The sequence below is a fragment of the Centruroides sculpturatus genome, unplaced genomic scaffold (assembly GCF_000671375.1).
Source record: "Centruroides sculpturatus isolate CEXI.00-Female unplaced genomic scaffold, Cexi_2.0 scaffold757, whole genome shotgun sequence".
Lineage (NCBI taxonomy): Eukaryota > Metazoa > Arthropoda > Arachnida > Scorpiones > Buthidae > Centruroides > Centruroides sculpturatus.
Window position 1 is genome coordinate 124,288 of NW_019385107.1, and position 72,089 is coordinate 196,376.

At 33.3% G+C, this 72,089-nt stretch overlaps 1 protein-coding gene, 1 long non-coding RNA gene and 1 other non-coding gene across 5 annotated transcripts; 2 read left to right on the forward strand and 1 right to left on the reverse strand.

Moving 5' to 3' along the window:
* The first annotated feature begins 3,292 nt into the window (after positions 1–3,292).
* On the forward strand, positions 3,293–53,101 carry LOC111634802. Of its 3 annotated transcripts, none has more exons than XR_002758288.1 (6): positions 3,293–3,484; positions 3,553–3,607; positions 3,690–3,860; positions 52,226–52,468; positions 52,567–52,706; positions 52,881–53,101. It is a non-coding gene; the product is annotated as an uncharacterized LOC111634802 (long non-coding RNA). The 3 variants fall into 3 exon arrangements; XR_002758287.1 differs by lacking the exons at positions 52,226–52,468; positions 52,567–52,706; positions 52,881–53,101 and adding exons at positions 3,932–4,174; positions 4,276–4,416; positions 4,591–4,794; XR_002758289.1 differs by lacking the exons at positions 3,293–3,484; positions 3,553–3,607; positions 3,690–3,860 and adding an exon at positions 52,014–52,154.
* Positions 30,506–48,953, forward strand: LOC111634800 (tubulin-specific chaperone D-like). The gene is made up of 15 exons (XM_023379634.1): positions 30,506–30,892; positions 33,969–34,153; positions 38,287–38,425; positions 39,661–39,874; positions 41,954–42,176; positions 42,247–42,395; positions 42,475–42,700; positions 42,787–42,930; positions 45,214–45,506; positions 45,584–45,745; positions 45,838–46,035; positions 46,165–46,469; positions 46,564–46,715; positions 47,906–48,101; positions 48,185–48,953. Exons 1-15 carry the CDS (start codon positions 30,536–30,538, stop codon positions 48,755–48,757), a joined length of 3,516 nt encoding a protein of 1,171 aa, XP_023235402.1. The 5' UTR covers positions 30,506–30,535; the 3' UTR covers positions 48,758–48,953.
* Positions 50,257–50,340, reverse strand: Trnal-uaa. The gene has a single exon. It is a non-coding gene; the product is annotated as a tRNA-Leu (tRNA).
* Positions 53,102–72,089: the final 18,988 nt, after the last annotated feature.

Genomic DNA, 72,089 nt, shown 5'->3' on the forward strand with positions numbered 1-72,089 from the left:
TTTTCATTTTTATTTTTGTGGATTTGCAATAGAATAAAGTTCGGAAATATCTTTCGAGGATAAGGATTTCATGTGTTTATTTGGTGTAAACTATTTGTCATTTCCTTTGTCTTCTCTCTTTCAAATTCTTAAATAATTACCGAATTCAGGCGAAGAAAGTTTTACGAATTGCTGTGTTTATTGTGTTTACTTTTATTCTCTAGTTTCTGATTATTAAATGGACGTTCCTAATACAAATGAACATTCCGCATGAACTGGCATGTGATGAAATTGCGGATAACCTGGATGTAACCGAATTGTTTTCTTCTGTAAGTTACAATTCAATCGAAATAATTGAAACTAATATAATAATTATTATCATTTAAAGGTTCAAAACTGAAAAACACAATTCAATCGAAATAATTGAAACTAATATAATAATTATTATCATTTAAAGGTTCAAAACTGAAAAACACAACACAACAATGCACAAATTTAGAAAATGTTTGGTTTATAATGGCTGCAAGTTGTTTATTTATTATGAAATAAATTCCTACCGCTCTGGGGAATACGGGTTCGAATCCGAACGGGTCGAAAAATACCCAGGGCCCCGTCCCTCACCACCCGGCAGCCTTATTGTGGGCCTGGCCGAAGCCGCAAAAGAGAGGCCATCTTAGTGCCCACAGGGCGGAAAGAGTTAACTCCCGAAATATAATTCTTCTGTTTTTATACTTTTCAATATATTTATATTGTCTGTGCAAAATAAAAAAAAAATAATTTTTAACGATACAATATGGCCAGTGTTGCCAGCTAAAATAGGTGCACCAACAAAAATAATTTTGGACTAGCCCAAGACATAGCCAAATATTGCAGCGCCACAGCAATAGCGTAAATTTGAATTTGCCGACTGGAACTGGAACGCTTTCGGTTAACCGATGTTTCGGATAATCGACGCTATACTGTATACAGTGGATTAAGCAAAGAATCCAGGTAACTGATGTAATTCACAGAATTAAATCTCTCAAATAGAAACGGGCAGGACATATGGCAAGGAGGACTTACAACAGATGGTCCACGAGAATCACAATGCGGTATACACTGGGAGTCAAAAGATTCAAGGAACGACCATACTTAAGATGGGACTATGACGTAAGGAGACAAATAGGCACAACAGTGGTGGAGAGTGGCAAACGATAGGCCAGGCATGGCCAACATACGGCCCGCGGGCCGGATGTGGAACGTGTAATGGATTTATGTGGCCCGCGATTAATCTTTCAATATTAGCTACTAAAGTCAGAATAGATCGGTGAAAGTTCTAACGCCTAAAGAAAAAAAAACAGGTCAACAACTCGCTGTCCGTTTAGAGTTAACCCTCCATTACAAATCTCTTAAGTACAGCGTAGAACGTTGATAAAGCATGATAATGTGAAAAATGTAACTGTAATCTCTATATACAATTTAGTCTCTACAGGGTAACACCATAATGAGAACTCGCACCACCTCAAAATCTTCCTAGGGCAACCTCTGGTTCGGCCCGTGAAAAATCTGTTGGCCACCCCTGCGATAGGCAAACATGGGCACAAATGGAGGTCGATTATATAAGGGAGGATACACCATAACTATAAATGGTAGAATAAGCCGAAGGTGATGATGATTATAATCTACAGTTAAAAAAATGCTGTAAAATAATTAGTATACATTGCTCGACGATTTCTGTGTTATTCTCATTAAATGTAAATTTGAATGTGTAATTACAATATATATTTTCTTTTATTAACTGCAAAATAAGTGTAAAAATTTATAAATGAAAGACACGACGATTTATATTTGCACAAATTTTATATTTAAATAATAATTTTTCATCAAATAACTACAAAATATTAACTTTATTAATAAGTTGTACTTGATAAACTTTTAATTTTAGAATAGAGAAACTCACAAGAAACGAAAACTTCTATTCTTTCGTTTTATCTTTTTTTATTTATGAATTTCTGTAAGATCCACTCATCAAATGCTGAAGAATTATTGTTAATTATTAAACATTGTTAATATTTAATAACAATACTTTATTCACAATTCAAAAAACGAAAAGCAGATTTTAATTAGATACAAACAAATTGAAATTAAAAAGATTCTTTCTTCAGAAACGAATGTGTGAAATACGAAAAGTCAGTTATTTTATTTCGTAAAATAAGAAAATTTTAATTTTGACGTTGAAAAATAACACTTACAAGTTCGGGCCAAGATTCTTTATGTAAATGCTTGAGTTTCGACATATCTATTTCCATAGGACGTCCGTACAAGTTCTGAAATGATCGAAAACAAATACAGTATAAATCAATTCAAATTCGCTATATCTTCGTCTGTATGCTATTTCGGTTAAGACAATTTCCATTAAAATAATCAGCAACACGTCATTTAATTCTGTTTCTACTCGCAATTAAAAGTTTAACCAAGTACAATTAAGTACGAGTATAAACTTAGCTTTAACAATATGTCTTTAAGAAGTGCGTAAGTCATCGTGGATTCATTCACCAGCTATCGTACAGCACTATAGAGTCTCGAAGACCAGACGTGTGTGTCACAAATGCTTAATGACGTATGCTTATTCCGAACGTGCTTTTTCTTAATCTCAAAAATGTAATATTCTGATCAGTCATCTGCAGCGGAGTTTCCGTAATTTGAATGCAGTTTGAAAATGGAATTATATACCTATGAATTCCAACTGTCGTCGGGCTGTCCGACTGTCATTCTTTAATTTCGAGAACGGAATTAAGAAAATGAAATCGAAGATCAGACAGAAAGAATTGACGCACGAGACGTCCATTAACTGTACAAGACCATCTGATGCGAAACGAAAGTAAAGTAATTTCAATTCAGAACTTTGCTATGGAAGGTGTTAGATCAATGACGCTATTGTCAAAGAAAAAGTATAATGTACAGTGGAAAGGTAAAAAAATATATATATATATGTTAAATTACTACTCTTCGTTCCGTAATTTTTGTTCTAAAAATGTCAGCTGAAATAGCAACGCTTTTATGTATATTTTTATGTACAGTAGGAGTCACGTGATTAGCTTTTATGCACCGATTGACCTGTGCAAAAGTTATCATATCATTATCCCGAAATTCGCATTCGCTTCAAAACACCATTTTATAAGAAACAGTTGCATTTTTTACGTTTGCTAAGATACTACTTATGTACTTCAATAGCAACAGCGTTAAAGTATTTGTATTAATTTTAACTGCAGCTATTCTGCTAGGAGACATCTTTACCTATTCGTTTTACCTCGAAATTTGTAAACAAAACGTAGATTAACGTTTTAAGTTCTTTATATTAAAAGCATTTAATATTAATACAGCATTCTATGACGTCATTATCATGAATTTTTCAACAAAGGTTTTTGCTTTATTGTTTTCCAATTGTTGCGATTGTTGTTGGAATGCTTAAGTGCGCTCAAAAAGTTTCTTTGCGAAATTCGACTGATAAGATGGAGAGGAAGAGGTAATTTGAACGGATAATTATGTTAATTTATAAGATTTGTTTAATATTAAATGAGAATTTCTTTCTAGTAGGAGAAGAATGGCCAAACCGAATGTTCGGCAAAACAAAGTTTACCCAATTCAGGTAGACCATTGATTTTTCTCTAAGAAATTGAAAATGATTCTTTACTGGGATGATCGATAATTTTAATTTCGACCTATTGCAGGATGACAAAGATTTGCCTGCGACGAAATGTGACTCCCGGAACAAAGGGGAGTCGTCGTTGCGAGCAAATAATCCGAAAGAAGGAGGAAGGTCTATCGGATATTTCAGACGTTTATTCCATAGATTCTTGTTATGTTGTTGCTGCATTTCGGTTGAGATTTCTGATTAGGAGGTAAGTTTTCATTCTTTCTGTCTTTTCTCGGTCAGCAAATTGCGTAAGTAATAATTTCTGTGATTTTGTAGATTTAAGAACCGGAGTGAAGAAAGAACCTTTAGTGGTTCGAGGAGATAACTACACTTTACTCCATTTGTGCCGCGTACATAAGGAGACGTTTTTGGGTATTAACGTAAAGTTTTGAACTTATTATACCTCACAATAATTAGAATGGTCGGGAGAAGTATTATTTGCGCTATGTTTTGGTGTTTTAATTACAAGATATAAAGTGATCGCGAGTCGTTTTACAGACACATTAAAGACAAACAAGTGTAAGTAAATTAATAAGCAATTTGATTGTTTTCATTTATATCAACATTCTTCCTTTAAAATATTGTTATCATTCAACCTGTGTGTTTATATTGATTTTCAGATGAATTCAATGCGTTATTAATAGTAGAAGGACTGATTTAGACGAGATTTTGAAAACGAAAGGGCCAGAATATTTAAATAGAAATTATTCCGACCATTTTACAGGGAAAGATTTCAGAAAGAAAAATCTCTTAAGCCAAGGGTATGTAAATTGTTTATTATTTGTTCACTTAATATAAATTAATGGTGTTCTTTACCTATTTTTTGTTCCACTCACCGAATTAGAAGTTTACGATCTAATATTAAACTTATCGCTAATTTTATTTAGTATCCTCTCACTGCAGTTTTCTAATAACTTGTTTTACATATGGTGCAGGATCTCGCCCGGTGAAGTACCCTCACAAATAATTTGTAATGCCGAACAGACCACGATGAGAAGCCGCCCCCAAAACAAGAAAACTAGAAGAACCTTCCAATGTAGAAATGCCATATATCATGTTTTGATATACTTGATATATTTATGTTCAATGTGTTTCAATTTAATGTAAAAATGTTTCAATTTAATAAAATTACATTATAACCTCAGATTTTAATTTATAAAAATCTGACTCTTATTGCATTTGATTTATTTTGTTGCTATTATTCCTTTCTTTAAATCGCTATCCATTCATGTTTCCTACTAAATAAATCAAAATTCATGTTTTAAAGGAAATGATCGAATGAATTTCCAATGGTATTGTCAGCATAATAATTTTCACAATTGAATGAAATATATATTTAATTTTGAAATGTCGGGTCATTGGCAATTCCACGGCCAATTCAGGGGCTTCCATTCAAGACACGTCGAACTTTATGAAAATGAGAGGTCACCATTGTGTTGGAACAAATAGAGTTTGCAGTTTTTTCAAATTGTGCCACTAAGAATTGCTACAGCGCAGTGGTGCACTTGGGATTTATTCTTGGAATAGCCGAGTTGAACGGATAAAAATATTTTTAATGCCAATTGAATGAAATTAGTATCTTATGTGACCACTAATTCATAAGCAGTATAGAAATAGATGATACTGCAGAATATAAATATAAAAATGAATTTTAACTAGGAAAAGAATTTTGGAAAAATTTTTACCGTTTGTACTAGTTTTTCTCTGCATGAAGCCAAAACCCCTTAAAATCTTTTGGTGCGCCACTGCTGCAGCGTTATTTTAGTTACGATGCGTTCAGAGGAAAAAATCCATAAATTATGTTTCGTTGAATAGCGCAAAACGAATTGATTATCAGTAAATCTAACAATTGTTGAATAGTGTCAAAAAAATTCTCTTTATCTTATTCTTTGTATCTCGTGTGTAGCTTTCTCGTAAAAAATTCGGCAGAGTACACAAATTTTATTTTTCTTTATGTCCGCTTGCATTTGCACAGGGAATACGATTTTGTCATGTGATGTCAAGGCAACTGCAATTTCTATAGTTTCATGGACAGTTGTTTACAAGACGCTTTTAACACTATTGTGTCGGGCAGCGCAGCCGACGATTATCTCGCTATGGGGACGTTTGAGGTATGCGTGAACTTCTGGTACTGCGATTCCGGCAACATTCCATCCGATACACCTGGTCATCTTGTGCTTTTCTTTCCATTCACAGAACCGGTCTCCTAGCACGAACCGTACCAACGATAGATTTTGTAGCAATTTGGAGAATCTTTATTAATATATTTGTGGAAACTTTTTGTGATAGAATTTATCTCCACTAGCGTTAATTCGGCATAAGCCTTTCTCGGGAATGCTGACCATTTTGCAATATCAGCGCCTGTTTCCGAGAGAATAATGCACGAGAATGCCCAACACATGCCGATGTTATTTATCGATGGATGGCTCATACGTTTTTCTGCAATATATAGTTTGTTTGTATTAATTACGCAAATTTGTTCCATTCATTTAGAGTTATTCATTCATACCGAAGAAATATTGTTTGTTCCCAGGAACCAAAGTACTCATTCTTTTCGAATACTCTATGATTAATTTCTTTGTAAAGTAATTGCAATTGTAGTAATGCAGTTTAAGTTCATTATGCAATTTAATAATGCAATTTAAATTGCATAATCAATGTACATAGTAATAATAATGCAAATAGAAATGCATATTACGAATTAAAAAACAGGTAAACATAATGCTCATTACCTGTTTTTTTAACCGCATAATGTAACCGCAAACCTAAATACAAAGAACAAATTTCTTTGTATTTAGCCACATGTAGGTGAGAGGAAGCAAAGGTTTATTATGCCAACATGTAGGTGAGAGGAAGCAAAGGTTTATTACTTTTACCTTGTTCTATTAAACTTGAAAACATATTTTCAGAACATTTTGCACAATCATCGTGAATGATTTTCTCAATACTAACAAAATTATCTTTTGTAGAAAATTTATTTGAAGTGTTTTTTGTGGCAATACATATTACGACAACATCGGTTGAAGCAGGACCGGATCATCTCATAGACATATGAGACAAATGTCTAGGGCCCGGTTTTTAGAAGGGCCCGGTCAAACTGTCTATATTGAAAAGATTTGTAAATAGGATCGTTTATTTTTCTGTTGGACAATTGTATATAATAAACAAAAATATACAGTATTGCTTTTTATATGGTTATAGTGAATTCCAAAATCTAAAGAAAATGTACGTGGGTTGTTCAAAAAGTTCCCGGACTTTTTGAATAGCGCGCCTCCAGTTGGTTATTTTATAATTCGCTTGGAGTCATTGTGTCCGCGGAAACCTCCGGAGTAACTTCCTTCAACCCGTTTGTTAATATCTTGTTTCGGTGATTAGTTACGGCCGTTTATGTGAAGGGGTGTTTGTGAGGTTCGGCGAAAACTAGGATCCGCGGAAATCAGCTCTTTGAAAGAGCAGCATTGTTCTATGAAATTCTGTGTGAAACTCCGAAAATCTTTCACGGAAACTTCCCACGGGTGGGTAAAATAGCCCCCGCTGCAAAAAAGCTCGACAAGTTCGCTCAAATGTTTAAGGTGATGTTGACTGTTTTTTTCGATGCAAAGGGTGTTGTGCATCACGAATACCTATCTACAGGCCAGACAGTCAACACGGAGTACTACTTGGTGTTATGAAACACATAAGAGACAGAATCAGGCGAAAACGGCCCGAACTTTGAAGGAGCGGCGAGTGGTTTTTTTCATCACGACAACGCGCCGGCTCATTTGTCCCTCCGAATTCGTGAGTTTTTAGCCCCCTACTCACCTGACTTTACACAAAGAGACTTTTTCCTGTTCTCCAACAAACTAAAAAACACGCTCAAAGGAAAAAGATTTGCCACCATTCCAGAGATAGAAAAAAACGACGGAGGAACTTACGAGCATTCCGGAAAAAGCGTTCTAGAACTGTTTCAAAAAGTGGAAACACCGTTGAAATAAGTGTATACGTTGCGGAGGAGACTACTTTGAAGAAGACCCTGACAAATATGTGAAGTATTTTTTTTTTTGTAATAAATAAAGTTCAGGAACTTCTTGAACAACCCTCGTATTCTTATGTTTTTTCTAATTGAAAGTAAAAGGGAACTCCCAATAATTTAGAATTATTTTTATAGCGATAAGAATAATATTAACTATATGTATTCTTGAATCCTGTGAAATATTGTTAAATAATTTTGCTTTTATTTTTTATTAAGCAGATGCAGTGTCCGTATGCGATTTAATAGAAATAATAGTAACAAAATTTATTAATTGAAATTTTCTTCTTCAAAATGTCTAGGGCCCCAAAGTGGGTTAATCCGGCCCTGGGTTGAAGGGTTGATTAAACCACCATTTGATTTTTGAAAAATGAAAGAACAAAAATTCTGATGTTCCAAATAAACCATCAACACAAATGAAACAATCAGTTTTATCTGCAACCTTACGTGTAACCAATCAACTCACATGTAATATGACACACGAAGAAAACCCTGTTATTGGAATTTTAAACAAGAGACGTGCATAAAAATGGTTTTACTCTTCATACATTAATTCAAGTGGAATATCCAGGCAATCCTCCTTGATGGCAATCCAGCTTTTGCGAGAAGTGTGTCGTCATTTATATTCAGCCCTGTATCTACCAGTGGCATGCCGTCCATGGAAGCTGTGGAAGCGCAGCTTCCCTTGTATTTTCTAAAATATAAATACATATTATGCGATTATTTTCATATTTTAATATATTTTGAATTACTTAAAATTAGTATTTTATTATAACCGCATTATGTATCTTATTACAAATTTTTATACTACATGTGAAAAAAATGATAAGATTCCTATTGTATATTCGAATATATTTTCGTATTTGCATATTCCCAATGGAAGCGCTGTATTGTCGAATACGGGACAGCTTCCACGGCGAAAAATTCTGAATCGTGTGAAGCAGCCAGATTACAGGCATTCGCGTATGCGTTTTACAGAACACCAACCTCACCAACCTTTTAATTCGTGGATGCTATACACCAAAATATGGCATAACGCTTCCAATGATTTTTATCAGAGCCGGCAAAGTTTCCCTATTATCAAATGTCACCGCACATCACTAGTATCTACTTGCTCGTATTACTTTTCCCATCATATTGAATAAATTCTGTAATGTCAGAGGACTAAAGCAATATTATGTTCTTGTTTTGTAGCACAGGTAGCAGCTTTTTTTTGCTTTTAACAATTTAAAAGCCTCGTCAAAGAATCCCGATTCTTCATCAACAGAAGAATACCACGGTCGAATGGTACGAACTGCCGGTAAGTAATTATTAAAATGTGATCGTGCATAAGCAGCAGGAGAGTAATGATGCAGAGTTACAGCAAATGTTTCAAATTCAGCAGGATATTGACAGCATTTGCTTTTCTTTGAAGCGCTTTGTATGCGTTCTGAAACTTGTGACTTTACAATAAGGAATGCATTCCCAGAAAGGATCTTTTTCTCTTTCGATTATCAAGAACACTCTCTAAAGACACAATTCTATTTTCATATCTTTTCGTTCAGAAATTTCTATACAACGCTTTGAAGACTGCTTTACTGGTGAGTCTTCTATAATACCATTATGAGTGATGGCAGCTGTTGTTAGAATGGCTGTATCTTCAGATATCTAAAAAATTTACATATATTAGTTAAGAAATATTTGAAAATTAAAAATGATTCTTATCACTTAAACAACATTATAATGGAACTAATTAATTACTTGCAATATTTTCTTGCGGATTTAATATTAAATTTTAGTATTTACAACATTCATAAAACAAATAAACCTATTTTTCTAATAACACCGGAAAAAGGAACTGCGAATTTACATGCAAATATTCAATTGGCTATTGAATGACTTTGATCCGTATCAGGCTAATATAAAATTAATTTTTAAAATAATCTCTTTCGAATTTTTTATATTAATATTATTAGAAACATTCTTTAAAGTTTGAGTTTTTAACTCTTCAACACAATACTTTAAACTTATTCGAACCTTTAAAAAATAATTTTTTTTTCACAATTAAGGGTAACTCATGGCTTCAATTGAAGAAAAAGTAAACTGTTTCCTTTGGTTGGCTGAATTGAAAACTCGATCGTTAGAAGACTTAAAAGATAAATTAACTGATGTGGTTTCAGGCATTACAAACGTGTGGAAATGCAAAAATATTCTAAGGTTTCTTTTGTATGTATAGATGTTAGTGTATATCTATTTGGGGGGATACGTTTTATGTTCATTCTCTTTCAAACTTACTTAAGACCCAAACTCGAGATATCTCGGGCAAGTACATAGCGTTATATAAAACGCGGTCCTTAAGGCCACTTTTGACAAAAATTTATTTTTCAATTTTTGGAATGTTTTTTAGGTCCCCAAATTTTTTCAAAATTTTTTGTCCGCGCGAAAAAATTTTATCGCGATTTTAATGAGCCTTTGATAAGGCTCGATTAAGACTTAATTGTTTTTTAATGGGAGTTTTTTTATCAATTTTATTTCATGGTTCCTAAGTTGTAGTTCATGGATTTTCCTTCGGTAAAGTTATTTAAAGCTGCTTTCTGATGTCTAAAACGACCTCCGATAGTTTTTCAATTTTNACGGAGTCGGAGTCGGAGTCGGCGGATTTTTTGACGACTCCGACTCCCGTTTACTTACCAACTTGCTATGTATATGAAACGGAGTCGGAGTCGGAAGGTAAGGAAGAGTCGGAGTCGGAGTTGGAGTCGGTAGATTTTTACGCGACTCCACAGCCCTGGTTAAAAACATGAAAGTCTAGAACAGTCGTGGAAAGTGTTTTGAATAGTGGTCCCGATTCAATATATAGATTCGTCGTATATAAATTGGAAGTCAAGTGACTTCAATTAAAATATTATTTTCTGAAAGAAGTTAGATACATGACCGGCACGAATCCGTTGCTAAAGAAAAAGTATGACGTACAGAGGCAACACACAACCGTACTAAATAATTGCTCGTGTTTAGTAAATATTATACATTTTTATAATTAGGAGTTAGTTTTATATTAAATCTCTTAAATATTGGATTNATAGGAATTTGTAAATAATTTACATATAAAAATTGTGAAATTAATAATCAAAAAGTTAATATAAATATACATGTAAAAGTAAAGATTAATAATAATATAATCTGTAAAAAGTACATTAAAGATTTATGGAAGTGAAAGGATCAAGCGTAGCTCATAAGGGTGTAACAAGAAGTAAAGACGTAGTGTCGTTTTGACACCACCAATTAAATAACTTAGAAATATCAGTATTAACTCTATTTTCTACCTGTTCTATGCATTATTAAGAATGGCACGTGTTAACAAGTTTACACAATGTGTTGAATAAGAAATAAGAAAAGAGATCGTTTCATAAAAGAAATTTTATTGCAACGTGCTCCCTTTATTCACTTAAAAAATAAACCAGAAAATACCTTCCAAGGCTCAGTTTAAAATGAGTCTTAAAAGCAGAATATTTTTAAATAATGATTTTCACAAATAAATAAACGTTTAAGTGTTTTAAAGTGTATTTCGTCCGATAAATTTTTCGTAACGTAAAATCCGACAAATAAAAATAATTTCTCAAACACTGAGGTTTAGAAGGAATTGTACGAACATTTTACAAATATTATTTTCCGATTACAACTAAAAAATGAAAAAAAAAAAACCTTTCGAATGTGCATTAAAATTCCTTGATCTGTTGGTTCTGAATTAAATTAAAATGATACATTTGAAAACACCTATCATAGTGTGAACCGCCGGGGAGGGTGTAGGTCTCCCGATCCGGCAACAGGTCGTTAAACCCTTCTCACTGGTCAGGATGGATTAAAATTTTAACCTTTCCCGCGGTAACGGGATTAAATGTTTCGGGTCGAGTGGCGGAGGGAGGAGTGCGTCGGTAAGATGACCGGCGATATACGAGTAAAGATGACACCACTTTAACAGGATAACAACGATTTATTAGCTACATAGAGATTACAATAACCAATTTCAAAAGGGAAAATCTGAATCCCTGAACCGCGAAGGACCGAGAGAGAGTTCACAAAAATAAGGTCCATACCTCTTTATGTCTTTGAATATTCTTAAGGAAAAAGGTTTTGATATCCAACGATGTGGTAGGATTAGGATAATAATTCTTCTTCCGGACACAATATCGTATAGGACACAGTATATTAATAGGACACAATATTCATAGGACACAGTTGTAAAAGTGACGGCGAATGAACGACTCCCCCGAGAAGGGGAAGGAAGGGGTTTTTATAAGTTCGGCGTGGGAGAATGGTCATGTGACCAATTGTTGTGAGGTAAAAGGTATGCAGATGGGTCAGAGTTGTTCCCGGGCCCATGTTAACTATAAACTTTAGCGTTGGAATGTGGGATTAGTTTCGAATTGAACGGATGTTTATGTCGAACATAAACGAAAAGTTTTTTTTCCCGTTAGGTTCCACTTTAAGTTAAAGGAAAATTTAGTTGGATTTTAGGCAAAAACGGGACAATTAATCGTCAAATAATCGGTAAAAATTCCGGATCTCACAATAGCAAATATAAAAGAACCAATAAATAAGTTGCTTAACTTTCCCACTAGCATTTAATGGAGTCATTTGTTGTCATATTTTATTTAAAATAACTAAAGATTTTAATTAATATAATGTTACAAAATGCTTAATTTTCAGAGTAGACAGGGGTTTTATAAAAAAAAATTGTATCTGGTAATAACTGGTATAATTGTTATTAAATCTGACCCTATTAGAAATAGCCATTTATTTCCCCACTCCCTGTACCTATAATGACCAAAATTTGACTATACCCATCGCTCTGATAGATAAACTATCCTGCAAAATTTCAAATATTTTTGATAATAAACGTATGATTTATTAAGCTTTATAAGAGTGAACAAAATCGTGCTCCCCACACACACTTTAACATGCATGCATACAGAATAAACTCTCATATACAGTCGACCCCCCTATAAGATCGTTGATTTTTCCGTTTTATCTGAATTACATGTTGTACGAGTCACTTAGATTTTACAAATATGTGAGCCGTTCACAGCCCGGCACACGTATTTGTAAAATCTAAGTGACTCGTACAACATGTAATTCAGATAAAACGGAAAAATCAACGATCTTATAGGGGGGTCGACTGTATTTTTCATCTCTTGACGTGTCTAGGCCAGCATTTGTTAACCGATCGTCATACTTTTCCTCTGTTGTAAGAAATAGCTTTAATTAGACATACCAGAAACAAAAAGGATTGTATGTTTTTAACTTCAATTTTTAGTATTTTTTCAGATAAATACATAATAAAAATAAACTACTACAATTTATTTTATTTAACAGCGAAAACAGGAAACTGTGAATTCATATGCAAATAAGCAGTTAACTGTTGGATGACGTAGATCGGTATTTAGCCAATAGAGAATGAATTTTTGAAGCCAACTTTTTTGAATTTATTACGTTATCATCAGAAATATTCTCTAAGTTTTGACTTCTTAAAGAGTTAATCGATGTCTTCTGATTGCGCGGAATTTACTTTCTGATGAACTTGAGTTACTATCCTGGAGTGAGTTAGCTTCTATGTCAGGATCCACCTTCTACATGGCAGAGTCGTTCCTGAGTCAGCTATCTCCTTTATGTCAGTTGCTTATTATTCCAATTGCTGGGTATTATGGCAACTTCTTACTATCGGTGACTGCCTGGAATCGCGGAAAATCGCCCTTTTATGCATAACTTTCTTCAAATTTGGGGTTTGTATCAGCTGACAGACGTACTAATAAGTTAGACATGAAGATGTTCGTGAAAATTAGAGGTAAGCTCTTGTGAAGGGAAGTTCGATTTCTATTTCCCATGAAAAGTGACAAAATGTATCATTTTTAATAGCTCGAATGTCCTTTATGGACCTTAGTTGATTATAGGTGCACTGTTATAGCACTGTTCTAAAAGTTCAGAAAGTCAAAATGTCAATTAATTACAAATTCTTAACGTAATCATTAAATGCCTTCGGTAAGTTCAAGAGGTAGTAATAATGACAATTTACATGTTAAAAAATTATACTCTTTTTTACATTAATTTATGTTTACTGATTAGATAATCTAATCTCTATTACTCCGAGAGAAAGAAAATGGATAGACCTAAAAAAATCGAATAGAAAATGAGTGTTGATATACTATTTCTTTTCTATTAAAACAGAGTGTTTCGTTTATGTAGATTCGAATATTTCCTTATCGGGATAAGACTATGGCGCATTTTGATGGACGTCGATATGTGAAGCTTCACGTCTTTGTTCAACTTGTCCCCAAGGTCTGTCTCAGGACTAAAGTTCTTTCTTCTCCGTTGGATTTTTAATTTCTCCTCTCTTTCTCTCTGTTAGGTAAGGGTTGGTCCTTTCTCTTCTCTATTTTGTCTTGAAACTTGTTTCGATCTGGGAATGTCTGGCGGATAACTATAATTGTGTTTGCTTGTCCATCTTTTCTATTTTCCCTTTCTCCCAACCTTCATCTATTTTTTTTTTCTTTTGATGAGGAGAGCAAAAATGTACCATTTCTTTTTATTTAGCAAAATTACTCTATCATCTAATGTATCTATTATTATGCCTTCTTCTATTATATCCTTCCAATTGTTCCCTCTCAGAGTGAGGCAACATCGGGCCTTACTATTCTACATGTAGTTGCGAATTTGTGACTTCTTAGTTTGAAGATCGGTGTTGTCACACCTATAGTTTGGATTAACTTCCCAGTTGTATCTTCCAATTTTACTTTCGTCCCATATTTTACTGGACCTTTACCTTTTTAGTCTGTTCGCTACTTCCTTCGATAATATTGTAGTTTTTTCATTCGGATATAATTTCATTTTAGTAGAGATATTGTTTATATAACAGAGGATAAAAGGCTCTCATCTCATCTGCACTGCTTAAAGTTTTCCTTGCAATTTATTTTTCTGACTTACCGGTGAAGCTTTTTTCTTCATGTAATGTAATTTTTTTTGTAATTCGTTTAATTCTTTCACTTTGCTCAAATATGGGCTTCCCTCATTTATGAACCTTACAATGTTTTGGCGCCCGGCAGTGTGTCTCTCTATGGTTTCCTCACTTATTGTCACTTGCAAGGCTTGATCAAAGGTTAACGGCTCTCGCGACATTACTCGTTGCTGTATCCTAATGTCGATACTATTTGAAAAGTGAATCTTGAGTCTCTAATCTAATTCTCTACTTTGAATTCGTTGTATAATTGCGGTCTCTGCTGCGTCAGCTCCCTCGTGTCCGATCTCGATTTCCATAGCCAAGGACTGCAACCTCATGGCTTAAGTCTGCATGTCCTCATCCCTTTGCTACATGTAAGCACGGAATCATTGCAGCCTATATGAATACGGAACTTGTTCAAAACATTCCAGCATGAGTAGCTTAAATGTGTCATACCCGAAACACGTATAAGTGTATTTGTACAGAAATTACTACTACAGGTGAATTTTAATAAAAAATTTGTTTTTTCTGAACTGTCATCATTGTATTAAATATTAGACACCAGTAAAACGTCCTACAAATAAGCAATGTCCGAGTAGACAATTAAAAAATAAAATTAGAAATAAGGACAGTAAGGCATTTTTAATTACTTATTATTTTGAAATAAATCAACAGCCGAAATTCTGGTGTTTGAGAAGATGCAGAATGAAAAGTTATCAGAGAAAATAGAAAGAATCAAAACCAAAATTTGGTATTTAATGACTTATAAAAGAGAGCAAATCAAATTACCAACACTGAGTTTACCTGTAAGTATAAGCAGGAATCTACAAAAGCACGATATAATAAAAATAAATTTAGGGTAATTTTTCATCTAACATCAAATTTAAGATTTACAAAGATTTTTAAGTTCTTTGAAGACAAATATAAAAAAACTAATTTAAAAAATAGGTTACCCTTCACTTAATGAAAGAGAAGAATTGAGGAAAAACTGATAATAAATACAACAAAAGTANAATAATTTGAAAATCAAAATTGAATAACAAAATTTATTCAACTTACCAATTACCACCAAACAAACGATGAACAAAATGAATCTTTTCATAGTGAGGATGGGTCTTTTACAGCTTTTCAATTAAGGGACGATGCGATTTACTTCTTACTGTAAATTATGCATCTATATATACATAATTTTTCTACGAATATTTTCTTCTGATTGGCTGATTTCTACTAATCTGACATCATGTGTTTACTTTACTTATTGTATTTTATCCAATGAGAAGTAATCGACTAATTAATCGCGTGCCAACAGATCATTTACTAAATTTTCGTAAAGTCTTTTTATTATTTTATTTATTATTTTACCAGAATAAATCCTTTGAAACAGTGTGGTATTGTGACGTAATTTCATTTCTACACTTTTCGAAATGTATAGATTTGAAAATATAATTATATATATATTTGCATATCTAAGGGCTATGTTTGAATAAATATTCTTTCATTACTTACCAGAATTTCATTATTTTAAATACCAGTTTAGTTATGGTTGTATTGTACTGTACGCGCTGATGATCGAAAAACTTTGACATTCGTGATTTACGATATGATTGTAACAAATTTAACGATTATTTTATTAAAAATTACTTAATTTTCTATCAAAATAAGTAAAATTGTAGCAATATGTTACTTTCTTTTACGAATTCTGCTTGTATTTTTATTCTCCAGGCTGTTATATATTACTGAAATAAAGTATATAAATCCGGCGAAAAACGATACTCCACAATTTTCCATTTCCATCTTTTATTTTATTTTATTTATTTTTTATTGTACTGTATTTTTAGTGTGTATCGTAGATACGATTTTGTTTATCCTCATTAAAGTATATTACCCAAGGAGGTTTGCTTATTAGTGAAATTAACGCTATTATACTTTCGTAGTTAAAAAAAACAATAAGGAATTCTTAGCAAACCAATTCATAATTTAAAAAATTAAGTCATTTTCATTTTATTATATTTAAAAATGTAGCAATTTTTAAAATAGAATATCATAAGAAATGATGACACCAAATATTGCCGGAAAAATTTAAAACATATATCAGTTACGAGTTTCCTGCTTAACTTTTTTACTTGTATTTCATGCATTAAAAAATTACCAAGGAAAGTAAAACATTGTCGAATGGGAGAAAACAAGTGAAAAACAAGAACACGTTTTCTTGTGTAGATTACATATGATTAAGAATCACTTATCGAAATTTTATTTAAAGGAATTAATATTAAAGATCGAATGTAAAGTTTCCACGTGTATAACTAATTAATCTAGTGACGTACTACAGAAAGTATATTATGGCAATTTCAAACAGGAAATAAAAACGATATCAAAGGATTAGCAAGAAGTAATAATCCCTTCTCATATTGTTCACTTCCTTCTTATCATTGTTAAACTGTTCGAAAGATTAATGAATTCCTGTTAATACACGTGTTTTCATAAATTAAAGTTTTACGTCTTTCTATTTTACTGTGCATTCGTGTATTTGCAGATGTAATTTATCTTTTTACAACAGAAAAAAGTTCTGTATAACAATCTAAAACTTACAATTGTTTTTTTTTAAATAAATGTAATTCATGCGGTAAGATAACAATAATAAGAAGAAAAGACAAGTTACAGTTTAAACCATATCGGAAACCAAGTAGAGGACATAATGTTTTTGACTATAACTCATTCTACTGTATATTAAGAAAAATATATTTAATATGGAGTAGTAAAACAATACAATCACTGACAAGAAGAAGAAATACAGTCGACTCCCCTATAACACTGTTGATAATTCTGTTTTATATGAATTCCATGTTGTGCGAGTCACTTATATTTTACAAATACGTGAGCCGTTCACAGCCCGGCACACGTATTTGTAAAATTTAAGTGACTCTTACAACACGGTATTCATATAAAACGGAATTATCAACAGTGTTATAGGGGGGTCGACTGGATCGATGATTGGAAAGAAATGAAGTTGGAAAGTAAATAATTAATAGAAACAAATAGAAACAAGAAAAATATGTATAAGAGAAAACTTAAAAAGATCGTAATAACTTTAAAAACTAACAATAATATTATTAAAAATTTAACGTAAAAATAAATAAGAATTGGATTAAATTATTATAANCTCATAAAGTATTTTTCTGAGGTCTGTCTTATCAGGTAAATTACTGTACACAGTGTATTCATTAATTTTCATTTTCATGTAGTAAAGGCTCTATGCCTTCATAAAGCACGTACTCTTCCTTTGTTTAAGGGTATTTGGGCAGTTTATTCTCTGTTGTATTCTCAAGTAAAGAATACATACAAGTACAGTACAATATTTACTGAGGAAACACTCCTACTTATTTTTTTTAACCCCATTCCCGATAACTCGGCATTTTCACAAACTCGGCCACCCTTCGATCCACATTAGGCCGAGTTTTCGAGACCCTACTGTAAAATCCGACGTGAATTATTAATACATATTTGCAATTTTTTCTTTTTGTTCTATTATCCGAATAAATTAAATTACAACAATTTAAAATAATATTATAGAAATAAGACAAAGTAAAATAGGGAAATAGTTTAATATAATAATTATTTAAATTATATTTCTTACTTATTTATTAAATATCGCAAAGAGAACAATGCTTTTTTATGATATTTGTGGCAATAACAATCTTTTAAATATTATCTGATCTTCGACACCGAAGAAGTTCGATGTCTAAATAACTGTAGCTCCAGTTTTTAAAAAGATTTTTACCCCTATCTACCCACATTCAAATAAAAATAATTATTTATACGTTATGAAATGATTTAATAACTTTTGTAAATTACTATGTTTAATCCAACCAGTTATATCCGATGTTTTTCATTTGTAAAATTTAATCTATGAATTTTTTTGGTAGAAAATCGACTTGCCATTGATCTTTCGCTGATAATTGATACTTTTTAACAGAATCTATATAAATGTCTATTACAGCTTCTATAGGACTGTGTAATGTTTTAGTTACTAAAATGAAATGAAAGTAAAAGATTATAAAGTATAAGAATTTAACTTAAATTGTACAGTAGCAATAATAATAATAATAATAATATTAAAATAGTGCATTTCTTCAAATCAAATTTATATTGTGTGATCAAACCAACTCATTAAACGTTGAAATAATATTTATTTAACTGATAAACTCTAAAGATATTAAATTTATAAAATGAAACTCTGATTATACAGGTTTTTTTAAAAATTATAAACTCATCTCACCTCAATGTAAATTATTATTCATCAACAAACTTTAAGAATAAATTTTACAACAATAAGGTAATTTATTTTAAAAACAACTTATTTAATTAACTAAAAACATGGTGTTACAAATTTATTATCTGTATTAGTTATATATTAAAGTATTTACAATTAGAGTAGTTTTAAATATATTTTAATTAATTTCTATACATTTAAATTTATATTACTGAGTATTTATTTAAATATAATTAAGAAAGAATTTGAAGAATATTAAACTCCAAGAAAACGAAACTCTGATTGTATTTTCTTTATATTTTGTTATTCATATGATAGATATAAACCCTACAAAATAATTTCCGAATTTTTATGTCTAACTGTTAATTTTTTAAAAATAATAGACTCGTTATAAAAATCAGTTTTACTGAACTCTTTAGAATATCTTACTACAAACCTAAACTCCCAGAACAATGTTAAACAGAGATTTTCATTGGCAAGACTGTGCTCTTGTATAAGAGGTTCTTGCAAAAGAAGTTCTCGTGGAGGTATCGAACTAGTGTGTTATAAGCAGTACAGTACACAGTCCTATAGAAGCTGTAATAGACATTTATATAGATTTTATTAAAAAGTATCAATTATCAGCGAAAGATCAATGGCAAGTCGTTTTTCTACCAAAAAAATTCATGGATTAAATTTTATAGATGAAAAAACATCGGACATAACTGGTTGGATTGAACATAGTAATTTACAAAAGTTATTAAATCATTTCACAACGTATAACGAATTATTTTTATTTGAAGGTGGGTAGATAGGGGTAAAAATCTTTTTAAAAACTGGAGCTACAGTTATTTAGACATCGAACTTCTTCGGTGTCGAAAATCAGATAATATTTAAAAGATTGTTATTGCCACAAATATCATAAAAAGCATTGTACTCTTTGCGATATTTAATAAATAAGTAACAAATATAATTTAAATAATTATTATATTGAACTACGTATTTCCCTATTTTACTTTGTCTTATTGCTATAATGTTATTTGAAATTGTCGTGATTTAATTTATTCGGATAATTGAACAAAAAGAAAAAAATTGTAAATATATATTAATAATTCTCAACCACATCGGATATTAGTACAAATTGTAAAAATTATTATCGCAAATTAATTTTATATGAAGGAAAGAATTGAACTGAGAAGTTTTCTAACCTTTTCTTACCCCTTTAAAAACTCAAAGTTTAAAGAATGTTTCTGATTATAATATAATAAATTCGAAAAAGTTGGTTTTAAAAATTCATTTTCTATTAGCTAAATACGAATCTACGTCATGCAACAGTTAACTGCATATTTGCATATGAATTCACATTTTCCTGTTTCCGCTGTTAAATNTAGTACAAATTGTAAAAATTATTATCGCAAATTAATTTTATATGAAGGAAAGAATTGAACTGAGAAGTTTTCTAACCTTTTCTTACCCCTTTAAAAACTCAAAGTTTAAAGAATGTTTTTGATTATAATATAATAAATTCGAAAAAGTTGGTTTTAAAAATTCATTTTCTATTAGCTAAATACGAATCTACGTCATGCAACAGTTAACTGCATATTTGCATATGAATTCACATTTTCCTGTTTCCGCTGTTAAATAAAATAAGTTGTAATAGTTTATTTCTATTATGTATTTATGTGAAAAATAGAAAAGAAAGTGGTATTATGGAACCCCATGTTTATTATAGTAAATTGTACACAAGGTATCATAACTACATCCACATTTTTGTGCGAAAATTACTGGTAACTATTAAACTAGATGTTCCTAATTGGATTTTTCGCTAGTGTAACTATAAGTATGGTTTTTGAAGGGTTCTGTACAAAAAGTCAGATAGTAGGCTTAGGGAAAATCGGGTGGTAATATGGAACCTTACCGTATGTTTTCAAAAAATGCTTTAATGTATCCAAAAACAAATTGGAAAGTACAAAGAATTTTAAATAATTAAAAAAATTATTTACTCCAATGTATTTTATCGCAAAAAAATGATTTAATAATAGTAATAGTAAAGAAATGTACAAAGAAGAAGCTAATCATTTGCAAAAATCACAAATGTAATGCTCCTATGTAGTGTTAGGTATCTATTTTTACTTTTTTTCATTCTCCTTCTATCTTTTCCTTCATCTACCACATACTTTTACAAAAGTTAGACGGGTTTCATATTAAAAGCACCAATGGGATCCGTATTTCACGCATCGCCATCTTCAATTAACTTATGTCCGTCAAAACCAAAATTTAAAAAACGTGAACATCACACAGATTAATAGGTACCCTTAAGTCTCTGGAACGGAATAAATGCACCAGTGAACCTACAACTACACGATCTATATTTTAGAAATAATTAAATTCACTTAAAGTTCAAAATTTTCGAATTTCGAAAAACACAAATATGCTAATTCACTAGGAACAACCGTTTAACCGAAGTGAAACGGGTTTTTTTTTTCTTCTTCTTCAGTGTTTATATGGAGATTTTAGCTCTTTATAGGCTCTTTCTCCGAATCACCAACTCTCCGGTTCCCCTACTTAAATCGTCTGGTTCGTGCGATGTATTCTTCTAACGCCGCCACTAGGTGGCGGGGTGTGATCTGTGTCGTCGGCGCATAGATCTCCCACAGTGTGCTATTATTAGTTAGTCTCACCCCCAGGGCGGTGCCCAGGTCTCTGTGAGCGATTTCATATTTCGGACATTCAATCCAGTAGTGTGCCAACGTTTCCCTCTCCATACAGTGAGGACATTGAGACGTGTCGTGTGCAAAAAGTCTGGAGTGCAAAAAGTCATTCAAAGGGACCGTCTCTGTGCGCAAGCGAACGAGAATCGTCTCCATGTACCTGTTCGACGCGTATTGATAGTGCCAGTTGACGAACGGACAAAGATAGTCCCTTCCCTTTCTCCTCAAGTCTGACGTCCAAAGATCCGTTAGCTGACGAACTACCCGCTCCCTGTCCGCCCTTGCCACGTCCCTGGACATTAACGTCCGCCAGATCGAACCATCGGATTCCACGTCCCTGGGCATTAACGTCCGCCAGATCGAACCATCGGATTCCCGGAGCCTCGCCATCCTATCTGCACCTTCGTTAATTAATACCCCTGTATGCCCTAGGGTCCACCCTGCCACGCAGGCTTCCCTCCATGTACCAAGGCCCGCTGCCAGGTCAATAATCATGCCCGGGGATGAAAACCCCACGTTCGCCACAGCAGTGAGTACCGACAAGCTATCCGAAAAAACAGCACACGGCTCTCGAAACTGCCCCATCACCCTCAGAGACCACAGGAGGCCCTGTGCCTCCGCCCAAAACACACTGCAGGCCTCATGGAGTAACCAGGCTTCTGACCATCCCTGCGACGGGACCACTATCCCTAAAGACGTTCGGCCCTCCGACTTCGATGCGTCCACCCCCAGAAGTATCCACTTTGGCCACTTGGTATCCGTTATCCAACGAAAATGAGCCTCATACGCTTTCTGTGGTAGCCCTTCTACCGCCCTATAGTCAGTCAAACTCAACCTCCTCCTAACATCTTCCACCTCCGGCGGCACCGACTGTTGTTTGTAGATCCGGTTGATTGGAAGTTTTAGGCAGCTGGCTTCCTCATACAGCCAGGCTACATATGGCTGTTGGTTCTTCCTCCATTTGTAGTATAAAATACCTTCCTTCGCTGCCAAGATCCTATTTAACGGACTATATCTCCCTCTGGAGATGTTAACCATCCCGATCTTTAACGCCTTCATCCAAATCCGATCCCTCAGTGGGATATAATTAGTTTCAGCATATAATGACCTCAGAGGGGTCGTACGTGGGACACCCAAGGCTGTCCGTAACGCTTCCCGTATCGGCCCCTCAATCCGGGCTAACGTCGTCCATGGCGCTCCCACCAGCACCGGTGCCCCGAACTCCACCATTGGCCCAACTCCGCCCTTATTATCCTCAGTAAACACTCTCGTCTGGCCCCGTTACATCTTGTTGTAAAGTACTTTAATAATGCCCCTGCTTTCGTTAGCTTTGAACGCAGAAAGTCTGCATGAACCCTCCAGGTAAATGTTATATGAAACTGGACCCCAGAATTTTCAACTCTTCCCTTTGGGGAATAACCTCAGAACCCATGGTCATCATAACCTCCGGCCTTCTCTTCTTTGGTGAAATATCCATCACCCCACTCTTCTGTGTCAATAAAGAAAGACTCCTTGTGGACGCCCAGTGGTCGAGTACATCTAGCGCTGTCTGCGCGTACTTTACCGCACATGCCTGATTTGCACTGGCAGCTATAAGTAATATGTCATCTGCATACACCACCGTCTTAACCGTGGTCAGCATTATCTTCCACAAGTCAGCCATGTAGCAAGTAAATAACATTGGAGCCAAGACACTCCCTTGCGGGACCTCCTGCACAAAACTGTGGCGTTCCGACAGCACACCTCTCCATCTCACCCAAAACACTCTTTGGATGAGGAAGGACTCTAGCCACCTGAGAGCCTTACCACATATCCCCAGCATCGCCATCTTGTTCAGAAGCCCGTATTGACATACTGAGTCATATGCCCCCTCCAAGTCTAGGGCTACTATGTACGTCCACTTGTTTTGGGCACAGGCCATTGCTATTTCGTGATGTATTGCAACGAGGGCTTCCTCAACTCCTCGATATGGGAGGAACCCAAAGTGATCGACCGTTATCCGATTTTCTTTCACCAACGTTTGCTGAATTCGCTGTAGGACCATACGTTCAAAGGTCTATGCTATATGTGATGTAAGCAATATGGGCCTGGGTGGCCGGTCTACCTGGTTTTGCGATAGGCACAATCGTTGCAATTTTCCAGTCTGGTGAGATCTCCCCTGTCTCTCATATCGCATTAAAATTGTCCAGGAGGTCCCGCAGCCCCTCTGTCGGCAGAGCCCTCGTTCCTGGGCCCCTATTTGGTCCGAACCTGGCGCCGTAGATTTCATCTTCCGGATCGCAAGACGGATATCATGCAGTGTAAACTGTTTGTCCTCCCTCCCTCGCTTGACCGTCCTAGATCCCTTTGGGACGCAAAACACCCCTGCAGCCTGGGGCGACTAAAATAATTAGACAACGCTTCCGCCTGTTCATGAGGCTCAACCAACACCTAAGGGTTAGTTAGAACACGATACTCGTCTGCTGTTTCCTGAGGGGTCCTAACCCGCCGAAAAATCTGATATATCTATAACCCGCCGAAAAATCTGAGGACTTGTCAAGTGGTCCTGCACATGTCCTGTACCACCACTCTTGACGCGACTGCCGTACCATCCTTCGTAACTCCGCACTTAATCTCTTATACTGGACCCACCAACACTGTGACACCATTTTCTTGGCCAGTCGAAAAGCCCTCCGCTTTTCCGATCTCGTCCTCCGACAATCCATCGTCCACCATGGCGGAAGGCCCTGTGGTAGGGCTCGGGAAAACTCCGTCGTGTCCACCACTGCCCGCCGTATCCTCCCCAGTAGTCCCTGGTAGGAGCTAGGACCAAGATTACTGCTCTGCCTTATACACTCCGTATACTTTTCCCAGTCTGTGCGTTTCCAGATCAGGGGTCTCGCGCCCTTCTGTGGGCCCCCATTCGTTTTGACTGACACAACGATCGGGTGATGGTCGCTTGTAAGTTTGTCCCCGCTGAGCTCCCACTTTTTGTTACCTATCAGGTCTGTCGAGCACAGGGTGATGTCGATGGCTGTACCCCCACTAACGCTGATATGAGTAGGCTCCCCCCCTGTCTGGCCGCCTGCATCCCTCATCCCAGTGAGGATGGTGGGCATTCCAATCCCCCTTATCAGTAATGGCCGATGGTGTCCCTGGATAGCTTCTTCGAGAGCCTCCTCCTTTAGCTGCCCATGCGAGGCATACAGGTTCACTACTGACAAAGGCCTATCTGCCACAAAAACCCACGATTCCTGGTACTCTAGCCCACCATCTGCCACCCCCTGCCGTATATGCCTGGCCGGCCACCTTTTTGCCACCGCGGTGAGAAGACACCCCCCTGTCTTTCCAGATGGTCCGCACGAAATAGCGTAAACCCCAGTAACCCAAAGCAGACCCCCGGCCCCAGCCACGTTTCCTGAAACATGATAATATCCACCGTGGTGAACCATTCCGCCATTAGAAGCAAGTCCTGTTTTGTCCTTACACCCCTCGCGTTCCATTGAACTCTCCTCAATGTATTCAGCCCCTTATCCCGATTAACCATTGTTGGGTTTTCCGAGCGATTGGCGTCTTTGTAATTTTACCAGTTTCGCTGCTGTCATCGGAGAGATGTCTTTCATCGATTGTGCGTGTGTTGTCACCATGCCTCCTCCCTGGATTGAGCCTCTTCCGTATCAGAGTACACAGGAACCCTTCTCTGCTGCTGCGTAAGCCCTTTCATCTTCTTGCTAAGTTGTTGGTCTTCTTCTTCTACCTCTTTCCGAGGCGGGCGCTTCCCCGGACCTACCATCCCCTCCGACCCCACACTGACCTTATCCCTCGTCCGTCTTCCCCTGACGTCTTTTGCTGTGTCCAGTCGTCTGTCCCCAACCTCTGAGTTAACGCCCATAATTCCACTTGCAGGGCCTCCACCGCTGCTTCGAGGACAGCTAGCCTCTGTACAATCACCTGCTGCTCTTCCTTCGCTGTCGCTCCAACTGCCTCTCGCCTTCCTTCCTGCACTTGTCCGCTTCTCTGTGGTCCTGGTTGGCCTGCCCTTTGTGCCTGGGATGTATCGGCTACCACTTTTTGAGCATAAGTTTGGGGATTCCCCCTTTGGGTCTGTTTGACATCCGCATACGAACACCGATTCTGCACACACAGTTTCAACATTTGTGCTTCCTGCCGATATAGTGGACACTTTGTAAACTTACTGCTGTGGTCCCCGTGACAACGGATACACCGTTCTCCTGTTTGCATACAAGTGACTGGGTCATGGTCCTCCCCACACCGTGGACACCAACGTCTCCCCCGACAAAACTTTTGCCGAGTGCCCGAAAGATAAGCAGCGGTCACATTGCCTCGGCCGCGGGATGTATCTTTCACATGGGAAACGTTGGTAGTACAGTTTTACTGCTGTTATCGGTACCACACTCACTACCGAGAAGAAAACCGTCTGGCTTGGCTGGCGAACTTCGCCGTCCCTGCGCGTGAATCTGCAGACCTATATAACCGGATGCCCGGCCTTCCTTAAAGCCTCCAAAATATCTTCGACCGCTATGGAAGTATCTACCCCGTTAATTAGGTAGTCCATCTGAGCACTATCCGACGCCAACCGCTCCCGAACAGAGGACCTTGCCAAGTCCGTAATCCGTAGCGCACCCTCTATTCCCTTCCTGTCCCTTGACTTTACTATCAAGAAATCGCTCCTCGCGTACCGAACATCCGTCAGAGACTCCGGTCTTGGAAAGTGCGGTTTCAGTGCCTGGTACACTTCCGCCTGCAGGAGCCGCCTAAGGGGAGAAACCCCCTCCAAAAACACCACGTAGACATGGTCCTTTGTTCTGGAATTTATCCAACTCGGATAACCCGGAAGTGAACCGTCTCTCGGCATTGCCCCGACTCTGCCGGGTTCAATGCCTCCCCCGGTAGTTAAACTACCTCCACCGTTGTAGAATATGCTACAATACCTCCTACCTGTTCCATTGACTCTCAACCCTGGGATACTTCCAGACTAGTCTACACTCCACTCGCTCCTCTCTCACTCTTCACCTCAATAGCATTCCGAAACTTTCCACTCTAAACGTCGTTCGCACGAACCAATTCGATACTTCTTGACAAAACTCTCTTCCAACCAACTTCACTTAATATAATCTTAACCAAGTGAAACGGGTTTTCCCCACGCTGTGAATGTCTGCCTAGTGCAGTTCAGCCACAATCCGCTACAGTTCGCCTTTATTATCAGTTTGAAATGGAGGGGTTCCATAATACCACCTTCTCCCTATAATAAAGACAGAAATTTTTCCATTTCAATGAGAGATGAAAGTAACTGAAAAGTTGTAAATTTTGGAAATTTTCGTGGACACCTGGTCCTAAAACGAATTAGTTAGAAAACAAACGACGGACAATCTATTAATTAAGTTTAATATATTTAGATTTTTACAACTATGGTAAAAAACGTTTAAAATTTACAACAACCCTGTGATGCGACAAAACTTGCATTTGACATTGATCAGTATCGGCACCCTCGGAATTTGGCAGCCTGCGTGCAAGCACGCACCGCACACCTACCAGGACCGTCTCTAATTCTATCCGTTAGAAGAAAGAAAGATGATTTTATGTTATGTTTATGTACGTTTGTTTACAAAGCTATATTTAATTGTAATTTTCTTTAAAAGTATATTCATATACCGTAATTGAAGAATGTTTTGTACCAGGTTTATGTATATTAACCGCACATTTTATTTCACCGAGTAAGTTTTTATAATTTTATTTTTAAATACTTCAACAAAAAAATTTGTTCGACATTTTCACGATAAAATTTATGAAGACATAAAATGACTTTGTGGATGTATAGAAATGCAAAAATTGTTTAGTTGACTTTGCCTACTATTTTCAAATGAAATTAGTGTGTGGAACAATGGCTTTGACGATTTAACTGCTTGCCCCTGGAAGTCAACTTCTTACAAAAACGCAGCTTCCCTATCATCAAATGTCACCGCACACCACTGAAGATTAGTACACAAGCAAATCCTGGTGGAGGAAAAGTCTGTATTCTGTCGTGAGATTTCATATTCTGAAGGATTTTCTACTTCCATTCGATTACGAGAACATTTGGAGAAAGTGCAGTACATGGATTTGCTCGTGAATTCAAAAATATGAAGGCTAAGTAAATTCTGTTCTGAAATTTTCAAAATGTTGTATTTAATTAATTTATCTTAAAATACAGTAGAGCGTCGATTTTCCGAATCAATTGGGGACTGGGGTTGTCCGGATAACTGATATTTCGGATAACTGATTTACGTTCGAAAAAATTGTTTAACGTATCCGATGTCGAAATTTTTCTCCGTTGCGTGTCACTTCGCGTTGAATTTTCGTCGATGTTAAGCCTAACAAAGACTATTGTATCGTTAAAAATTATTTTTTTTTATTTTGTACAAACAAAATAAATGTATTGAAAAATATAAAAATAATAAAAAAATTATACTTCAGATGTTAATTTAGTATCAAAAACGTAAAATACTTGAGTAGCCCAAGACATAGCCAAAGATTCAAGCGCCACAGCACTGGCGAAAATTAAAATTTGCCAACTGGAATTCTTTTGGATGATTGACGTTCCGGATGATTGACTTTCGGAAAATTGACGCTTTACTGTAATTGTTTTCATGAATATTAACAGCTCATTCAGTAGTAAATAAAATATTATGTAATTGTAAAAAAAATATGTATATTATGTACTGTAATTGTAAAATAGTATTAAAAATATTATGTATTTGACAGATTTCTACGAATGGAAAGCCACAGAGGAATTGAGAACCAACTAAAGTTAACTGTGTCTTACTGTCTAAAAAATGAGGGAATTGATAAATTCTACTCGTGCGGCTCTGGCACATAAGATCGTGACTACACTCAGTTCAGAAATGTACGTATAAAAAGAAAGCATACAGTAACAGATTGTCTATATGAAAATGTATAATTTTTAATAAATCTTTTTTATAATGAAATCATCTTCCTTATGACTAGCTTTACTGTTTTTTCTTAGCTACCATTCAAATAAATCATCGCAGATCTGTTAAATGAGAATTGTTTTTTTTTCCTCTTTCCACCCTGTGGTTACCAAGAGAGCCTCTTAATTTAAAGCAGGCCCATTACGGGTTCGGCCAGGCCCACGATGGGGTGACCGGGTAGTGAGGGACGGGGCTAGCCATATCCCTCACTACCCGGTGAGGGATATGGCTAGCTCATATCCAAATGGACCACTCCCGAAATTTTCTTGTGGATTTCTTGACTTGTCCGGATTCGATCCCGGGTCCCACAGAGCTATTCGCGTTTTTCACCGGATGCTCGCCCTCTGGTGTTTAAAAACAGAACTACTCTATCTGGGTCGTTTGAATGTTCTTCGTATATTGTCAACAGTAAAGATGAATAGTAAAAGTAAAAGTAAAGCTTTCTGTTGTGTTCCAAATTGTAATTCCAAAGCCATACGCGATCCCGATATAAGTTTTCATGTATTCCCACATGAAAAACAGATGATTTTTCGTAAATCAGAATTCGGAGAATCTCAGAAATGTAACCGACGGAAAGAGTGGATTCGACTGCTAAGAATTGGCAAAAAAGTTACGAAGTATATGGTAGTATGTTCGAAACATTTTACTCCTGAAGATTATATTTTGTCATGTATGCTATCATGTTTTTATAAATATGTTTAGATTATTGTAATTCGATAGTATTAAAAAATCAAACTGAAAAAGATTGCATAGAGTCTAAGTATAAAGTAATTTAGTATTTGTATTCGTTTTTAACCTATACTATAGGATTATCTTCAATAAAATGTAATTCTATTCAATTTTATATGATATGTCGATAAACTTTAAAATTCCAGTAATTTTGTGTGGGATAGAAGTCAATGCTGATGTTTGCAGACAAAGAGCACAAAAATGTACAGAACGATCTTGCTCGTTTTTCTCGATAATACCACATAAAATGACGTGTCCTGCTAGTAATACTTGTTCTCCTTCTATAAAATTTCTCGATGAACTGCTACAAGTAGCATATTTCATTACATCAGATAGTAATATATAATTCATTTTACACTGACGACTAACAAACGACCCAGATAGAGTAGCCATTTTGTAAAAATACAGCGCCCTCTATAGTTCGTGAAAAACGCGAATAGGCTTTCACCTTGACCGTTCGGCCATCCGGCCTTGTGAAATGAGACTATAAAAAGTTGGCCATTCAAGAAACGAACAGTAGCAAATTTTGTGTGTAATAAACTAACTCTGTGCTTTCTGTTTCACTTATATTTTTTTAATTCGACAATGATAAAACAAAATGTCAACGCCCTTATTCACTTTCTAACCATACCGACTGCGTTCCTTCACGTGATTTAGTGACGTCACAACCGACGTAAATTAGAATTACAGTAGACCCCCTATAACACTATTGATAATTCCGTATTATATGAATTCCATGTTGTATCAGTCACTTAGATTTTACAAATACGTGAGCCGTTCACAGCCCGGCACACGTATTTGTAAAATCTAAGTGACTCGTATAACATGGATTTCATATAATAAGGAATTATCAACAGTGTTATAGAGAGGTATACATTATGCTTGTCTTTATCTTCTGATGTCACGAAGTAGCGACATCTCGTGGTAAAAAATAGAACTACGGCTACGGAATCGTTCTGTAATTAGCCACCAGCCATTCAAAGACCGAACCACCCTTTCTACCCACGTGTTATATTCCGGTTGCCACCTGTCGGTAGAAATTTAATTTTGAATATATAAAAATTATTTTAATTTTTATTTAATTTAATTTTATTACTGCAGTTTATAATTAAAATACGAAAACATCGAAATTAAATTATTAAAGCGTAAGATTTACTTTATATTTTTTAATATTTATTCGAAAATGACGATAAAATAGTAAATAACAAGTCAAAATCGCGCCTCTAGCGGCTAAATCGGTTGTCATGGTAATAACAATGGCGGAGAGTAGAGAAGATGTTGACAACAAGATCGGCTTAGGTTGCGCTTTAGAGAAGTTCGAGGAATACGTTGAAATAAACGAAATAATCGAGAAATTACCGGAAATTTACACGGATACGATCACATCCGAGTTATCTTACGAGCGATTCGTTTATATCCTCGACTTATATCAGGAGCAGCCTTACTTGCTGTATCCTTACTTGGATCAACTCCTTTATAAATTACTTTCTTACTCTAAAAAGGATACATGCGACGAATTGAAGCATCTGGCCTTTAAATTGCTTTATGTCATTGTTAAAGTCGGTCATCACAAATTACTGGTCAAGTATTTCCCGCACGAGGTATGATAATGTACCTTTGTTACGTCATTACAGTGTTTATTTATTAAAGTAATCGAGTTTTTACTGATTTTTTGTGTATTTAAATGCGGTATATCCGGCCCTGTTCGATTACAATGCTCTCTAAGTTGTCTCGATGATTCATATGGTGTGACGAGCTGTGTTTGTGTGATTAGACAGGATTTTCTATGTACACATTAGGTGTTTCGTGTTGCGTTAAATGCGCGTTAGCAGCGTACACACCGCGCGTTAGCTCAGCGTTCGACGACTGTTTAGTGGAGCGTGAGCACTGGCTCAGTTTGGAAATGGACGTGAAAGTAATTGCTCGTGTGTGCCTCCTCCATCAGCACACGCAAGCAATTACTCGATGGCAGAGGCAAAGAGAATTTTGGGTGCACCCAATATTACGAGATAGACTGATGCGTGGAATGTTTGTGACGTTGTATCCAAAACAAAGAAAATGTGAACCCAAATTTTTTAATTCTTTTAGAATATCTATAAAATCATTTGACGATGGCTGGTCTCTTTTAGATTTCATCAATAAATAGATCAGTATTGAAATGATCGTTCTCCAATTTGCCCAACGTATGTCCACTCTACCCGAAAGCGCGCGATCGAATGTACAACAACATGACAGCACATATATCTCAAAACGTGTGGCAATGCTCGTAAAATGCACGTTTTAACAAAAATCTATCAATGCGCGTTTGACCAAAAGCACGCGCTTGAGTATGTATGCCTATGCAGAACTTCTTGATTCTTTAAAACGTGTGTTACCAAAACGCGCCTTTAAAAATGCCTAATGTGTATACAGCCTTAGCATCTGTGACATGAGAACTCTGAATGAAGGGGTTTCCGTCTTTGTTGTACGAGCAATAAAGTTGATTGGACCGTATCTGTATGTGCAATAATCTTGAAAAGTCAGTTTATACTGTGAACCAACATACTGCTTATTCTCTGCATGCAGTTGTGCACCTCAATGCCTACATGAGGTAATCTTCACACTCCCCTAAAACTATATAACATCTAGTACTCTACAAATGGTTGAGTGGGCTAATTGAAGCTGTTACGTGCTATAGTCTTACAGGAATGATGTCACTTCCAATTGCATGTGATGTGGAAGTAGGCGATATCTTGCCAGGGTCACGTGTCGGGGTATGGTTCCTTTGACTTTTTTGCTCCTGTGTATGGTATCCTGACTATCTTATTTGGAGGTGTAATTGTACTTTAAAACCTGCTCTTGCACTGCCAAATGACTCACAAAATCAATAAATGTAAGGCCTATACAGATTTTAGCATATACTATAAAATATCAGTTGAGCCCTAGTTGAGCATTGTAATGTGCGTAGTAGTGTATACATAATGCTCGAGTGTAACAAAATCCACTAGGTACTCTGTTTCTGTAAAGGTCCTGGCTCAGATACCATCATTGCAGACAGCTCTCATTCCAAGAAGTAGTACCATTTTCCTATTTTTTCTTTACAGCTCTATTGTTGGCTTACCAGTTCTATTATGGTTTGGAATTCAGCTTGATGACAGTAAAAGGGGACTTCAATTGGGCAGCACCAAAGTAAAAAGTGGTCTGCTTCAGGTGCTGTTACATTACAGAAAAATTCTGTATGGTCTGTGTGTGATTTAAAGAGGGGGGAATTTTGAAACAGTATTTAAAATTTAGTCTTTCTTATAGAAGATAACAGCAGTGTTTGTATGACTTAGATATGTTACCAACATGGGTGTATTGATTGCAAAAATGCAGCAATGAATGGAAGTAATGTAGATATATGTAAGAATTATAGAATGTGTTGATAGGAGCAAAATAAATAATTATAATTATAGAAAACAACCACTCACAACTGAGTAAACTTGATAAAAGCAGCAACCGAAATCAAAATCCAGAAGAAGAAGTAACAGAGCCGACATCTCCTGTTAAACGAGCATCCTCAGGATAAATGACCCTGTAGCTAGTGAAAACGTGGGTAAAAACATCAGCTCTGTTACTTTTGTTGTTGGTTTTTGATTTTGGTTGCTGCTTTTAAAAAGAATTATAGGTTTATGTATGACTTATTGTAATGCAGATATTATAGCATCTCTTTTGGCTATATTTGGTTCAATCTAGGAAATTTTATGAGGAACTACTGTAGCACTTGTAGCTCTTGTAGAATATTAAGTCTCCAGCAGAGAGAAAATCCAATAGAAAAATGTCATTCTTTCGAATAGATTTAATACTAAGATTCAAAATTTTGAATAATAACTATAATTACTTTTCATTCATTCTTATAAAAAATATTATCACTATTCTGATTTTTAATAACGAGTAATGCCACTTATCACAACTCTACTGTTCTAGTCCCCAAACAATCTCCGTTAAAATCCAGCGACATGAACATCAATACGTAAGCCAAACTGAAGTTTAAAATTAACAAATTCAACAACTTAAAACAATGTAGATAACAAATTTATATAAAATTTACAATCAATAGTATAATTAATGTATTATCAAGATACCTTATGATATTTAATGCCAATTTTATACTTATTTAACAAACGGAACATAAACAAATTTACAATTCATTGAATTTCTGAGGACATGGAAATGGAAAATTCTCTCTCATTCAGATGCTCAGTAGATATCCAACAGTTTTTTGATGTTCAGAAACATCTGTATGGGAGATAATTACAAACAGGAGGTTTGCCAGTGGCCAAAACATCAAGCCCAGATATTTATAACAAAGGAAGGGAAAACCTGATAACATTAGATTGAATAAGTAACTTAGCAAGTATGGTGACTGTATTGAAGAATAAGAAACATGAATCTCTAAGCTGTTCATGTTTAAACATTGTAAAAGTAAATAAGGAAACTTAATTTCTAAAATTCTCCCGTAGAGCTACCTCCACACGTCTGAGTATCATCAGTTTAATTCTAATCATCAGGCATTATATACAATAACATTAATTTATTTTTTATTTATATAAAATTTTTAAAAATGATCTATTGTATTGTGTGTTTAGGATAAATATTAGAGCCCCAATAGTTAATACAGTTTTGTAATTTGTGCTTGGTCTCTGTATGTGTTTGTAGGTTGCCGATGTCGAACCAGTTTTGGCATTATTAGCTCAACAGAATCCATCTGATTTTAATACTTGGGAAACCAGATACATTCTTCTACTATGGCTTTCAGTTATTGTGCTGATACCGTTTCACATGGAAAGATTAGACAGCGGAATGGAAATCGACGGGATCAGATCCAAGCCGATATCACTCAGGTTCGTTACTGCTTAATAATTAAATTATTTGTTTACTTTAAGACTTTTAATTGAAAGATAATCTATCATTTAGCATAGTTTTGGGACTGAAAACTTTTAGGCTTTGCCTAGATTGTCATCATCTTAGTTGGGCCAGAATGGATGTGTGCAAATTTTGGCCAATTATTTGTTACATGCATTCACAAAACATTGGCAATGCATTGTCTGAGAAAGAGAACAGCAACACTTAAATATGTACATAAATCAATTACTTTATTTTAATCAAAAAACACAATTACAATTATTATAGATAGTAATTTGTAGAGGAGGTCTAATTCTTGTATTATTTTGTATGATTATGTAGATGATCTTGTATAAGAGGGTGCAAACCAGAATGTGTCACACTTTGTACATTATCTATTTACCATTTACTCTTCCATTTCATTCTCCATAGAAGAGGAAGTGGATGCAAAAATAGCATTCTAGAATCTCCACATGATCCTCCAGGAAACTTTTCTATTCAGTGTAGGCCTACTGCAAGTTTAATGCCATTTCTCATGTTATTCCAGCAACTTTTCAGCCTTCATATTATATCAGTTTGGCCATTTTCACCCTTATTAGAAGAGCCTTTTTACTTCCATTAACACGTGAGCTCATTGAACTCAAATTACATGATGTTTATGTTGCCATATGCAAGACTCTGCTAAATTTTATTGTGTTTCCAGGGTTAAAAATTTGCTATTTTCATCCACTACCCTACATTCTAAAAAACAATTGACTTGGGTGCAGTCACTAATTCCGTACCTTGGTTCCTCTTCTATACTCATTTACCACAACTTCAAAAGCATGGCCTTCTCCTGCCTCTCTCCTCACATCCAACTTTATGCAGGCTTTATCTGCAATGATAGGTGTAGGGAACCCGTTCCTAATCAGCGGATTCCGCCCTGTCGGTTTGTCTCACTAATTAATCAACTAGTCCAATATTTCCACAAAAAAAAACTTTATTCCGCTCTCAGGGACCACTACTTCACACTCCCTCTCCCTCTCGTGTCCCAAATTCCTCTCTCTGAAAAATTCCTTCTTCCTGTGTTTTCTTCCCCAGTCTTAACGGCCCCTCGTTAGCGTGTGTCGATGGATAGATTGCATCTGCCCTGACGAAAACCCCTGGAGAGGGAGGACGAGAAGGTCCGATATCACTACAATAGGTATAAGGTCTCCCTTTTCAAAAAATCTATATTGTATATATAGATTTTTTAAATCTATATATCTGTATTGAATTATATTGTAGCTCTTTCACACTCATGGCTTTTCTGAAGCTGATAAAGAACTACTACTGGCGAACTCTTGTCAACTGAGTAGTGGATTCCATATTTCCTACTACGATCTTCATCCGTGTATATTTCTACATCCTTTTAATGTACATCTTGTTTGTTACCATACGTCATTGTATTCACTGTATGCCAGCATCTTATCCTATACTTGCCTTGCTGGATGTATACTTCTCCCTGTATGTGGTGCATTTTGTATGTATTTTCGGTTACACCTCACTGTCATGCCAACTAGTTTGTATTATTTTTATGACTGCTGTATGTTACTTCTTACTTTGTAGGTTTATTGTAATGTACTATCTGTAATGTATCTACACCACTCACATGCTTGTATGTTTATATAGCTCTCTTTTATGTTATTAATATTTTTTATTTTATTTATTTATTTTTTTCTTTTATTCTACTGTTCATATATAAGCTTATCTTGTAATACTCTGTATAATTGTCCTGTTGTAACTGTACGTCATACCTGATTGTGCCAGTGCGGTACCGGGTCTGTACTATGTGTACTAATAAAGAAGAATACTACTACTACTATTACACTCAACAGCTGGGAAAAGTAAAAGTACATGGTACATTGGCATCACAGCCAAAATGCTGGCAAGTCATTTAGCAGAGCCACCAGCAAGCTATTACAAAATATAGATGATCTACAGAGTTGACCAAAATGTCAGAGTCCAATTTCAACTATATGTGGACCCAAACCACCCTTCTCGGGTGTTGTGTCAATTGTAAGGCATTTTTTATTATTTGGAAGCCTGCCTCACTTCCAACCATACAACATGTCTCTAGTTTAGCTCCTTAACTTGTGGATTGCATTTTTTTTTAATTTTTCAACCACAATGCCACACTATCCTGATTGTCTCATGTCATAATACATCACAGACTCGTGCCACGAAAATGTTTTGAGTGTTCTGTTGCACTTTTTGTTCCAAATTTTTGTTTTTTTTTGTAATTGTGTGTGTCAAATTCCATTGTGAATTTTAAATGTATAAATACTGATTATAAAATTAAACATTTTAATAAAGCAGTAGGTATATTAAAAGTTTTAGATCATCCCTCATTAAGAAACATCAGCTAGATCAGTGCTTGGCCTTGTACAAGATGTGCAAAATTTTTAAGTGTGCATCCAAAAATTGCCAATCTATAATACAGAATTTTCTCATGGGCCAATCAAAATTTTTGAGAACATATTATTTTGTGTCTTATTACTTACTATTACTAAACACTTGATAGTGTTTATTTCTTTACTGTACTTTATTTAGTATCTCTCTACTCAATAAAATTGTATTCTATTAAGTTAAAATATATGACTCACCCAAGCTGTTTGCTGTTTATTTTTTAAGGTGAGCCCTGTGTCGCGTGTCAATAAGTCATTTTTATGTCACGTTCAAGGGTTCTCCATCCTGGAGTAGTACATGAAAGGAAGAAGATATTAGTGCTTATCATGAGAACATGGTGACTTTAAATTATTAAAAATAAATGATACAATTGAAACAGGAGCTTAAAAATCTTTTAAAAGATGATCTACTGATGAAAAATGTTTTTTTTTTCTGAATTCATTAGCTGGTTATTCGAACAGTTTGATTCTATACTTCATAAGCTTGCTTGCATTGCCTGAACAGACATTTCCAAATGTTCATCAGTCATGGAGCCAAACATTTCTGGAAATTTCATATAAAACAGTTCCATGTGTATGAAAATTCTGCCAATTTATCGGATTGAAGACATTCTGTCATCAAATTGCTGCATTCTTTCAAATCTTCCTACAGACTTGGTTGCACAATGTATTGGGTTTTATGTCTCACTAAGAAACAGTTTGTGAATTGGACCATCCCACTCTAACAAACATAAATATCACCTTGAATGCATTCAGTTTATTTAACAGTTGATAGTATTAGGTAGTTGTCCTTAGTATGCTAGTCATAACAGTACAGGTTTTATAGGATTTGCTTAATTTTATTATAAAATTTATTGTGAAGCAAAGGTAATGATTGTACAGGTCCATTTGATCTGGGTTACGCATTCTAGGATTAATATTTCTGAATTTCTGAACTGAACTATTAATTTGGGAGTGGTGATCTTTTGCCTCTAAATCAGGGGTGGCCAACCTTTTGCATACCATGCGCCAATTTTTTGATAGACGAGTTCAGATGCGCAGTGGCGTACCGTGGGTGTTAGCTGCCCGGGGCGGAGAAAAATTTCGGCCACCCTTTAATCAGGTATTTCAATTTAAAAGATCAAAATTCAGTTGCGTGAAAAAAAAAATTAATAAAAAATGCGGTGGTGGTGTAGTTACCCGTACAAAATAGTCCCGTTTGACATTAGTGGCATACACGATTGCGAATGTACCGTGAATCGTAGAAGCAAAAAAAAAAAAAAAAAAAAAGGTCAACAGGTGTAGCAGTCCAACCGACTCGTGGACTGTCCGGACGGTAGCACTGTCATTTAGACGCCTATGCACTGATCGAAAATAAACATACATGCATACACTGTAATTTACTATGTGGAGAACACTCATTTTATCTGTAAAGTTGATTGCAACGAATTGTGCAACAAATGAACTTGCCAAGACAGACTATAAAAAATTAATTTTCTATGTAATATTCTTAATTGCAAAGAAGCCAAATCTGGCAATGTTGCTCAGAACTGACTAAAGCGCCACTTGTAATCGTCCAATGCGCCAAGTTTGGCGCATGCGCCACGGTTTGGCCACCCCTGCTCTAAATAGTACCATAAACATATCCTAGACATAAGTATCTAGATATGCAGTATCTTATATATAAATTATATTTTATTTTTCTAATATTTGACTATACATATCAGAATAATGGAAGTCATAAAACAGTATCTCAGTGTGGGTGACAAAGCGAGAGATGCCGCGGCTCTTCTTGCTTCTCGTTTTTTGACTCGTCCCGATATGAAGAAAGAATATTTACCGGAATTTCTGGACTGGGAAATCAAAGTAAGTAAATATTTGTGAAAAAATAATTGATGGATTAATTCAAAAAGTTTTCATGTATTGAATATATGGTATGCAGAAAAGTAATGAGATTTGTGTTGTAAAGCACTGTAGTTGTAACTTACCGTCAGATCAACATTATCTCTTTCAAAGTACTTTTCTTTGGTGACTACACATGGTTAGAGGCTACACTTACTCCTCGTAACAATGATAGAAGTCCTGAACTGGAATTGTCTTTATCTGATCAGTGGTGACAGTTTGGATATTGTTGACAGTTGTAAATGACAATCTTTTGGATAGAATTTGATTTTCGGAAAGAGAAAAATGTCACAGGGACTCGAATCAGGTGAATAGGGGTCTGGAGGACAACTGGAATTTTTTTTTTTTTTCAAATATTTAGTACTAAAGAGTACTGTCTGATATAGAGCAGCATCATAGTACAGCATCAACTATCAGCTTTGGACATGATGAATCTTTTTTCTTAGGCATTCTGGCACTTCACAGTAGTAGATTCATTGTCTTTTCCCATAATGTCATCCATTTTTGTCAAATGTGGTCTTTGTCTGGAGGACAACTGGAATTTTTTTTTTTTCAAATATTTAGTACTAAAGAGTACTGTCTGATATAGAGCAGCATCATAGTACAGCATCAACTATCAGCTTTGGACATGATGAATCTTTTTTCTTAGGCATTCTGGCACTTCACAGTAGTAGATTCATTGTCTTTTCCCATAATGTCATCCATTTTTGTCAAATGTGGTCTTCTCTAGTGGGATTGATTTCCCACTTTCACAACTCTGTAAATGCCTTATGCCATCTAAACACTTATACTGCAAATAGTGTCATTTGTAGGCCTGTTTTACTTTTTCATATGTTTGTGTAACATTTCCACCAAGTCTCATACAAGATTTGATTACACAACATTGTTGTAACATTACTGTTGCATTTATATATTGTAGCACTTGTGTATGAACTAGAGTAAATTGCTCTAGAGGAAAATGTTTTACTACTAATAAGTTGCAACTTTCTCCAAAGGTCAAGTAAAGGTGCTTTTTCCAGATGGTATTGGTTTCACAGCTAGTGTTTACCCTCTGCAATATGCACAGTATCTCATTACTTTTCTTAATTTAAAAATTGCTTTTTAAATATCATTAGAATTAAATTAATTTTATAAATTATAAAACGTAATTATGTTGTGTACATTATTATGTAATAATTATGTTATGTGCACTTCAATAGAAGCTAAAGGAAATAAATTCTGAAACTACTGCAGCTGCAGAGAATCTTCAAATAGGAATTCTAGCAACTTTGGCACTTTTATTCAAGCTCGGTAAACGTGAAGACATGAAACAATACGGCAAAAGCGTACTGAAAAGTATATTAGAGTGTAATTTCCAAAATAGTAAAAATGCTCTTGTTCAGAAGTTAATGTTAAAGCTTATTCAAAGAATAGGTAAGACAATAAAATATACTGAATTGATTTGAATGCCTTAACTATTAAATTGTTATCTGTAAACTTTATTATATAAAATATATTAATTTAATAAAGTAGAAATGCAATTTATAATATGACATGCAAGCTGATTTATACAGTTAAAATGTAATAAAAACACAAATTATGTGTAAGATTGAAAGAATAAATAAAAAAGTTCATTCATATTTATTTTCATTTTCAAATATACAATACAAAAATTATTAAACTGCTTATTTAATATTATAAATAGTACTTCTATCAGTAGTCAGATAGTGCTTCTTACTTTCACAGTGTCATTATTTATTCTATAATTATTTATAGAAACATGCAAAGCTTAGCACCTCCATTAAAATAAAACTACTTTTTTAACAAATGTTTCGCAGATACTAGGAATAATTTCAACTGAGTTTAGGCCATGTTCAGCTTTATAAAATTCAAATGTATAATAAGAGTGTTTGCTATGAAAAACTAGCTACCACAGGCAGCATTTTTATTTTACATTTGAATGTAAGCTGAGAAGACCACAAACTGAAATTGAAAACATTCCTTAACAAGGACCATTCAGAGAGCATGTTTTACTTGACTGCAAAGAACACAAAGAAAACATTTTGTACTTTAAAGTACTGAAATGGGTGGAACTTTGTGAGCACAAGATTAATCCTTAACTGTTGTCATGCAGTCTCATATGCTGCTCGAGATTGTTGTATGATTTATCACTTCAGTTAGTGGTTTGTTTTAGTTTTATTTGTTTATGGCAATGCAACATATGGACAATCTACTAAGGGAAAATGCCTTTTTGTAAGTCTTTTATGAGAAATTAACTCTTATTTAGGTGGTAGGAATGAGAAGAAATCTGAGAAAGGTTTATGTGGTCAGCCTACTGGCTAGGTGCAAACCCAAAACCAATTAGCAGTGTTCATCCACTGAACTGATGATGAGTTTACTGACTGGTCTTTAGGTTTAAAATTTAGACAGTCTAATAGACCAGTGGTTCTCAACTGAGGGTACACGTACCCCTAGGGGTACGAGCATAAATCGAAGGGGTACATCTAACTTTCATTATAAAATGACATATGTTAATCAATTTGCTGTAAATTAATATCACAAGAAACAAACAAGAAACAACAAAAAGTTGCTTTAAAATATCCCAGTATGAACACCGATTTCCCTTTTAACAGTCCAAACAACTTGTTTATCCACTTGATTTGCCTGTCTATTTGTACCGTTAGTGCCAAGCGAACCTGTAGTCTAGTAAAATTACGGTTTAACCGAGCATTAATTTTAGAATAGAAAAAAAATTTTTCAATTCTATAATTATTGCTCGATAACATTGAGGCTTTTCATGTTTTTACTGTACTGCTGGTATTAGAAATAACAAGGCTTGGATTGTATCCTCACCAAGCAATGTGTGTCACTGCATGCGCGCATTACTTGATATTTAGTTGGAGTTTTCTTATGACGCTCAGTTATAAGGGCTATATACATCTAACACAGTAATTATAAAATTTGCATACAAAAATATAAGGGGTACTTGAGAAACAACTAATGGGCTAATGGTGTACATCAACAAAAAAGGTTGAGAACCACTGTAATAGACCATATCATGACATGAGTGTAATATATTTTCTAGAATAGCTTCTCTTTTCAAAACTAAATCAGTTCTATATGGAAATTCAGATTTTGAGGAATGTCTTTTCTAGTGTATGTAGCATATTTTACTGCTTTAAATGACATGGAAAGTAAAGATAATAACGATAACAAAGGTTGCACATCCTCTCATAATGCTGTATATATCATATTTTATATATGTAAACATATATTCCATAGTAAATGATGAGCAGTCTGTGAGACTACAGGATGAAGAACTGCTTAGTAGTAGGCTCATTCAACTGGCAATATGTAGTCATGCATTGTTAAGAAGTAACTTAATACCTGAGCTGTAGATCTTTGTTTAAACTATACAATAACAATTATTTTTGCTCATTTTAGAATTCTCAAATTGCTGTTAAACAAGTTAAAAATCTTTTATTTTAATTATTATTTATTTCTTAATTTCAGGATTAAGTTTTATGCAAAGCAAACTGGCTGCTTGGAGATACAGTAGAGGCAGCAGGTCTTTAACTGCCAATTTGATTAGTCTAAATAAACCAGATAATTCAGGAATGTTCAATCATATCACTGAAGATGAAGAGGAGGAGGAAGATTATGACATTCCTGAAGAAATTGAAGATATTATTGAACAGTTATTAGCAGGATTACGGGCAAAACACACAATTGTCAGGTAGTTAGAATGTAGTTTAATTTATGTCTGTCATGGAAAATATTTGCTAATTCAATTTTTACATAATCAGATGGTCATCTGCGAAAGGCATTGGTCGAATAACCAGTCGTCTTCCATGGGAACTTGCTGAAGATGTTATATCTTCAGTACTAGAATTATTTTGTCTCAGAGAAAGTGATACAGCTTGGCACGGTGGCTGTCTTGCTCTAGCTGAATTAGGTAACTTGATATAATCTCTTTGTAGATTACCTAATCTTTATGTTTTAGAAAATTTCTACAAGGTTTTGTAATTACGCAGGAAGGAGAGGATTGATTATTCCTTCACTCTTAGATAAAGTAATACCTGTTGTATTGAAAGCTTTAGTTTATGATGAATTACTCGGAAATTATTCTGTTGGCGCACACATTAGAGATGCTGCATGCTACGTGTGTTGGTCTTTTGCACGTGCTTTCGAACCTGTTATATTAAAACCTTATGTTAAAGATATTGCGACTGCTCTTGTTGTTACATCTGTATTTGACAGGTAATTTAAAATAGATGACTCAGATAATTTTACAATTAATGAAATTATATCATGATTTAACTTTAAAACATGTATTTTTAATTCAGAGAAATAAATTGTCGTAGAGCAGCTTCTGCGGCTTTTCAAGAAAATGTCGGCAGGCAGGGAACTGTTCCTCATGGAATAGATATCCTCACGACTGCTGATTATTTCTCAGTTGGATCTCGTCCAAATGCTTTTTTAAATCTCAGGTAAGTTCATTCCAAATTTAAATAAGCTTATTACTATTACTATTGCCATTGTACTGTTTATTTTTTGATTTAATCTCAGGAAAATTTCAAAAGTTCATGAATATTTGAATTTTATAAACAAAAATTTCTGATCTAGTAAATAAGACAACCTTGTGATTTTCAATTACAATAGAATCTTGGTTAAGAAGTTTCCTCATTAGAAGTTTAATCTTAAAAGTCCCAGTTTTTTCCCATTAGAGAGATGAAAATTTTTGTGATGTAAAATGTTTTAATTTAAGACAATTACCCACTAAAGTAGACAGAAATTCTCCTTCACAACTGGAAAACAAGCTTGCTGAAGAAATTTTTTGACTGCATCCTGTCAGAAATGTTACTTCATACACATTTAATTGTATACGGACAAATCAAAATGTTAGGAAATGCACAAAATTTTGCGTATTGTTTTGTGTGCAATGTTGGATTACTTTGAACATGGATTAAGTGCTATTAACATATGATTTATGCTGTAAGTATTCAACAAATTATAATACAGTAGGTTATTTCTTATAGTATATAATAGTATAGATCTGTAGATTTTTTTGGGAATAATAAAATATTTCTGTTTTACATAACAAAACAGATGAAACAGGCTATATTAAATATGTATTTAAATAAATAAATATTGCATAAGCCTAATTTACCATAATGTACAAGAATATCATTAAATAAATATGAGTTATTGGATGAAAAGCTATATTATTTTCATTTTTGTTTACAGTTTTTTTTAAATTTGTGCCTGATGATATAATGGTTTTATACAAAATTATTGATTGTGTAATGTTTTATGGTATAACAGTTTTTTTTAAATTTGTCCCTTGAAAGACTTCTTAACCAAGTTCTGCTGTATTCTTTTTGTTTAAATTAAGTTTTATTTAGTGGAAGTATATTAGGTACTAAAATTCTACCATCGAAAGTTAAAATCTTGATTACAATACATTATAAATTTTGAAAATTACAAAGAAAAATAAATGCTTATTAAACCAATTTTCAGATTTATTTCCTAATAGCAATTTTAAATTGCTATTAGGAAATAAATAGGAAGTGATAAAAGTACAGATGAAACTAATGAATCTATTGTAAAAGACAGTGCAACTAACAGAAGCTATTATTATATTATATCAGTAATATAAAAGAAGCAAATAGTGCATAAACACCAAACTTGGAATTTTTATTTAATATTACACAAATATATTATGTCCTCTTAGTCCTCATCAAATTCAAGATTAAATTTATAGTATAAATAACCAAAGACATTATGGTAGAAAGGTGTATTTTTATACTTTCTATAACACCTATGACCATATATAAATAAACAACGTTACTAGAATGTCACCTGCCAAATCACTGTTGTTGTTTCAGGTGCAATAACAACCAGAAGTAATCAGACTGACTTCTGGACAATAAATGCAATTTGTTTTTATCCAGGACAATGAATGTTTTCTTAAGTTTTACCAGGATGTTGCCAACAGCTGGATGTAAAGGTCTGGATGGCAATGACGGAATTCCTGCACAGCTACCCATGTTGTTCTGTGATTGTCTTTGCACAATAAAACAAGCTTCTGCTCATTGTTTGGTGATCTACATGATTACTTCCTGTTGTTACTGCACTCGGAATAATAAGAACAGTGATTCTCCCATTTGGCAAGTGACTTTTTGACCACACTGTATATAATCTTGTAGACAAAGAGAACCAACAGCTTGAGATATATTTGTAAAAGATTAAATAAAGATTATAAGTTTGATTTTGGTTTATATCATGCCCTACTTTTGGACAGTTATTATCAATCATTCCTATTTCAATTTTGATAGAAATAGTTCTTCAACTAAAACATAATCAATGACAACTTCATACCTTATTCAAAGAAATATTTTTGAATGGAGGAGATTCTCAATACACTATAATTAATTTACATTTATAATAATTTTTGTGTGCACTTGGATTGATGAAATAAAAAATATATAGATCCCAATATAAAACAATAGATTAAATCTGCTTGTTACAATGGATTTTAGTGAAAATATGGTGTTTGAGAATATTGGCTGCAATTGTTTGTGCGTATAATATCTATCAAACAGCCTTTCAACAGTTAGTTTATACATTTGTACTCAGAAATGTAGTGTTTCTTTCCTTTGTACTTATCGTAATCATTTTTAAGAATCTTATTTGTTGATAATAGTATGTAAAATAATAATAATAATAACTAGAAATCATAAAATTTACTAATTCAGAGTTATTGTTTTCAGTGTGTACATTGCACAGTTTGAAGAATATGCTCAACCACTTATTGACCATTTACTAATATGTAAAGTTAATCATTGGGATCAAACATTAAGAGAACTTTCTTCGAAATCACTTCATAATTTAACACCTCAAGCTCCCGAATATACAATAACAAACGTTTTACCGAAACTTCTAACATTATCTCTCTCCATGGATTTAAATACAAGGCATGGAGCCATTTTAAGTGTGGGGGAAGTGATACACGCTTTATATAAATTGGCTAAAGAACAAGGGAAAACTTTAGAAGATTTTGGAAGTAAATTATATTTTAAAATATAAATATAATTTCTGGAACTATAAATAAATGATTTTTAAATTATTTTTTTATTATAGTTGAAGATTGTCTACAGAAAATCAGGGATATTATATTTATTCTGAAAGATAGAAATCTGTTTCGTGGATTGGGAGGAATATTAATGAGACAGGCCGTTTGTACTCTGATAGAAAAGGCATCCATTTCTGCATTACCTTTTCATTCGGACACCGAACTTTTAGGTACAGAACAATACATTTAAGTAATGAAAGGTAAAAGATTAAGAATAAATCTACAAAATTTTCCTATGCTCTAATTAATTTGAGTTATACAGATAATTGGCAAGAATTAATAGACAGCTGCCTTAGTCAAGTGGATGGAGATGTCAGGAAAACAGCAGTATCAGCTGTTCCTCACTTCTGTTTACAATATTACATTAATGAGGAAGCAGCAACATTGTTGCTGGATAATTATCTACAGAAACTTCATGCTGGTTCTGAAGAAGCTCGTTGTGGTCACATCTGTGCAATAGGTCATATTTTAAAACTGTATTTATAAGAGTTGATCAATAAATAATCACCCAAAATGTTATTTATTGATCCACATTTACATTAAGTTTAATTTTTTGAAACTAAAATGCAGTTTAATCTTTTATTAATAGGATTATTGCCTAAACATGTTTTAATTGGAAAGGTGAATAATGTAGTGGATAGTTTGATTCGCTGTACAAAACTACCCGAAGGAGAGGCGACGTTGGTTGAAGTTAAACGAGACGCTCTGAAGGCATTAGATAACGTGTGTCATACGATCGGTATAGAAATGCCAGGAAGTGGGGATACTATTCTGAATAGGAATCATTTGCAAACGATATACGATTGTCTCCTAGAAGCATTGAATGATTATACTTTGGACAGTAGAGGAGACGTAGGGACTATTGTTAGAGAATCAGCAATGGTCGCTATTCAGGTAAAACAAGAAAATAATCGATTAATGGTTAAGAACATGTTTTAAAATAAAATGAAATTGTTTTATGACTTTAAAATTGCATTTATTTATTTAGGACATTACTCAGTTAATAGTTGCTAAAGATCCATTGTCTCTCACTGAAAACCTCATATCTTCAATTTTCTGCGGTATTTTAAAACAATGCGTAGAGAAGATCGATAGAACGAGAGCTATTGCTGGAAAAACATTTTCTACTCTACTACATTTGTAAGTCACAAATAGAATTAAAGTATATTCATTTAATGTTAATATGTATCAGTTTGGTAAATACTAAGTTTCTCTGTGAGTAGATGAATTAAATCAACCTATACAAAAGCCAAGAATCCAGCAAAAATTTCACTTACACGAACATTTTTGTCCACATTTCATTGCACATCATCAGACTGTAGAATTTGAAATGGAGCCATTCCATTTGAATATTTGAATGCAATACATTATCCTTCATTGATTGATGGAGACATTCCCCATATATACCTATAGTTTATTGATGGTGGAGGAAAATTTCCACAGATTGGGGAATGTGTCATCATCCTTAAAATTGATTGCCTTCTTATACACATATCTAGAGATTAAAAAAAAAAACCAGGAATATAATACAATATATTTTTTACAATTGCATAGTACATAATTTTATAAATTACTTTTACAATATATTTTCTATAATAAATGTTATTGTAAAAAGTATATTGTATTATATATAAAAAAATCATTACAGCCTAATTGATATATAAACCAAGAATATGTAATTGCTCAAAATAATACTTGTATGCAACCTATAGCCTTGAAAATAATAAACATTGCACCTCAACTATATTTATTATGCTTTTATTCTAAAGAAACCAGCAGTTGGTGTCCATACACAACTTTAACTACAAGCAAGTTGCATGGCATTGAAAAGCATGAGGGACAGAGTCACCATCTGATGTATGTGATCCTTTCTTTCATTTTTTTCTCACAAAAGCTATACAAACGTGAATTATTAAGGCACTATTAATAATGGATGTTCAAAGTTATTTCTATGAAAAGGACTGACGTGCCCAAAAATATTTAAGTTCACACATATATGTACAATACAATATGCATTAAAACATCACTGCGGTGATTCAGATGTGCGTCCACATCCAGATTAAAAGTACTAATAATTTTGCCTTCACGAGACCATATTATATGGAAAACCTTATATACTGTAGAAAATATTGACTTAACACAATTTGACTTAGTGAAGTTTTACTGCAATAGTTTTAACCATCCATTAATAATTTAATAATTTAGGTCCTTGAATGTTTGATTAAATTAAGATATAGTTTATTTGTTAATATTTGTTTTATAATGCAAGCTTTTTATTACTCGATTTAACATATATCATGTAATTAATTTTGTTCATTGATTATGTTTAGTGTGCCAGAAATTCCTTACGTACCATACAGAAAGAAGCTAGAAGAAATATTTCCTAAATCACTTTGTGAAGACATAAATTGGTCATCGCCTGCTGACACCTTTCCCTATTTCGTGCAGCTGTTATCATTTGAAAAATACACTTACAACTTATTGTTGGGTTTGACCGTAAGTGTGGGAGGATTGACCGAATCGTTGGTAAGGCCAATTTTGAATTCTTATTTATTTTACTATCATAGCTGTTCAAATGGCATAGTCAACAACAGATTTTCAAATTTTAGGTAAAACATTCCTATTCTTCTCTTGCAAACTATCTTAATGGAATTAAATCCGATTGCACACATCTGAAATACATATGTGATACATTGGTACAAATTCTATCAAATAACCTCCAAAACGAACGGATAATAGTATCGTACTTTAGAATGATGGATCTTCTTCTTATGTCGGGAACTCTGATTTCGAGCGAAGAAGAGAGTGCCACTTTCCTAACAAATATCTTAGACTTGTGCTGGAAGGCCTGCTCCAAATCGACGGATCCCCAAAAGTTAATAGCTTCTGTCGACGTGTTCTGTGATCTCTTACAGTTCGAATGCATCTCCCAACGCTCTCTGAGTTACCTCGCCATATTTTTGTGTCACAGGTTTCCGAGAGTCCGCAAGGTCACGGCCAGCAAGATATACGAAGCCTTACTGTCCTACGAGAACGTCGTCCCCGAGTCTTCCTTGGACGAGGCCATGGGTATACTGAGTGAGACAAATTGGGACGATTCTGTAAATACTCTACGTCCAATCAGGAATAACTTCTGCGAACTCTGCAACATCAGCCCTCCCAAGATCGTCAAGAAAACTTAATTAATAAAGATCATCCGACTAACCTGCTTTGGTCATAATTTTCGCCACACCCATTTTAAAGATCTTGAATATTTTTATTACACATGCTAACGCTTAAATAATAGTTACTGATACTTATAAGTTTATATATTTAATTGTATTATCTGTAAAAAGATTTATTAAAAGTTACGTTCCGTAAATAAGCGGCATAAGTCTCGTATTTTCAACAGTGATACAAAGGCTAATGAAGTTCAGTGTTTATACTTCTGCAAGACCTGAAAAGGGATTCATTTGTATTGTTCTTCAGTATATTACATTGAAGAGGGATACAAATGGATAATAGTGTCGTGCTTTAGAATGATGGATCGTAGTTCAGGAAGAAACAGATTTGTAGTGAAAATGCAGCATTTTTAACAAATATGTTAGAATGCTTGCTGCAAATCAACATATTCATTAATAGCTGCCAAAGCCAAAATTTAAATTTTAAAATGGTAAATATGCCATACAAATATCCAGTCGTTTATTAACATTTAAAGAAACATGCAAATTATGTTTGTGTCATCAAAATTCCAGTCACATTGTTTTATTTTTCTTTTCAAAAGTGAATAAATATAATGGAAACATCAGAATATTTGAGCTTTCCTTTCTGATTCCTAAATTTTGCCAAGATTGCACTATTGGTTCTATGAATAAGAGAAAGCAATGCATGGGTGATCTGCCAAAAGGCTCCCTGGAGTACTTAATGTTTGCAGGTTTCGGCCCAACTGATAAGATAGGCTTATCGGTTGAGTATTCTGAGCCTTTTGTAGTATCTAACACCAGAATTGGGGCAGTTTCCAAATGGACTGGTTGCATAGTTTTCCAGGTTCTCTTCATTTAACACGTAAGTCGGGCCAGTTTTTCCAAAGAAAATCATCCACGAGGGATCCTCTCGGTAGATCACCCATGCGTTGCATTTCCTTACTCATCAAAACATTAATGCAATCTCGGCAAAACTTAGGAGCATATTTCAGGAATAGAATCTATTGTTCGCAATTTAAATTGGGGACCCCAAACCAATTTTCTATAAACTGAATACCGTAGTAAGAATATCGAAATTTAAATTGGGACCATATTTGGGGTCTCGAAATTGCCGAAGTGGCGCAGGGTGCACTGGTACAACTCAGAAGTAAATCGGCCAGAGGTCGTGTTAATTTAAAAACAAATGAAGATGCTAATGGATCCCCGAAGAAAACTGGTTGAAGTCAACATGGAGCCACTAATTCAAATATTCTGGGTCCCACAAAACATGCAACAATCATTCATATATTACAGGATTTTGCAAGCAAGTTTCAGATATCAGAACACGTGACTTAAAAAATGCTCATTGGTCTATTGATTTACATAACATAGCCATTTCGTTGTTTACCAAAAATTATGGTAAAGATGAGTGTTTTTAATGTACATTTTGAGCTCTGAAAACTTGATTCATAAATCCATCAAGTGTAATACAAGCCAGAAATGAAATGAGAGAAAAACAATGTCAGAAGTGGGGTTCGAACCCACGCCCTCATATGAGGACCAGATCTTAAGTCTGGCGCCTTAGACCACTCGGCCATTCTGACTACGTACCAAGTATTCTTAACCAGTCTCTAAATTGCTTTTATATGAGCAGAAAGAACATTAGTTTGGCTGTTGTTTAACAAAATTTCAAAGATTTGGCATTGTGAAATGAATATTAATTTGTAAATATATAGTGAAATACTAATGTTCTATCGCATTTCATTTTTTCATTTTTATGAAAATTGTATGGTTAATTAGTGGCGTGCCGTCCTCGTAAGCGGTGGAAGCGCCGCATGCCTTGTATTTTCTAAAATATACACACATATTGCGCGATTATTTTCATATTTGAACGTACTTTGAATTAATTAAAATTAATATTTTATTATAACCGCATTATGTATCTTATTACAAATTTCTATACTACGTGTGAAAAAATGATAACATTGCTATTGTATATTCGAATATCGGTAGCGGAATGGAAGCGCTGTATTGTCTAATACAGCTTCTATGGCGAAAATATTTGAATCGTGTAAAGTAGCCAGATTATAAGCATTTGAGCATGTATACAGAGACACAACCTCACGCGGTTTAGTTGGTGGATGCCACACACCAAAATATCGTATAACGCTTCCAATGATTCTATTCAGGACCGGTTCTGGGTCGTTTGCCACCTGCATGCTAGATATTTGGCCGCCCTCGCCCATTATGTAAATCGCCAGTAGATTTATAACTTACTACAACCGATAGGAGTTTACTGGTATGTTTTTACGATAGTTTTGTATAGTTGACACGAGTTCTAAAAAATTCATTAAAATATTTGATATATTTATTCCGCTCTTCCATTTTGGTATTACTTACAGATTTAAATGTTAAAGTAGTGATTTAGTATGTCTCATCTATAAGTGGATACAGAAAAGAACGAGTACAATTCTTGTATAATGTTAAAAAATTAACTGTTACTTTGGCAACATCATTTACAACCAAATTTAATGTTTAATTAGTACTCTTTGTTCTAAAAATGTCAGCAGAAATAGCAAAGTTTTTATGTACAGTAGGAGTCACGTGACTAGCTTTTATGCACCGATTGACCTGCGCAAAAGTTATCATATCATTATCCAAGGATTCACAATTGTTTCAAAACACCATTTTACAAGAAACAGTTGCATTTTTTTACGTTTGCTAAGATACTACTTATGTACTTCAATAACAACAGCGTTAAAGTATTTGTATCAATTTTAACCGCAGCTATTCTGCTAGGAGACATCTTTACCTATTCGTTTTACCTCGAAATTTGTAAACAAAACGTAGATTAACGTTTTAAATTCTTTATATTAAAAGCATTTAATATTAATACAGCATTCTATGACGTCATTATCATGAATTTTTCAACAAAGGTTTCTGCTTTATTGTTTTCCAATTGTTGCGATTGTTGTTGGAATGTTTAACTGCGCTCAAAAAGTTTCTTTGCGAAATTCGACTGATAAGATGGAGAATAAGAGGTAAATTCAATGGATAATTATGTTAATTTATCAGATTTGTTTAATATTAAATGAGAATTTCTTTCTAGTACGAGAAGAGTGGCCAAACATAATGTTCGGCAAAACAAAGTTTACCCATTTCAGGTAGACCATTGATTTTTCTCTAAGAAATTCAAAATGATCCTTTACTGGGATTATTTGATAATTTTAATTTTGATCTACCGCAGGATGACAAAGATTCGCCTGGGACGAAATGTGACTCCTGGAACAAAGGGGAGTCGTAGTTGCGAGCAAATAATCCGAAAGAAGGAAGAAGGTCTATCGGATATTTAAGACGTTTATTCCATAGATTCTTGTGATGTTGTTGCTGCATTTCAGTTGAGATTTCTGATTTGGAGGTAAGTTTTCATTCTTTCTGTCTTTTCTCGGTCAGCAAATTGCGTAAGTAATAATTTCTGTGATTTTGTAGATTTAAGAACCGGAGTGAAGAAAGAACCTTTAGTGGTTCGAGGAGATAACTACACTTTACTCCATTTGTACCGTCTGTATAACGAGACGTTTTTGGATATTAGCATAAAGTTTTGAACTTATAATACCTCACAATAATTAGAATGGTTGGAAGAGGTGTTATTTGCGCTATGTATAGCTGTTTTAATTACAAGATATAAAGTGATCGCGAGTCGTATTACCGACACCCTAAAGACAAACAAGTGTAAGTAAATTAATAATCAATTTGATTGTTTTCATTTATATCAACATTCTTTCTTTAAAATATTATCATTCAACCTATGTGTTTATATTAATTTTCAGATGAATTCAATGCGTTATTAATAGTAGAAGGACTGATTTAGACGAGATTTTGAAAACGAAAGGACAGAATATTTAAATAGAAATTATTTCAACCATTTTACAGTGAAATATTGTAGAAACAAAAATCTCTTAAGCCAAGGGTATATAAATTGTTTATTATTTGTTCACTTAATATAAATTAATGGTGTTCTTTACCTATTTTTTGTTTCACTCACCGAATTAGAAGTTTACGATCTAATATTAAACTTATCGCTAATTTTATTTAGTATCCTCTCACTGCAGTTGTTTAATAACTTGTTTTACATATGGTACAGGATCTGGACCGATGAAGAACCCTCACAATTAATTTATAATGCCGAACAGACCACGATGAGAACAGCCCCCAAAACAAGAAGACTAGAAGAACCTTCCAATGTAGATATGCCATATATCATGTTTTGATATACATGATATATTTATGTTCAATGTGTTTTATTTAATGTAAAAAATGTTTTATTTTAAAAAATTGTTTCAATTTAATAAAATTACATTAAAACCTCAGATTTTAATTTATAAAAATCTGACTCTTATTGTATTTGATTTGTTTTGTTGCTATTATTCCTTCTTTTAAATCACCATCCACTCAAGTTTCCTACTAAATAAAATCAAAATTAATGTTTTAAAAGAAATGATCGAATGAATTTCTAATGATAATATTAGCGTAATAATTCTCACAATTTAATGAAATATATATTTAATATTGAGATGTCGGGTCATTGGCAATTTCACGGCTTTCATTCAAGAAACGTCGGACTTTGTGAAAATGGGAGGCCACCATTGTGTTGGAACAAATAGAGTTTGCAGTTTTTTTCAAATTTGTGCCACTAAGAATTGCTGCAGCGCGGTGGCGCACTTGGGATTTTACCCTTGGGATAGTGAGTTGAACGGATAAAAAGATTTTTAATGCGAATTGAATGAAATTACTATATAATATGACCGCTAATTCATGAGTAGTATAGAAATAGAAGATACTGCAGAATATAAATATAAAAATGAATTTTAACTAGAGAAAGACTTTTGGAAATTTTTTTTACCGTTTGTTATTCTTTCTTTCAGCATGAAGCGAAGGCTCCTCGAAAATTTTGTTGCGCCTCTTCTATAGCAAGGGTTATTTTAGTTACGATGCGTTTAATAGAAAATAATCAAAGATTTTGTTTCTCTGAATAGCTCAAAACGAGTGTTCAATAATGTCGAAAGAATACTTTGTATATTATTCATTGTATATTATATTTCGTTTTTCGGAAAAATTCGGCAGAGTACATAAATTTCATTTTTATTTAAGTCCGTTTGCATTTGCACAGGGCGTACGATTTTGTCATTTGATGGCGAGGCAACTGCAATTTCTATAGTTTCATGGACAGCCATTTACAAGACACTTTTAACACGATTGTGTCGGGCAGCCGTAGCCGACGATTATCTCGTCTTGGGGACGTTTGAGGTCTGCGGGAACTTCTTGGTGCGTGAACTTCTGGTACTGCGATTCCGCCAACATTTTAAGGTCGTCTTGTACTCGCGCTCTTCCTTTTATTCACAGATGTCTCACACGTTGGGACATACAAATGTATTTATTCACATGGATGTCTCACACGTTTTTCTGTAATATATACAGTCGACCCCCCTGTAAGATATAGATACGTTCCAATTTATTAGGAATCCGATTTCTTACAAGTCGTTTCAATCACAGCCCGACACGTGTCAAGTTTACGGACTACGGCTGATTGAAAGATATTCTTCCATAAAATTAATCGATTCTACACTAATCCGACTCAACATTTCCAAAATACGTATATTTTTTCGTAGTTTTATAGGAATCGTAATTATAGGGACCGTAATTATAGGGGGGTCGACTGTAGTTCATTTCTATTAATTACGCAAATTTATTCCATTCATTTAGAGTCGTGCATTCATACTGAAGAAACATCGTTCATCCCCTGGAATTCAAAATATTCTTATTGATTTCTTTGTAAAGTAATTGCAATTGTAGTAATGCAGTTTAAATTCATTATGCAATTTAAATTGCATAATTAATTTACATAGTATTAGTAATGAGAAATAGAAATGCATATTACTATTTCGCAAATAATTTGGAAGATCGTAATACATTTTAAATTAATTATATAATTTTCAGACATGTGGTTTACTTTGTTTTGATTTTTATCACAAATTTACTCCAGGATTTTGTGATGTGTTTAAGATATAAAAGCATCAGAAACAATACTTTTCCCTTCTAAATATTTATTGTAAGACACTTTAACTTGCCAGCATTTTACTAGAGACTTTATAGTTTCAATTATGCATTCAAAAACTAAAAAAAATTATGTTCGTATTATCCGAACCATTTACATAGCTTTTTATACTTTGATACGCTTCTTGTCTTGTCTGGTCTTGGTATAGTTGTGAGCACTATGTCGTCTTTTTTTTATCTTTTCGCTAGACTTATTACACAGTCACCGGACCCGAGACCAGCCTTAGAGAATCTTTTTATTTTTCCTAAAAGAATGCATTTCGGACCTTAAGTCGCTCATCAGCTTTTTTTTATATAACTATATTGTAAGAGAAAAACATGCAAATTAGATTATGTTAACGTTAAAAAATTTAAGAATGTAATTCAACTTACATATTTATGAAATTGATACTATCACATTTACGAAATGTAAAATAAGTTCACGACGTTTGGTAAAACACCGATGACAAATCATTGATTACAGTTTAAATTTCCAGGTGTTTGTTACAATACTGACAGGATGTTAACGATTTTAAAATACTGCAAATAATACAAATGGTTTTGAACCTTACATTAAACCTGCTGATTCGATGCTTAGAGCAGTATAATTAAAACAAGCAGTAAAACAAAAAGTTCACGTAATGAAAGACACTGTTAAAACTACAGTATAAAATAATGAACTGATTCACTGTAAAAACAATAAAATGATAAAATGATTCGCTGTACATATAGGAATTGTCACCATTTTCCCCTTTTTATTTTCCCCAGTTCTATTATTCTTTTAATGTTAACAACCTCTTGATCTATTTTGGACATACTTAATTCTGCAAGAATTAGACCTATTATTGAACCCAAAGAGATACCATTATTTTGCCTATTACTTTTATTGCATACAAAGTAATTACAGTATTCTCTAAGTTGGTAGTATCAATTTCATAAATATGTAAGTTGATTTTGTTCACCCTGTTTGAAGCTTAACTTCTTCCTTTCCTAAAAATTAAACAATTTTAAGCTCCATAAAGTCAGTGTGCAATTTAAAAAGTTTATAACTTTATTAGTATTTGCGATAGAAAAAAAAAATGTAAAAAGCATTAAAAAGAGAAATGTGTTTAGTTTAAAGTGAAATTATTTATTAACTCTTCAACACAATACTTTATAACAATTTTTTCAACCTTTAATAATAGTTTATTTTTCACAATTACAGGTAGGTAACCCATGGTTTCAACAGAAGAAAAAGTAAACTGTGTTCTTTAATTGGCTGAACTGAAATCTACTGAAACATCAATCGTTAGAAGACTTAAAAGCTAAAATAACTAATGTGATTTCAGGCATTACAAATGTGAGGAAATGCAAAAATATTCTGGGGTTTCTTTTGTATGTATGGATGTTAGTGTATATCTGTTTGGGGGATATGTTTCATGTTTATTCTCTTTCAAACTTAATAATTTTTGCGATTTTTGTCAAAAATTTCTGAAATTTTGCAAGGGATTTCGTTTATTAGGAATACCGATGCGATTGATTTTTCATGGTATGGAGTCGACGGGTTGAGGAAATAAAGGATTTTCGTGTGTAATGTCTTGAGTAGGGACGGACTTAATGACAATTTTATTGGTTATTTTCATTTACAATTTTACAAAATCCTCAAAATTAAGTTGCTTTTTATTTTTAGTATAATAATATAAATATAAAAGTCATTTCTTTCTGTTACACGCTATGAAGTGGTGTAACTATCAATACATCTACGTTATATTACATTTAGTCCCACGACGCGTTTCGGTTATAAATCCCTTTTCCATTGGCTAGAAATATACAAATGTAAATAGTAGTGTTTACTTTATATTTTAAACCTCCTACATGTTCTTTTAATCGTACTTTTAATTTTTCTTTTAGTTTTCTTTATATATTAACTGTATAAGATCGTCCCATACAAATTGAATGTCAAGTGATTTCAATTATAATATTTTCCTTGGAAAGAAGTTACACAGATGACGGGCACGAATCCATTGTTAATGGAAACGTATGACATACAGCGGAAAGACACTACTGTACTAATTTTAGATGGAGAGGCATATTTTAAATTAAATTAAAAATACATTTAAAAAATTGCTGCTTCTCATGTTTAGTAAATATTCTACTTTTTATACTTTCTATAAGAAGGTGCTAGTTTTATACCAAATTTCTTAAATATTGTATTAATTTTTTTATACATTTTAAACTCTATCTCTCTTCTGTTTAATGTAATATCCAAATATTTGATTTAATTGAACATTTGCACTGTATATATATATAAACGAATTTAAATTAATAATATAAAAGATCGTAACAAAACGATAAAACTTGAAACAAATAACGAAGACAATAAAGGATATTATAATGCAATATTCTTTATTTTACGTTTATTCATTGTAACATTAACAGAGACCATTCTTTAGTACAAATTAATGCGTTTTCTCTATTTTGTTCTACTTGCAGGTGTTATTATTTGGGTCAAAGACTTTGGCATCAGATGGAAAACCTACACAATAACATGCCAGACTGAAAAAATAGCAATGGCCTCTCTTTGCTTTCCTTGACTTGCACTGGCTATCACAATAACTGCTGTTTAAAAAGCAACTAATTCTGCAACCATTGCTTTGAAGTGGGTAGCCATCTTTACTTTCTACGACTACATCTGCAAAAACGTAAATGCACAAATTAGTTTAGCCAATAACTTTCAATATGTCTGTACGAATCAATAACCTAAGCGCGCATGTAAATAACGACCAGTTGCTTAACTTTCCCAGCAACTTTCCGTGGCTCCATCTGTTAGAAAATTTTTAAAAATGAAACATGATATTTTTAACGATTATAAAATGCAAAAAGTCTAATTTATGGGGTAGTGATGAGCTATATAAAAAAATTGTAAATAATAATAATAACGAGTAAAATCGTCATTAATCTTATGCTACTGGCGATACACATGATCTTTTAAGGGCGAGTGGGTGAAAACTAATTCTCCAGAATTTAATAGTGTCTATCCCCTTAATACACAAACCTCCATGTAAACTTTCAGAAAATAGTACAAGAGTTATTCAGCTTCGAACAGGGTGAACAAAATCGTGCCCCAACCCACACACATAAACATCTATACAAAAAAAAAAGTTGTTTACATTTTTCGATGGTTCAAGGTGCTCTAAGTCGAAAATGTAGAAAGTTTGAGAGTTCATTTTTTACCGATGGCCATACTTTCCCTCTGTTCTCTATAACACACAAGAAAGTAATAAATAAGTCGACTCAGAAAACCTTAGTTTCTACCTTTACAATACAGTTATATTTGAAAACAATGTTTGTCTCGCATTGACTTATTGTTCAATGAACTGTCTGATTTTACCCATAAGAGCAGACTGATTCTCAATGTAGATCATCTCGTTTTTTGTTGATATCATGGAAACGAGCCCCGTTTTAAAGAGTGTACGTAAAATTATGACGATATAAATTTTATGTGAACTTTAATAACATTCTCCTATGTGAATAATTACACAATAAACAGAGGATTATTGTTTACATTATTGGTTTTTATTGAAAATGAAATAAATTGAAAAATCAAAATTGAATAACATAATTTATTCAACTTACCAATTACTACCAAACAAACGATGAACATAATAAATCTTTTCATAGTGAGGATAGGTCTTTCGCAGCTTTTCAATTAAGGGACGATGCAGTTCACTTCTTACTGTAACTTATGCATCTATATATACGTAATTTTCCTACGACTATTTTCTTTTGATTGGCTGATTTCTATTAATCTGACATCATGTGTTTACTTTATTTATTGTACTTTATCCAATGAGAAGTATTCGACTAATTAAGTTAATCGCGTGACAACGGATCATTTACTAAATTTTCGAAAACTCTTTTTATTATTTTATTTATTATAAAATTATTTTATGGCCCAGAATAAAATAAATATTAAAACAATGGAATGTTTATTCTTAAGAAATTTTACAACTTAAGTTTACTATTTTGTATTCGATTTCGAAAGAATTAAAAACAGAGATGGACTACGAAACTTAATAATTGTCTTTAACTTTATTTTCCATTTTCCCCATATGCATTTCGCCTGTTAGCCTGATCAGTGGATATCACGATTTACATTGCCAATACTTTTATATTCTATGAAATTATTCCAGCATGCATCTACACATGAACCGGTATTTCAATTAATAGCATATACATAACTTTTGATACAATAATGTTCAACAATACGTTTCGTTACAAGATTTTCTATTTTATAAAATATTTTGATATTATTCCGGTCAATAATACAATTAGTAAGACTACAATGCTGTTGCCACGGGAATTCAGTTGTATTTAGTTGAATTGCTGCCTCGTGTTCTTTCAGTTTCACTTCAAGTTTTCTTCCCCTCTCGCCAATGTAGCATTTCCGTTCCGTACAGTACATGTACACATCAACTTATAAACGACTCCTGCCACTTCCAAAGGATTCTTCGACTGTTTCATATTTCCATTGTTAATCAAATATATACTCTTATTTAGCCTATTTCGCTATTCACCTACTAAGTTGACAAAATAATAATTTTTATAAATATATATATATATAAACGTGTTTGTCCCTATATTTCACTCTGCAGCCAAAACTGTACATCGCACATGAATGGTGTTTGTGTGTGGTAGTAGCCCCGAGTCTCCCACCGTGCACTATGGTGGTTTCGTCTCGATAACTATAAGGGTGTGGGAGATATGGGGGTTGAAAGTGGTTGACTTCGAAAATGTGTAACAATGAAAGTGTTAAGAATGGAATTGTTAACAATGGAAGTGTTAAGATAAAGCGGCGTGCAAGATTTAAAGGTGCAGATGCGGTTTTTTGCGTTTTTGCGAAAAATTGAACATATTTTTAGACTCATGTTCAAAAATTCTCTAATTAGTCTGGAAATAAAGCACCTAATTTTTGAATTCTGTGAAAACGGGTAAGATTGGCTATAATGTAATCTTAATCTTAAATGTTTTCGACTATTCGAAAGCGGGAATGGCTTTTGGAGACGTGTGACGCACATTCTTCAGTTGATTTTTCATAAGTAAAAGTGTACAAATAACAGAAAGTATAAAGTGAAAAGTGAATAAAGTGTGAAAAGTAAAAATATACAAAACAATGCCAAAAAGTAAGAAAGAATTTTTGCGGTCTCGAATCGTATCTTAAAGGCAAAAGATGGTGCGGAGAAATAAAACCACGGGAGAAAGAGAAGTACGTCTAACATTGCTACAAGAAAATTATCAACGAAACAGAAATAATCAGACAGAAGAACAACTTGAAAATTATAGGGAAACACAACGAATCAGACAAATATTACGTAGAGTAAGAGAAACAGTCTTTTATAAAAAGAAAAAAAAAACTATATTACATATATATAAATTACATTACATATTAATAAAAACAAATAAAATACGAACAAATAAAAACCCAGCGAAGCGGGTACTTCCTGCTAGTATTGTATAAAATAGAAAATCTTGTAACGAGACGTATTGCTGAACATTATTATATCAAAAGTTACGCAAATGCTATTAATTGAAACACCAGTGCATGTGTAGATGCGTGCTGGGATAATTTGATAGAATATAAAAGTATTGGCAATGTAAATCGTGATATCCACTGATCAGACTAACAGGAGAAATGCATATGGGGAAAAATGGAAAATAAAGTAAGAGATAATTAATAAGTTTCGTAGTCCATCTCTGTTTTTAGATCTTTCGTAATCGGTTACAAAGGAGTGAATTTAACTTGTTTATTCTTAAGCAAAGGCCGTGTTGTTTAGGGAAAGTTGAATAAGCAAGCCAATGAACTAGTTCTTGACTTATACTATGGGTTCAAATTTAGAGGTTTTACTGTATATTTTTATTTTACATTATCACAAATAATAATGTAAAATTTCATATTTATCTTTAGGTTATTTCAAAGATGTTAGAAGAAGTTACCATGCGATGTTTTTCTACTTTGCAGCGGCGTATTTGTTTTTTTCCTTTCTTTGGCTTCTAGAACCAATCATTATGAAGTTTACAAAACGTGAAACTACGAAATTATAAACATTATTTAGGCCTGTCACATATCACCAAGCTGTATAGAAACAATGTGGCTTATTCCAGGGTACTTAGTATCCAATTATGTGAATGGCAAGACGAATATATTTGGACTGTCACGTGGTACTAACTCGTTCAACCTCATTAAACCAGTCGGTACACGTGAACTCAGAACGCGTCTGTTGCTACTCACGTGAGTGTGACGTTACCACAGTATGAAAGTACTACCGGAAGTTGACTTAACATACGTACTATGGATAGGAGATATTATTTAAACTATAGGCACGATAAATTAAATTAAAATTGTTGTAAATTACAACAAATTATTAAAAGATGTAAAGTAAAAGTAATCGTTTCTCACGTGTTTAATATTCCACAATAAATTGTTTCTTATTGTTTTGTAATTTCGGTATTTAATTGTACATTTATCTCTATGTGCTTAAACAATGTTTTTTTTTTTTGTTTTTGTAAATAAAATATTATGTAATATTGTATGGAATTCGTTATCTGGAGAGCAATCGCGACGCCAAGGCATTTCGTTTCTCTGTCGTTCCTTAATCTCGAGAAAGGAGTTAGATAGATGAAAAAGGAAAGTGGATGTAGAAACTATAAGGGTAGGGGGCCCAGATTACCTATACAATAACGTCCAATACAAATTGGAAGTCATATTATTTTAATTCAAAATTTGTCTCTCAAAGATGGGAGTTAGATGACTTACACGACTCTATTGTTAAAAAAAAGTATGATGTACAAAGGCAAGCCACTACTAATTTGAGATGTAGAATATATATTGTAAATGGAATAAATTAAAAATTGCAGCCCAGCATTGCGACTATGTCACATAATTTTCAAAATAGTCAGAGGCTCAAATTGAGCACGATTACAAACTTTCCTGGGAAATTAATAGTGTCGACCAACGGCCTTTTTCTTTAAATTTAATATTTGAGACAGATAAAGAATAAATAATCTTTTAATAATTTATAAATACATATGAATAGTAAACTATAAACTTTCAAGTGAGATAAGATCTATCCCGCTCTCACTAATCTAATTTCAACTCGATTGCAATAGTCTAAAACCCCAACATCTATAATATTCATCAAACATTAATCGCTGCTCGCAATACAGTAGTTTAAATTGCTATCCATTTTATATCTATTGTGGCTTAGATATTGCTGAAGACAGTATTGCACAACGGTTGTTTTTATTTAAACTTAAACAGCAAAGAAACAGCAATAATAATTACAGTGTTGTAATTAAAAATTTAGCAATGATTTATGTTTGACCTCATTTAAGATATGACGCGTAACTTTCCTATATTTCCTTACCCTCTTGACTATTAACCACTAAAATTTAATAACGTCAATATACATAATATGCAAACCTCTGTGCAAAATTTCAAAAATTTTCGGCAAAGGGCATAGAAGTTATTAAGCTTCAAAGTAGATGAACAAATTCTTTCACTTTCACAAGAAAAAAATTCTTCTTTTACAAGAAAAAAATCTCCATAATTTTTTTTCTTATTTTCCGACGTTTTAGGTAAAGGACAACCCGGACTAAAGGGAGTAGCACGTGCCCCAAGTGCTCTAATGTACGGGCATCTGAAATATTTTTTGTTTTGAACGTTGCGCACGTTGCTGTACCTTTTAAACAATACACATTGCTGTAGGCTTTATATGCATTCGTCATAACACCAATAGCAATTAATATTAAAACGAAGGAAACTGCGTTTCGTATGATTGTGTATAATTTTACAATTGAAAACTAAATTTTATATGCCGATGGCTACAAGTAATTGCTAGTATTTTGTTTATTTTTTTCGTAGGAATTATAAACTTTCCAGATAGATTTCCAGTTATATAATACAAATAGATGATGTGTGTTTCAGAATTTTACTTTTGTTTATGAAGCGGCTTATCAATGTCCCAGTGGATAAAATATTCATTAAGACCGACCCTAATCAAGATATTACACACGACCTTCTTTATCTTCCCACCCCGTTCACCTTTAATCACCAAAATTTAACAGCATCCATCTCCCTAATATGCAAACCTTCCTTCAAAATTTCAGAAATCTTTAACGAGTCTATTAAAATATTTCAACTAAGTAATTTCTAACCTATACCTATTTAATTAGCGAAGAAACACAAGGAATTTTTCTTACAAAAGAATTGTTCTTCGTTTTCTTTTACGTTGATATTTAACGTCACGAATTGGAAATTGACGAAATGGTCGGATGAGCAGGAAGAAACGAAGACAATAAACAATTTCATTTGTTTCGCCAAGTAATTTACATTTAGAATTTATCGTATTAAACATAGTCTGCAAGTTTAGAAATTATTTAATAAAAATCTTTGGTTTTTAATCTCAAAAATGTTTATATTTATTTAATCTGTCTACAAATGAATACAGTCAATTTGATATTAGCGAGGTTGCGGCCGAAGTTTTCATCTGTAAAACGTGAACGTCGGACGTTCAGCGTAGCCTTCCTTTAATTCTAGAAGTTTGACAATGGCGTTTGGAAAGTCAGTGGAATCATGCTCGACGTACCAAACGCCATTGTCAAACTTTTAGGTTTACAAGAAGGCGGCGCTGAACGTCCGACGTACACGTTTTTGCGATGAAAACGTGTACGTCGCAACCTCTCTAAAAACTTCGGCCGCAACCTCTATTGTGTATTAGACAAATGTCAGGTTCGAAGGTTTTGCTGTTTTAAAAAATATTTTTGGTTGTTATATAACAGAGGAAATGTATCGCCATCGGCCCAAAAATTACTTCTCCTTTCAGATTTTCCATTTTTGTACTCAGACGTCGAGAAATTCATAAATTTCGAGATTAATTTCTGCATGTATGAATGTTAGCTGTGTGTGGGGGCATGTTGTTCTTTACCCTCTCTGAAGATTAATAACTCCTGTGCTTTATGTCGAAAATTTATGAAATTCAGGAAGGAGGATTGTTTATTAAGGAGATTGATGTTGTTAAATTCTGGTAATTAAAGGTCGAGGGAGTGGGGAGATAATGAGGGTCGTGCGTATCTCGAGTATGGTAGTACATAATGACGATTTTACTTGTTATTAGCATTTATAATTTTTTTAATATAAAACTCATCCCTGCTTTCAATATTAAGTTTTCTACCATTTTATAATAAAAAAAAGCTCTTTTTAATCGCAACAGATGGCACCACACGCTCTTTACGCCAGGAAAGTTACACAACTGATTGCTGGAATTTTTTATTTAAATGACACTTTTATTAACTTCATATCTTATTATAAATTAACAAATTACTCATACAGTAAATTCTATACTGCATATTTTTGTATTTTAAAATTATAATTCCTATTGAAAGCATTAAAAAAACGTAAAGGTTTAAAGTTATAAGTAAAATATATGAAAATAAATTAAGACCGAATTATATTTTTTATAATGCTAATCATTAATACAGATGACAGTCTCGGATTTTAAACAATAGAATAAGAATTCCTATTTCATCTCGTGATTTATTGTATAAAAATTCGAATATACTCATTAACGTAAATTATTTCGTCTTACAATTGCCATTCGATGAATCAGCTTCCTTGACGTATTTTATTGTTTCTGAAAATATTGGAAATTATCCAAGGTTGCTCGTATACTTATTTCTTTCCTTCCTCTGAAGCTCTCATCTGGAATCTATGTGACTTCGTTATTTAAAAGTGCAGATTGCTGGTGTATACTTAAGAATAAATCTATGAATTAATCGTCACTACCTGTTCATAGTAAACAAAGGTAAGATACAATTACTTATATTATTATTTTAACATAAAAGTAAAAGAATAACTTCATAATTCGTAACGGCAGGTCAGAGATCGCAACCTGTGACTTTAATTTCTTTCTGCTGTACGTACTACAGTATTCTTAAGTGCTAGAGTGAAGGTCTGCATTGATGAGAGAGATCTGTACTTGATAAATTAACATGATAACCCTCTGACCTGTTTTAATGAAATGAAATAAATACCTCATACCGTATACTTCATACATTTGGTATATTTCCTAGGCAATAGTCAATATAGCACTCGAATAGACCAGATGTTACGAACGGGGTTGACTGATTGATTGGAGTAATTGACTTTAAAATTAATATTAATACGTATTTTTAACGTAATAATATAACTTTATACTAGAAAATAATGATTTTTGTATTAATGTTTTTAACGCAATTTTGGGAGGGTAACAGTGACTTTTAACAATTGATACTAATTGAACAATGCCATTTGTGAGATTAGCCGGGGGCCACTTACTCGGCAACAGGTCGGTGAGATCCAATCTCGTTATCTGTTGAATGGATCTACGATAAATTACAGGGGGAGGGGGTTGCAAGATCTAGCCGACGTCAGGATTCTGACAACAGTTAGGATAGAGTTAAACTCGTCCTAATCCGCGAATNTCATAAAGTTTTTTTTAAAAATATTATTATGTTGTCAACTTAGTAGGTGAACAGCGAAATAGGCTAAATAAGAGTATATATTTGATTAACAATGGAAATGTGAAACAGTCGAAGAATCCTCTGGAAATGGCAGGAGTAGTTTATAAGTTGATGTGTACATGTACCGAAAGGAAATGCGAGACTGAAAGAACACGAGGAGACAATTCGACTAAATAGAACTGAATCCCCGTGGCAACAGCATTGTAGTGTTACTAGAGAGGTTGCGTCCGACGTTTTCATCGCAAAAACGTGAACGTCGGACGTTCAGTGCCGTCTTCCTGTAATCCTAGAGGTCTGACAATAGCGTTTGGAACGTCAGTAAAATCATGCTCGACGTACCAAACGCCATTGACAAACTTCTACGCTTACAAGAAGGCGGCGATGAACGTCCGACGTTCACGTTTTCGCGATGAAAACGTCGAACGTAACCTTTCTATTAATTGTATTATTGACCGGAATAATATCAAAATATTGTATAAAATAGGAAATCTTGTAACGAGACGTATTGTTGAACATTATTGTATCAAAAGTAATGTAAATGCTTTAAATAACGGTGCACGTATAGATGCGTGCTGGGATAATTTGATAGAATATAGAAGTATTGGCAATGTAAATCGTGATATTTACTGATGAGGCTAACAGGCAAAATACATATGGAGAAAAATAGAAAATAAATTAAGAGATAACTAATAAGTTACTTAGTCCATCTCTATTTTAAATTCGTTCGAAATCGGATACAAAAGAGTGAATTTAAATTGCTTAATCTTAAGAAATTTTACAATATTTTTAGAATTAATTTTTTTAACCCAGAATAAAATCTTTGAGACATTGTGGCATTGTGACGTAATTTCATTTCTACACTTCTCGAAACGTATAGATTCGAAAATATAAGCATCTGCCTATGTTGTACACACACTATAAAGGCGTCAAGTTTTTGAATCTGTAGAGTTTTTTTTCTGTATTTTCTAATTATTTCCATGTTTATCCTGCTGTTATTTTAAATGGTTAACTATTATGCTTTCTTTTCTGCTTTAAAATTAAACTCTGTTTCTGTTTGTTACATATAACACAAAGAAAATATAAAGATTCCGCGAAGAACGACACGTCACAAATTTACATTCTTTTTTTTTCATTGTATGAATATTAGTGTGTGTATCTTTATTAAAGCATATTAACTCGTGGATTTTTGTCGAAAATTTCTGAATTATTTGATGGAAGTTTGCTTATCAGGGATATTAAGGCTAATAAACTTTCATAGTTAAAAAACAATAAAGAGAAAAGATAAAAAGTATTTTTTAGTGTCATTAAACTGCCGAAAAGATTCGTGTATATCTTTTGTAGGGTAAAGCATAATGAAGATATTACATGTTACTAGAGTTTACAATTTTTTTTTATTAAACCTATTCTTACTTAAATATTAAGCTTTTTTTTATTTTATTGCCTGACCGAAGTCCAGGATACTAGGGTAACGTTTGCACTTTCTTGTCTGAGTTTTAAAGAAACATTCCCACGTTAGATTTTGATACTTTTGGCACCAGAATGCTCAGTATAACCCTGGCATGAGCGTAAATCATTGTTTGGAAAATATAATTAATTCTCAGATAAGATATATTAAAAAAATCTCTTAATATTTGACGCTTAATAAGAAAGAGGCATTTTTATTCCTAAATAATTGTCATAAACAGAACTTGAAAACTAAATAATACGTTAAAATCTTAAATAGATGATTCTTCTTATAAGTATTCTACTATATTAATATACATACAGTTTAAGTTTATTATATAAAAGTTAATCATGACTTTTTAACTTATGAATTTCGTACAGAAAAAAATATATTATATTTTATGACATTCATATTATATAAAGCGAAATAATTTCGATAAATTTGTACCGTCGTCTGTCTGTCTATCTGTCCTTCCTTAATCTCTTGAACGGAGAAAGATAGATGAATGCCAAGATTAGATATTGAAATGTTATGGTAGTAGGCCCGGATTAATGGATTAACCGTAGAGAAACTTCCACTGTACTCCAAAATCCACGTGAATTCAGTTCAAAAATTTTCCCCTGAAAAAAGTTAGATAAATGGCATTAAGTAGAAAACTATTATGTACAGGGGCAAGACACCACTAAAATGGAGAACATTGTGACGATGTCACAATAAATAATAAATTGCTAATATTCTATTTTTGTAAATCTTCTTCCGATGGCTATAATTATTATTAATTTTCCGTACATCATCAGTTCCTGTTTTTTAAAAATGTTTATATTTGTTTTTGACTATAACTCAAACATTCTATTATATATTAAGAAAAATATATTTAATATGGAGCGTGAAAAACAATACTGAACAGAACAAGTAGTCACTGACAAGAACAGAAACATCGATGATTGGAAAGAAATGGAGTTGGAAAGTAAATAATTAATAGAAACAATTGTCAACAGAATTAAAAACCCGATGAAATAAATTCAAAATATATAGCTTTTCCTTACATTAGAAAACTGTTTGAAGCAATAGACAGTGTGTTAAACTAAGTGAGCATTAAATTAGCCACTACATATTGTAAATTACGTAAAATAATACGGAGAAGAAAATTTGGAAAAATCTCACATCAAAAGAAAAATACGTATAAGAGAAAACTTAAAAAGAGCGTAATAACTTTAAAAACTAACAATAATATTATTAAAAATTTAACGTAAAAAGAAATAAGAATTGAATTAAATTATTATAAAACACAGAAAAACATATAGATTAGAAAATTGTAACAAATACATATATGTTTTCAGGTGTTTTATAATAACTTAATCTAATTTTTATTTAAATTTTATTAATATTGTTATTACTTTTAAAAAGATATATATATAATAGAAATGAGACCGTATTACTACATTTGTATACAAACCAAATAATAGGAATTTGTAAATAATTTATGTTTAAAAATAGTGAAATTAATAATTAAAAAATTAATATAAATATACATATAAAAGTAAAGATTAATAAAAGTATAATCTGTAAAAGATCTATGGAAATGGAAGGACGAAGCGTAGCTCATAAGAGTGTTCTTAAAGATGTAGTGTCGTTTTGACACCATCAATCAAAAAACATTATTACAGAGGCGAGAATGATATATGCTTAAAAGTGTACAGAATACGTTGAAAAAGAAATAAAAAAAATATAGTTTTATAAAAGAAATTTTATTGTACATTTATAATATTGTAAAACCAATATAACTCTGTATCCGACAGAAAAGGGGCAAGAGTCCGAAATGCGTATTGGCACCTAAACAGCAGAATAAAAATAGGTGTAAATTAAACTTTAATGTCCATTCAAAACGCTACATTGTGCAATAAGGAAAAATAAAAGTTTACATCAATTTTAGTACTAACTCGAGATAATTACATTGAAAAACACAAAAACAATCCATCGTTTTTAATCCTTTCTTTCTTCTATTTTCATAAACAAATGGTTCGGGCGAGATATCTGATTCGGAGGTAAGTTTTTCATTGTTTCTGTCTTTTCTCGATCAGCAAATTGCGTAAGTAATAATTTCTGTGATTTTGTAGACTTGAGAACCGGAAAGGAAACTCGCAGATTTCAACTCCGAAGACGACTGTATTTATATTATAAACCCAAGTACTTTATTGACAAGACTATGTCTTGTTTTTAAAATCGTGGCTTGCCCGCTTAGAAGTATGAACAAATAGTGTATTACGACAATAGTGAAAACTTCGGCTGGAAACTGACAAGCTTCTTCTCGCTATCTAGTTGTTCGAGGAGATAACTACACTTTACTCCATTTGTGTCGCGTGTATAAGGAGACGTTTTTAACTTATTATATCTCACAATAATTAGAATGGCCGGAAGAGGTGTTACTTGCGCTATGTATGATGCGTTCAAAGGGAAAAAATCTATGGATTTGTTTTCTTTGATATTGCAAATTTGCAATATTTTCTTGCGGATTTAATATTAAATTTTAGTATTTACAACATTTATAAAACAAATAAACTTATTTTTCTAATAATACCGGAAACAGGAACTGTGATTTTGCATGCAAATATTTAGATGGCTATTGAATGACGTAGATCCGTATCAGGCTAATATAAAATTAATTTTTTAAATAATCTCTTTCGAGTTTTTTATATTAATATTATTAGAAACATTCTTTAAAGTTTGAGTTTTTAAAGAATAATTTTATATAATAGTTTTATTGAATAGTTTTATTACTCTCAATATTTATACTTTCCTGGTTCTGTTATACGGGATGTCCATAAAGTTAGTGTGAAATTTTAATTATTTATAACTTTATTAGTATTTGTGATAGAAAAAAAAAGTTGTAAGAAGTATTAGAAAGCGAAATGTGCCTAGTTTAATGTAAAATTATTTATTAACTCTTCAACACAATACTTTAAAATTATTCGAACCTTTAAAAATATTTTATTTCCACAATTAAGGGTAACTCATGGCTTCAATTGAAGAAAAAGTAAACTGTTTCCTTTGGTTGGCTGAATTGAAAACTCGATCGTTAGAAGACTTAAAAGCTAAAATAACTGATGTGATTTCAGGCATTACAAACGTGTGGAAATGCAAAAGTATTCTAAGGTTTTTTTTGTATGTATAGATGTTAGTGTATATCTATTTGGGCGGATACGTTTCATGTTCATTCTCTTTCAAACTGACTTAAGACCCAAACTCGAGATATCTCGGGCAAGTACATAGCGTTACATAAAACGCGGTCCTTAAGGCCACTTTTGACAAAAATTTATTTTTCAATTTTTGGAATGTTTTTTAGGTCCCCAAATTTTTTCAAAATTTTTTGTCCGCGCGAAAAAATTTTATCGCGATTTTAATGAGCCTTTGATAAGGCTCGATTAAGACTTAATTGTTTTTTAATGGGAGTTTTTTTATCAATTTTATTTCATGGTTCCTAAGTTGTAGTTCATGGATTTTCCTTCGGTAAAGTTATTTAAAGCTGCTTTCTGATGTCAAAAACGACCTCCAATAGTTTTTAAATTTTCTAAATTAATATATTTTATTTTATATAAATTTAATTAATTAGGGGGGTTGGTCGGAAAACGCAATAAAATTTTTAATTTTTTAAAAATATTTAAAAATATACGCGAATTTCGTACTGACCCTACTTTACACCCTTGTCCTCTTGAGACGTGTATGAGAATGTCCCGGGAAATCCGACTCCAGCTGTGTTCAAGGTCATCTAGCTGTGTAAACAATGACTCATGGTGTTATATTTCACAGTAAGGGGAGACAAAGGAAAATAAAATTTGAAGCTTTTTCTTCAAAATTAACGCATTTCTTTCGTTTTTTTTCAGTTTTAAGTATTTTTTACGTTTGATTAAATTAATATCAAAAATTGCCCGAGGCTTAAGGAGTTAATAATTTTTGTGCATTTCTCTTTGTAACTTAATAATTTTTGTGCATTTTGTCAAAAATTTCTGAAATTTTGCAAGGGTTTTGTTTATTAGGAGTAGCGATGCGATTGAATTTTCATGTATAAGGTCGACCGGTTGAGGAAATAAAGGGTAGTGTGTGCCATATCTTGAGTAGGGTTGGACTTAATGACAATTTTATTGGTTATTGTCATTTACAATTTTTACAAAACCCTCAAAATTAAATTGGTTTTTATTTAAGAATAATAATATAAATATAAAAGTTTTCTTTTTCTCTTACACGCAATAAAGTGGTGTAATAAGGTAATAGACTATCAATACATTCACGTTATACTACATTTAGTCCCAAGAGCGTTTCAGTTATAATCCCCTTTTCCATTCGCTAGAAATATACAATTGTAAATACTGCGATATCATTAATTAAAATGCCCTTAAAATTGTATGACATACCTCGATATACATCGTTTCTTCGTTTCTTAAATCACATTAATTTTAATTTTTACAATTTCCTATAAATTTTAATTATTAAATTATCAACAGTTTTTGCATTTAATATTAGAACTTTATTTTTTAGTTTTAAATATTTCTATATTTTATTTAAATTTTCTATGTATTTATTGCTTTATATAATAGTGTAGTGCTTACTTTATATTTTAAACCTCCTACATGTTCTTTTATTTGTACTTTTAATTTTTTTTAGTTTTCTTTATATATTAAAGAGTATTTTCACAAATGCAAGGAATAAAATAAAATATTTTCGAAGCTTCTAATATATTATTTTTATTATTATCAATTTTATTGAACTGCAACTTGAAAAAAAAAATTGAAGAAATATAAATTACCACTGTGGTCTGTCTGGTGTCTGTCCATACTTTGAAACATAAATGTTGGGTCTAGAACAGTAGTGGAAAGTGCTTTGAATAGAGACACCGATTAACTTACTATATAAGATTGTCTCATACAAATCGAATGTCACGTGATTTCAATTAATAATATGAAAGATTGTATCAAAACGATAAAACTTGAAACAAATAACAAAGACAATAAAGGATATTATAATGCAATTCTTTATTTTACTTTTATTCAGTGTAACATTAACAGAAATTGTTCTTCAGTACAAATTAATGCGTTTTCTCTATTTTTTTTACGTGCAGGTGTCATTATTTGGGTCAAAGACTTTGGCATTCGATGGAAGACCTACACAATAACATGCCAGACTGAAAAAAGAGCAATAGCCACTGTTTGCCTTCCTTGACTTGCACTGGCGATCACAATAATTGCTGTTTAAAAAGCAACTAATTCTGCAACCATTGCTTTGAAG

Excerpts from the sequence above, each read along its gene's own strand:
- LOC111634800 (XM_023379634.1), top strand. The coding sequence starts at position 30,536 with ATGGTAATAACAATGGCGGAGAGTAGAGAAGATGTTGACAACAAGATC. Across the intron at positions 42,931-45,213 it reads AATGCTTTTTTAAATCTCAG|TGTGTACATTGCACAGTTTG; the intron begins GTAAGTTCATTC and ends TATTGTTTTCAG. Across the intron at positions 45,507-45,583 it reads AACTTTAGAAGATTTTGGAA|TTGAAGATTGTCTACAGAAA; the intron begins GTAAATTATATT and ends TTTTTATTATAG.